The sequence below is a fragment of the Amphiura filiformis genome, chromosome 8 (genome assembly GCF_039555335.1).
Source record: "Amphiura filiformis chromosome 8, Afil_fr2py, whole genome shotgun sequence".
NCBI lineage: Eukaryota > Metazoa > Echinodermata > Ophiuroidea > Amphilepidida > Amphiuridae > Amphiura > Amphiura filiformis.
Genome location: NC_092635.1, coordinates 38040719 through 38112807, shown reverse-complemented (window position 1 = coordinate 38112807; position 72089 = coordinate 38040719). Strand labels below are relative to the sequence as shown.

Here is a 72089-nt window from a genome sequence, read left to right as displayed (position 1 = left end):
AAATCAAGTGCTCAAAATTGATATGTTGTCAACACATAGCATTCGTATAGCAAAAGACACAGCCATACCTAGCTTTAACTCTAAATCCGAGAGAACTAACCATATATACCACTAGCCATCCCAGCAAACATAAAACGTTTTCGACATCATTCGCAAAAGGTTATAAAAGGTTGTCAGAAAACGTTTAAATGTCGGGTTATATAAAGGGTACATTAATGGTATAAAACGTTTTCATAACATTAAAAACATTTGTTGGTAATTTACTGCACAGCAAACACAAATGCGTTACAGAAAACATTTAAATGTCGGGTTATATAAATCGTATAAAAACGTTTTAATAACATTCCAAAAACATTTGTGAAAACTTGGTACAAATCATTTTAAACAGGATGTTATTTTGGGGTTGAAAAAATATTTTGAAAAAAATGTTTGCCCAAACTATTTCCAATAACGTTTTTAAAATGTTTTCACGACCTTTATAAAACCCGACATTTAAATGTTAGTAGAACGTTTTGTAAAAAACATTTTAAGAACATTTCTGTGTTTGCTGGGTGCAAATATTTTAACATAATGTTATTTAAGTGTTGACAAAATATTTGGCCAAAAATGTTTGCAAACATAGTTTACAATGACATTTCGAAAACATTATAAAAATATTGTTGTAGTGTGTTTTCATACGAAACGTTTTAAAACGATTTCATGACCTTTATATAACCCGACATTTTAATGTTATTAAAACGTTTTTACCTAAACCAAAACCCAAAATATAACTTATTTAAAACGTTTTAAAAACGTTTTTTGTGTTTAAGGATACTGCCCTAGGAGCGTTATGTGGTGACGAAATTTTGCGTTTCAGTACTCGGTGAATAAATCAGCAAACCAACTTAGTGTATATAAACATGTGGAGAAAAAGTTATTAAGGAACGTCACTGAAGAAAGGGTGCGATTTTAATACAGCTCCAGCCCTCTTTTCTTAAACGAAACAGCTAACAAAATGTGACGTAGCTAATTGGCCAGAGAGTGGCGTGAGAATGAATAGTGATAGGTTAATTTAATCACTCGGTATGAAAAAGGCACTGAGAAAATGCTACGTAAAATGATGTATTTAGTTATTAAAGGGGACGTTCGTATGAAACATGTTCATTTCATTTTATCACGAGGGGTTGATAATTGACCGAGAAGACGGATTATTGCTCATGACAATCGACCATTAACGTACCCACTATCAGGAGTGGGCATCATCATCTAATAAACTGGCCTCAAAAAGAAACTTATAATTTTTCACAAGGTCATATCTTAAAATCCTCTCCATAAAAATGAACAAAAATTGCACACAGGATTACATCAATACTCTACTCTAAACACTGGTCAGTAACCAAACAGTTGTCCAACTTACACAACAGCAAAATACACTGACATGCAACACCTTCCTGGACCACATTCACAGCGCAACAGATTTCTTTGGCTTGGTTCCAATTATTCGCCTGTGAATGTGATCCCGGAAGCTGTTCCGTGTCAGTGCATTTTACTGTTGTGTCAGTTGGACAACTGCTTGTTTACTGACATGTGTTTAGAGTAGAGTATTGAAGTAATCCTGTGTGTAATTTTTTTTCATGTACAGGCGAATAATTGGAACCCAGCCAAAGAAATCTGTTGCGCTGTGAATATGGTCCAGGAAGGTCTTTTCCCTTATTATTCATTCAACATTTAGCCAAATCGTATTCCAGGTACTATACATTAACAAAATCATCTGTACAACGTCTTCAAAACTTGGTGCCTTTATATAGATAGATGATCGTGTAACCATAACTACACGAAAGTAATACTAAACAATGGCTATCGTATGATATTTGTAATTTTGCACTATACAGAATTAAAATCTTGGTCCGGTGCTTCAAAATTAAACTTTTGTAACTGAACGAAGTAGTTTGAAATAAATCGCAGTGTTATACTCTTGAAATCCAGTCAATGACCAGGGACCTTAAGGAGCTCGAGAGTCATTTTACAGTCAAATTCAATAGGATGAAAATGAATTCAAAATATCATGAGAACTTTGACAGGTTGCGTTACCTTGAGCTTGATCTTCAGATTATACTCGATATGGATTAGTTTGCGGTTTCTCATTAGTTAGAGTACTATGTAATGTATATAAAATATGACACTAATAGCAGTAGAGGTTTTGAACTGAAGAGTTGAGTTATGGGAGCTGTGCTGTCAACGTATCTTAAGAAGAAATCTGAGTAGACTGCTTTGCTTGCTATGTAGCTCTTATCATGAAATCTGTAAGATAATAACGGTGCAGCTATTGCTACCTTGATGATAATATCGCTAGTCGGCAAGTTACAACGTAGTTTGTAATTTCCCTTAAATTTCTGTCCCTTAAATTAAGAATGGACCTAGACTTATATTGACGCTACTTGATTTTTTTTCACATGAATATATCACGCCAGGGTGCTTTTTGACATACGTGTGGATGCATTCAAACGAACCTTTTGGTCACACAGAGATAAATGAAATCAAAGAACTATAGAGTGTATTTGACTCTAAGTGATGCACGTTATTTAGTTTTCACAAATCCATGCAATTTTGAGATTATTTAATTCATATCATTAAAGGAGAATATTACTGATGAAAACATATGCTTTAATCTGTTATAAACGTAATTATACACTGGTGTTTTTTTTAAACGGGATGATATATATTTACCACGACATTAAGTACAATGTGTCGTTTACCATCCATGTGGTACAGTATTTAAAGGGCATATAATTGCTCGGATATCATCATATCATTGGCAGGCTATTAAACGTTTTATTTGATTTTACGGTAATTGCTGTTCTGTTCTCAGTGACACCACTGGATATGTGTTCAATAATAATGTTTATAACATTTAAAAGAACATGTTTTTATCACTTGCACTCTCCTTTAGTGAAAGTTTTCACTCAGTATAAGTTTGGCTCTACTTAAATGATTTATGTTACATATCTCTCTCTTTCTCTTTATTATTTTGTCTCTGCATATTAAGCTTTGATATTAAGCCCGGATATTAAGCTCTTCAAAGGTTATTTCAAGTTCTCCTGACAGCAAGATAACCTGTTCATATAGTGACCATAATCACTTTGACAGTGAGAGACATGTATACGCTAATTCTAACTAATTGTAAACATTGAAAGATGCTGAATTAATATGACCAAATTGCATAGTCAGGAAGTTTTCCCATCGTAAAGACAAGTGTGACGGTAATTCATCTGTGCTGAACTGGCCAAGATTGAGAGGCCACTTTCAATGGGCATAAAAACAATACAGATGGAAAATGCAGGTTCAACTGGTTATAGATAGTTATTTACCTATGTGCCCGGATTCCTTGGAACCCTGTAGAAGTAGAACCTTTGAACAATGTGAACCACACTACTATTCAGGAAGGTCTTGGTGTTTTACAGTTACTTGGGTGTTTCACAGTATTTACAGCTAGTTGCCAACTTTTTCGACCTGGTGATTCTTTGTTGCGATTGTTTCTTTTGTCTTAAAATTTGTTATATGTTTTCCGTAAGTTGGCGATCGTGCCTTTTCAACTGCGGGCCGCGCCAACGTCTGTGGTCAAGAAAATATTACCACCTGCAAGAACATTCCTAAGACCCTCTTCACACTTTTATAAAACGTTTTGAAGCTATATTTGAGACCATAGAATATAAACACGTGTTTTTGATAAGTAAAATTCCTCAATGAGTTATGGGAAAGGCTGGGGCGGTATCGGCCGTAAAAATCAAAAACGCTCAAAAACAATATTATTCAATAAATTAACCCCTGATAAAGGGCGGGCCGCAGGGCCTGAAAATGAGGGAAATTAAGGGGTAAAAAAAATAAATAAAAACAATCATTAAAAAATTGTCCAGGTGTTCATTATATATTTTAACTCCATTAGTTGTAAGTCCTCATTATGGGAGTTTCCTGGCTCGACCATGCCGGGCTTACGGCCTTTATGTTTTTTGTTGATACTGGGCTCCAGTAACCTAAAACAGGCGTAACCTTAAACTTAACTTGAAATGCGTGAATGCGTAACCTTAACTATCACTGATGTCTTTTACGTAACCTTACAAAAATTGGGTTATAATTAAAAAACAAACCTTGCGTAACCTTAAATTATTGACACCCTTCCTTATCAAATTACATGCTTTTGTATTCCATGGTGTTAAATATAGCTTCAAACTCGTTATATAGACGAATCCAAATACACGCATTCCTACACCTGACTAGCAGCCTTTAGTTGGGTCCCCGTCGGCTACAATGCATCCAAAATGTGAAATGTTTCGGCCTTGGCGGAAATTTTAAACTGCATTCCGTCACCCGTTTTACACCTTCCGCGAAAAGAAGTTTACAATACAATACAGTTCCAACAGTTATGCAAATAAAAGCCGCCTTACACCTAGAGAAGGTCGAGGAGGGTTAATAGAATAATACAATAGAGATAATTCCGCAGGTATCTATCTATTCATAGATGTACAAATGGATGAACAAAAGGACTATGTATGAATAGATGCGACAGGATTACCTCTATTGTATAGGCCTATTATTATTCTATTAACCCTCCTCGTCTTTGCATCTTCTCTAGGTGTTAGGCGGCTTTTATTTGCACAATCGGGTGCTCAAAACCCCAAGTTGGTGCTAGCGGAAACCAAAGATGGCCGACCAAATCCTGACCATGACTTGGCTCGTTGGATTCGTCTATACGGAATAAACGTAATAACGAAAGATGGCGCTATTACGTCACTAAAATGATTGATATGATCATTTTAACACACATTCTGCATTGAGTCAGTATAAGCCCACTGTCAGTCAATGATGATGTCCTGGACAAGGAAATCATGTAGAAAGTCACCATGATAAAAAATGTCACTCATTATAACGAATCGAGTTAAACAAATGTTTACACATAAGTAATAAATAGCGAGATTATGAATGATTAGTAAGAAAAAGTCGGTACGAGGACATTTTATTAGCCTTACTATATGTTCTTGTCTCCACTTTTAATATTCTGTCAGCTTCCAGGGTTATTTTATCATTTTAATTAACATGTGGCTCTGAGAAATTGTAAGCTAAGTACTCTCAGGAGTCAACTTTTCTACAGTCAAACAATGATTCAATGTGAACTGTAGATCTGGTTAGTATGGTTTAGTGAGTTGGCGCCACGGCAAAAGCACCACCAATGCAGTGCCCATATCCAGTAGCAAAATGTCTTGTCTCTCGCTTCGCGGCTGCTCGTAATTTGTAATAAATTGCGGTCCCAATTACAATCCGAGGGGGAAATGTTAAAACACCATACAAGAAGTAATAAGAATAGCTTAATTCTGCAAAGCATATTCGTGTTTATGGTCAGATATTTTTCGTCATGGCAAACTGTCATCGTGGTCAAATAACGTCACTAAGTCAAAAAGGACCTTCGCTTGGGCCTGATTTCTAATATTCGGACCAATATTCGGTGTTATCTCTATCATTTGACAGGTGTTTTTTTTCCTTCAAATTAGCGTTTTTAACTTTTTTGTTACTCCCCCATGTTGTGTCATATTTTCCCTGCTTTTTATTTGATCCATTGCTAGTGTGACACTGTTGTATCCTTTTTGATCCATCCTTTGGTTCCCAGCTGGTCAGTTGGAACAAATTTTCACTTTTTATAGGTTTTTTTTTTCAATCAAGGTCTAGGGTAAAAGTTTAAAATGTATATATCTTCCAATAGCAGTGAATTAATTAATTTCATTAGAAAAACATGAGCCATGTTAACCATATTTATATGATAGATTTTATGATCAAAAGTACACATTTGTAACGATCTTTGCGTGAAGATGTTGGGCATGGTTTTTATGTTACGCCAATCAAACAATTCATTTTTGAGGCCTTATGTGCGGTCAGCTGCACTGTATATAGAATAACATTTTACATTGCATTGAGTACGACATAGTCCTTCGTCATCCCCCACTAGACGAATACCGCAGTATATTGGGAATTAAAATGCTAAATGCGCTACCAATATAAAATATCGAGAAATATCAAGACCTTGACATAGGCGTGAGTTCTTAGCAAAATAGTAAAATACCAATTATTGGCTACAATGTTTATTTTTATTCTTCAAATGAATGTCAATTTTCTCTGGATCAATTGAGCTTTCACAATGTATCCGTGACTAATGTTGTTTTTAAACGTTCCAAATGAACACATTTATTTTAAAACGTACTCGTGAGTGGCAGACCGGAAAGTTTCATTAATATAATGGAGGGCTTAATTATTTGCTTACATTTCTTTAATATCCGAACATTGTTATGATAATTAGGTTGAGTGTTGGGGTGTGTGTGAGAGTGGTGTAGGTGTGGGAGTGTGGGGAATGGTTTTTGTAGGTGAAGAGGGGGGTGTGTGTGTGGTATGTGTGATGCAAGTCGTTTTGCAAAAACTAATTAAAGAAACTGAATGAAGTTCATAAAAGATACATGAATTTAACAAAATATTGAATACTGTTTTCGTTTCATGCACAGAATCTTTTAAGCAGATATTGTTTAAAGGCAATTTTTAGATTCCGATATTTTCGTCTTTTGGTGGCATACCGTAAAACTATAATGCTCATGTGAATTTAGCCATCGTTTTCCAGACGAATATATGGAAGACGAACTAGCCAGCACTAGTTGTGGAGACTCGGCCGTCTATACAGACTTGGACAGTTCCAAACATTCCTTTGACAACAAGGATGTTAAAATCTTGGACAGAGAAAGCAGATGGTATGAGAGTGGAGTCAAAGAAGCAATTTACGTGAAACGGGAGGAACCTTCACTGAATAGGGGAGGCGGCCTACGCCCGGGGCCTACGTCACAACTTGGCCTACAGTTCAGCAATCAGGAAGATACCTCTCAGGTTGAACTCGAAGGTGACCTGTGATACAACAACACCCGTTTCACAGGTCAATGAACTTTTACCGCCAGAAGATCAGTCGGGCTGATGATACGTTCAGGATAGAACGTGAACATTTCCCACTCAAAAACGTAAGTCCAGTTGCCTAGATTGTAGTTCAAAATAATTTATTATTTACTACCTGGATGAATGATAATCTTCACAAACGTATATGAATAAGGCAAACTATTTACCTCTAGGTACTGGCCATGTGCCTATCACCCCGTACTCTAAGGGGTGATAGGCCCGTAGCCAGTACAATAGTTTGCCTTAATCCCCGATATAAACCATGTAGTATTGTTTTATTACACCGCACCTATTTCCATCGTGAAGACAAGCGTGGCGGTAATTCATCTGTGCAGAACTGGTCAGGATTGAGAGGCCACTTTAAATGGGCATAAAAAATAATACAGATGGGAAATGCAGGTTGAACTGGTTATAGATAGTCATTTACCTGTATATCCGGATTCCATGTAGAAGTACAACCTTTGAACAATGTTAACCACACTACTATTCAGGAAGGTCTTGGTGTTTCACAGTTACTTGGGTATTTCACAGTATTTTGTAGCTAGTTGCCAACTTTTTCGATCTGATGATTCTTTGTTGCGATTGTTTCTTTTGTCTTAAACTTTGTTATAAACTGTGCTTTTCCTTTCGTCATTTGCAATTCAATCTGTAAACTTTCTTTGCACAAGTTGTTCAGTTGATCACCATATCCTTCCCATCTGCAAATCTTAGATCTGTTAATATCTTGATTCCTTTTCCTCAGGTTGGACTTTCTGAAAGCGTCTTCCGGTGTTACTGTTAAACTTTTTGGCAACTGTAAAATTACTATTTCAAGATCAAGTTTGGACTGAATGTTACTTAGAATATATTTGATATATTTTTTAAGAGCAAATACAAATCAGTGGGTTTTAATACGAACCCTCCAAAATGTTGGTATGTTAAAACTTTTTTTGCTAAAAAAGGCCCAACAAGGTCCAAATGTTATTTGTCATTATAAGTCATTTGGTGGCTGGGGAAGAAAGTTATTACAAGACTAAGTCGTATGTAAAGGATGTGTTATAATGTAAGGGGTGGGTTATGACTTTGGTACACATCTGCCCGTTTTTCGAGAAATAAATACATTTGTCGTGTGTCACTGATGGTAAAAATTACACAAATCAACAGAAACTCAAAGATAGTCCAGCTGATAGTCATGTTCTCATAAGATGTAACTAGCTTGCGAGAGAGTGGCATGAGAATTAGTGATAGATTATATCAATCGGTATATTGACATGTGAATGAAAAAATATCACTTCAAATTTGTAAAAACATTTTTTATTCATTTTGCCATGAGTGGTTGATAGCCATAATAAACATTTTTTTCATGGTGTACCTCAGAAGTCAGAATAACCGGTAACCCTGTGTTCTTACCCTTTGATACTGCTTATTGACTTTCATTGATATTTCGCTTGACCCATTCAAGGCCATTCTTTACCTCACCACGGACAAAATTTGTATGCTACTATGAACAATAGCCTATATTTCCATTTGCGCTGTATGCGAACGCAGTCTTGAGTTTGACATTAACTCCCAATTATATAGGATAAACATTGATCTTGTTATCACTGTGAAAAACAGAATAATATTTTAAAACTTAAATTATCTTGTTTGTCATGGAATGATTGTTATGGAATAGAGATTATTTTATCGGAGACACACGTATAAAAACACCAGAACCGCTATTGTTTCAATATTTACAGTGTTTTATTGTATTTTATTACCAAACAACAACAATAAATTTAACCATTTATATAGATATTTTATTGATCAAAATAACCACTGTACTTTATGTTTCAAAGAAAGCATTTTTATAATAAAACATAAAATCAAAGTTGTAATTTCAAATTTAATTTTGATGTAAATGTCACATCATACAAATCATATCATATCATATCATATCATATCATATCATATCATATCATATCATATCATATCATATCATATCATATCATATCACATTATGTCATATCATATCATTTTATGGCCTATCCTATCATGTCATAATCATATCATTGAAATTATACCATACATATTACGTCATAATCATGTAATATGATATCATATCATATATCATATCATATCATATCATATCATATCATATCATATCATATCATATCAAATCATATCATATCATATCATATCATATCATATCATACCAAATTATATCATATCATATCGTATGATATCATATCATATTGTATCATATGATATCATATCATATATCATATGATATGATATCATATCATATCAAATTATATCATATCATATCATATCATAATATGATGTCATCTTATCATGTTTACACCACTCAGCAAATGAATGAAAGACAAAATATAGATAAAATTGCTAAGAGTTAGGTGAATTAAAATGAGAGCAGTGAGTATAAAAAATTCCTTTTGTGTCAAAGACTATATCATTATGTCTTGCAATCATATATCCAATACAATGTTCTCCAAATGTCCTAGATCAGGTATTACATAAATTAAAAAAATCTGTACATGTCAATATGAACATGGTGAAACGTTGTATAATAAAAACTTTAAAACGTCACAAGTCAATGTGAACATGGTAGAACGTTGTATAATAACAACTTTAAAACGTCGTAGAATGTTGTGTAACCATATGATTAAGTACAAGAAAGTAGAATTAACAATTGCTGTCGTATGATATTGGTAGTTTTCCTAAAAAACAAAAGTAAATGCCATTGTTGAAAAGGAGTTGAATCTTGGTCAGGTAGTTTACATTTCAAATTTTAAAAAAGGCAAAAGGAATCTCAAATTCAATAGGATGAAAATTAATTCAAATGAAATTTGTATAACTATGTGAAAGGGGAGATGCTGAGATAACCACTACCACAAAAAGCCCCTCCACTAAAAAGTCAACTTCTCAAGGCAAAACAGGGTAGCATAAATTGTCCAAGCAGGTCCTAATTAGAAACAAAAATTATGTTCAATATAGCCCCCAAGTCAAATAAGAGGGAGAGTGAAGCCTACTTTTTGAATGCACGCGATTGTTTTGGGGGTAAAAAGTTCACAGTTTGGAAATTCCGCACCACGCTAAAAACTTACTGCGTTTGGACCTGGATAGCCCAAATCGTTGAGGTCCCATGCAAATTTGACGATTAAATGCTTTTAAAACACATCCAGCTTTAGCTGGACCCCTTCAATTTATCTTATGTAGCAGTTAAAGATTTTGTCTGACGACGACAGTGCTATGGTGTTTATTTTACCAACATTTGAAACAACATACAATGCACTGTACATTATGAAACACGTTTTGGTCTGCAATGTTGGTCTGCAATATAGCACACAATAATTGAGGTTACCTTATACGGTATGTCCTTGATCAAATATATAGAAAAGAGTTATACAATAAAGTGGTAAAACTGTTATCATCATTATTCTTCAAAAACCCAATGGATCTTATATCGAGCTTTTAGATGATGATAACAATCAGGTAGGTTTTTGTAAAATAAAACATGAATGTTTTAGGTAGGTACATCCAGTGGCAGCACCAGATTTTTTTCAGGAGGAGGGGTGATATGAGTGGGGGAAAATCAAAACATTTTGCGCAAAATTGGCGCAAAGTAGAAATTTCCGTAATTGTGGGTTTATAATGGAAGTTCCACCAGTGGTTCCACTGGATACAATGTCATTCATCATTGTTAATATTACTGTAATTATGGTAATTTAAGTCATAACTCACCAACATCAAAATGTCACTGTATTTGTGATTAACAAGTCGTTAACGTCATTAGGGATCTGTACAATCCTTCTGAATGGTTCAAGGTCAAGAGCAGACATGTTTTATTTGTTTGTATGTGTGGGGTGAGGGGTGTGTATGTGACGTGGGATGGGTGGAAATGTTGCTGTAAACATGAACGTACTACCGTATGTGTTTGTGCTTGCATTTATATTTGTTTATATATACATGTATTTTGTGTTCTTGTAAGTTTTTTTTATTTGTGTATCTGTTTGTATGTTTGGTTACTTATGCTGTGTGGTGTGTGTTGTGTTGTGTGGGGGTGGGTGCGTTAGTTTGTTCGTTGGTCGCATAGTGTTTATGTGGTGTGTGTTGGGATGTGTTTCTTTGTTCGTTTATGTTGGTGTGTGCTTCTTTGTGTAAGTTGCCTGCATGTTTTATATCGAGTTAAAGCAATATTATAACATCTTCAAACAAAATAGATTAGCATTTCTTTGCCATAAAATGTTAGCTTTTACTGTCAGATATATCCCCTTTTATTTTTGAGCCGAACAACTACGGCAAAGCAAAGAAAATTGAATTTACTACCAGCGCACATGTCGCCAATACGTACCACTCCTTCGGTCATGTTGTGGTACGACCCTTTGTTGTGTATATCACCGTCGCGCACGCCGTGACGTACAGTGTGTTATGAACATCGTGTATGCGTTCGACTAATAATTCCATCGTAATAATAAAGGGCTGAATCAGCGTTTTATTCAAAATCTCTGATTTTGACAAAACTACAGCACCTAGAGTCTTGATTTTTTCAGGGTATTTTGGTTTAATAAAGTACAATTTAATCGTGTAAAAAATGAAATTAAAAAAATTCAGTGAGGGCGTCCTCCTCAGCAAATGTTATAATATGGCTTTAATTTGTTGCTTTGCGAGTTTTATGTGTACGTATGATGAGTTTGGAAGTGGAGATCATTTTTGAACAACCCAGTCTTCTTATTAAAATGATCAAATCCATCATTTTAGCGCAGTGATAGCGCCATCTGTTGTTATTAAATTTATGCCGTATATAAAAGTTTTGAAGCTATATTTGAGATCATATAATATAAAAACATGTAATTTGATAAGTAAAATACCTCAAAAAAAAACTCGCTCAAAACATTATTGTTCAATGTTGCCCCACAGGATTACAAAGAAACAATATTGCTCCAAAAACAATAGCGATCAAGCTTAAACTATAATTTAGCCCCCCGATAGAGGGCAGGGCCTGAATAATGAGGGAAATTAAGGTGTAAAAATAAAAGAATAAAAATCGATAACTTAAGGTTACGCCTTGCTTTCTTGCCCTGCGGGGACATTATATATTGTAACTCCTTAAGTTCCAAGTCCTCACTATGGAAGTTTCTGGCTTGCAGCATTGATTTTTTTACTGGGTCTCCAGCCCGTCAGGGCTTAAAAATGCGTAACATTAACTATGCGTAACCTTAACTATGCGTAACCTTACCTATGCGTAACCTTAACCTTAAATATACGTAACCTTAACTTAAAAATGCGAAAATCGTAACCTTAACTATCACTGATGTCTGTTTTTTTTTAAAATTTACACAACCTTACAAAATTTGGATTATAATTCAAAAAACTTTGCGTAACCTCATGTTATCGACAACCTTACTTATCAAATTACATTTTATATACGGCATAAACAAGAGATGGCGCTATCATGACACTAAAATGATCGATACGATCATTCTAAGACCAGTTGTAGAATGATTCATGTGATCATTTTAGTGAGGTCTCCAGGTTGTTTTTGGAACACCTCACTTAGCATTCATATAAACCATGTTAACGCATATTCTGTACGAGTTAGTGTAAGCCTACTCCATGTCAGTCAATAATAATGTATTGGTCAAGATGATCATATGGTAAAACTCTCACTCATTTTCACGATTCGTGTTAAATAATGTATACACATTAGCGATCATGATGATTAACAAGAAAAGGTCAAGACGGGGATATTTTATTGGCCTTATTATATGGTCTTCTGTCAGCTTTCAGGGTTCATTTTGATAATTACGTGGTTGCGCAAATGTAAGCTAAGTACCGTCAGGAGTCAACCTTTCTACAATTATCAAACAATGATTCAATGTGAACTGTAGCTCTGGTTAGTATGGTTTAATGAGTTAGCCCCAAGGCAAAAGCAGCACCAAGCTAATGCCCATAGCCATTAGCAAATGTCTTGTCTCTCATTTTGCGGCTGCTTGTAATTTGTAGTACATTGCGATCCCAATTACAATCCGAGGGGAAAGGTTAAAACTGTTACCATTATACAAGAATCCGGTACAAGAAGTAAAATATCTACAAAGCATATGGTCAGATGTTTTTCGTCATGGCAAATTGTCATCGTGGTCAAGTAACGTCACTAAGTCAAAAAAATACATTTGGTTGGGCCTGATATCTAATGTTCGGACCAATAAAACCACCGGGTCTGCTAGGGTGCAGGTGCTATCTCTATCCTTTGACAGGGTTTTTCAATCAAGGGCTAGGGTAAAAGTTTAAAATGTATATATATTTCAATAGCAGTGAATTGATTTCCTTAATGTTAACCTTATTTATATGGGAAATTTTATGATCAAAAGTACACATTTGTAATGAGCTTTGCGTGAAGATGTTGAGCATGGATTACTTGGACAGCTACACTATTGTCCCCTTTGGAAATTTCGCGCTTTATAATTATAACCATGATAACACTGTAGAATAACATCTTACATTACATTGAGTACGACATAGTCCTTCGTCATCCCCCACTAGACGAATACCGCATTAAATTGGAAATCAAAACGCTAAATGCGCTACCAATATAATATATCGAGAAATATCAAAACCTTGACGTCAAACAAGTGTTTTTCCTTGACTCTTAACAAAATAGTAAAATATCAATAATTGGCTACAATGTTTATTCTTATTCTTCAAATGAACATCAATTATCTCTGGATCAATTGAGCATTCACAATGTATCCGTGACTAATGTTGTTTTTAAACGCTCCAAATGTATACATTTATTTTAAAACGTACTTGGGAATGACTGTCGGAACAGACCGGAAGGAAAATTGGACAATTAAAATGGTGATAATTAACTATCATAAACAAGCCGTATGCGATATGTTAAAAATATTTTATGTGATTCTTCGATTGTAATGCAAGCTAATTAAAACTATTAACAGTTTCATTGATATAATGGAGGGCTTATATTTGCCTATATTTCATTAGGGGTGTCCTTGAAAGAACTGTATGGTCGGAAACTTGAGGAATTACACAGCTATCGCATACCATTTTGGAAATTTTGACAATTGACCGCTGCGTTCTTGAAATATAAGAAATTTACAAAACAATATCTCATGTTCAATCCGTTCCACTGACTCATATATCGACCAATAATATGTGTCTACAGTAGCAATCCTTTCGTATTTTATTATGTGGAACGGATTATTAAAATACCCCAAAATTAAAGTTTTCGTTTCGGGGACACCCTATTTGGGGATAAGATTGTATGGGAAATAGTATATAAATACTACATGGTTAGAGGGGAAATATAGCAAACTATTTCCCTCTAGGTACTGATCATGTGCGTATCACCCCGGACTGTGAGGGGTGATAGGCCTTACTTTCCCGATATAAATCACGTAGTATTGTTTTATTACACCGCACTTTGCCTTTGGTAATGAGGTTATCGAAAAGCAGTCAAAATAAATCACGAGGAAATAGTACTTGTGATTAGTATTTCACCAATCAATAAATGCAATGAATAGTTCATGAATATTAATGAGGTGTAATAATCAAAACTACCACATGGGATGTCATTTATGATTGGCCAATATCTTGGCATGGTTGAATCATAAATATTGATGAAGTGTAATAATATGTTATGTGTGTAGTAATTGCTAAGGAATTCAAATGCATGTCTCGTGATTGCAAAGTTCAGGTGAATATTCAAAACGTACTAATTTTGGTATTTCCCCTTTTCTGACAAAACAAAAACCTTTGTTGGACACAACAAGTAGGCAAGTGTTCATATCCCAGCGAACACAAAACGTTTACGACATCATTCGCAAAAGGTTATAAAAGGTTGTCAGAAAATGTTTAAATGCCGGGTTATATAAAGGGTATAAAACGTTTTCATATTATTTAAAAACATTTTTGATAATCTACTGCCCAACAAACATAAAATGTTTTACAGAAAACGTTTAAATGTCGGGTTATATAAAGGGTATAAAAACGTTTTAATAACATTCCAAAAACATTTTTGAAAACTTGATACAAAACATTCTAAACAGAATGTTATTTTAAGGTTGAAAAAATATTTTGCGAAAAATGTTTGCCCAAGATATTTGCAACAACGTTTTAAAAACGTTTTCATGACCTCACCCGACATTTAAATGTTATTAAAACGTTTTGGATAAAACATTTTAAGAACATTTCTGTGTTTGCTGAGTGCAAATATTTTAACATAATGTTACTTTTAAAAGTGTTGACAAAATATTTTGCAAAAAACGTTTGCGAAAAAAGTTTACAATAACATTTTTAGAAACATTTAAAACATTGTTGTATTGTGTTTTCATATAAAACGTTTTAAAACGTTTTCATGACCTTTATATAACCCGACATTTTAATGTTATTAAAACGTTTTTACCTAAACCAAAAGCCAAAATATATCGTTTTTGTGTTTGCTGGGATAATGCAATTATTTTGAGTACGTTGTTTCCGTTGCAATAAACGCTATGATTTCTATACGCCGCTGCGACTTTGGATTCCCCTCTGCGATTTTCCGTTCATATGTTGAGCTCTGTTAGAGACTTCTGTGCTTCTTCTCAGCGTTTAGTCGCTGCGACAAACTCCCGGGACAAACTTGTTGTAACTGCTGCAACATAAAATCACACGCCAGAATACTAAGTATCCACCGACTGGCTTTTCAACTAATTCTGCGTGAAAAACCTTCAAACTTGTATAAGTTTCATAAGTTACTCTAGTAGGCACCTTTCGTGTTAGACTGATTACCTCGGAATGTATTTGATAGTGCCAGCTACAGTGTTCCAGAGTAATAGCTTTAGGTCAAAGTCCCTAGAATGAATTTGACTGTGAAATTAATGTTGACCTGCGTCATCTTTGTAAGTTCATCCTGATAAGTGACATCAATTATTCATTCTTTGATTGGTTCATTATGGTCAATTCATACAAGTTTTATATCGTCGGTCGCAACACATAGTGGCGTAGAGTTGTTTTCCGTTTCACATAGTGGCGCATAGGTTTAGAGCTACAATAGTTATTCCTTGTTAACAATTTAATTACAAATGGAATCAGGCCATTGAGAGATAACAATCGTTTTGATCGCAAACGTATTTGTCCTTCACGTACGCCACTTAGTGTTGAGACCGATTATGTATATACAGAATTCTTGAACTGGAAGTTAAGCCTTGTTTTAGGCGAAAGTGGGTTTTGTTTTCAAATAGATATAATCCTACACTACATAATATTGTAACAGAAAAACCCATTGTGAGTTCCAAATGCAACATGACGTTTTTCCGTCACGCGACAGTTTCCAATAAAGTTAAGAGAGAGGTTGCGATTCTCATATGCTGGTGTCGTGCGCCCGGCTAACTATTTGACAGCACTCTCGTGTGACAGAGCGAGTTCGCGTATTTACCCATTATTGAAAATTCTGCACGTTCGAAATGAATACGCGGACAAAACAGATATGCTCAAAAGACAGTCAAGGATATTGAACATACGAAGGAAAGTCTAATTCATAATATGATCCTTGTATGTGAGAAATCATTATAATAAAGCAACAGCGACGTATGAATACTTGACTTCATTTAAACGTGTTGTTTATACGCGCATATTGTCCGTTGAAATGCGTGTGAGATATGCCTTAAAAGGAGATTGCGAATTTGCATCTTTGATACAAACGTCGATTTGTAACGCTCGAAAACGTTATCAGTTTTGTACAGCGTCACGCAATTTATGCAACGCGATTAATTTTGCCCACGAAAAAGTACTAAAATAAATTGTTTTGGAGAGAGGGAAGGAAAGAAGGATAAAGACATTTTTTCTCGTTTGTTGTTTTGAACTACGAACCCCTTGGGTGCCAGACCCGTGACCAGAAATAGTCCTAGTTTATAGTCAAAAGCATGCTGAATTAAAGCAGACATAAGACCAGTGCATAAACCCTAGACTGTTAAATATCTTGTTAGGCGCCCTCATTTGACCATATGTTGGACATCGTCTTCAACAGAGATGCACTACATCACCTTAGCGGTATGAATGGGCGTATAATACACATCTTATCAAGATGCTCTAGAACGTTGCAAATTGACTGAGCTGAGATCACGTCGCGATCAAATCTGTCTTAAGTTTGCCAACAAACTCCTGGAGCATCCGTATCTGGCTTCCAGGTTACAGGAAGGAGACTGGTAGGAACCTGCGAAACGCTAACCACCTGTCTTTACCCAAGGTGCGCACTCAAATATACGCGCGTAGTCCCATCCCATACATGGTTCAGCTGTGGAACAAGGATGCTTCAGGAGCAGGTCAATAATTTCTTGCTAGCTTGTTTGCAGTTATATATAGTTTGTATGTGATTTCGTAATTGTTGTAATAAACCTTGAATAAAAATGAACGAGTAAATGAAGGAACGAATGAACGATGGTTAGGCGCAAGGAGTATGGAACATCGCAACCTATAGAATATCGTAAACACCTGACTATTGACGTAAACAAAGGGGTGACGTAAATATTGACGTCACAGCGTACATTTAAATCAATGTAGCTCAAGATTTGCAAGATTTGAAAGTTGCAGTAAATTCTATTGATTTTGCATTCAGTGTAATGGAAGGAAATCTGTGTAATGATATCTGAGTGTTTTTGTATTGTAAAAATTTTTATGTAAGTGCAACTTTCAAATCTGGACCTCACTACATTAAATTGACCGGTGTTTTATTGTTTTCTGGGCTATAGTATCAAATGAGGTGTCAAAATGCGCAGAAATAAATTTTGCTTCCAACGCATTTTACAGATTTGCAATACAATAACCCTTTTTGAATAATGGCCATTATTTAAAGGGGTTAGTTACTTTTTTGAGATGTTTATATGGGTATCCGTGTGTAACTTCGACCAGAAAAGCGAAAAAGTAGTGGCGATATAAGTACACATTAGGTACTAACGAACGATTCGTCACAGGTCCTTGTTCTTGTGTTAATACGTACACCTAGCTAAAACAATTAAAAATAGTATACATATAATAACCTAGATGACAGATTTGACAATAATGATTTCAATATAGCTATCATGGCACCATCTTGATGAGGCAGAATACAATATTTTAAGCAGTCAGGTTGCCATTCAAACTTGAAGACCTGAGCGCTAGAAGACCGTAAGTCCACTTGGCCCCTTAACATGTATACAATAAAGTTACGTATAGTTTCTTAGGGATTTATAATGTTTAATACATGTTCCAGGGTAAAAACATCATGAAAGGTTGTGAAAGATTTCTTTGGCCACTGAACATGTATAAAACATTACCAAACTAAACGAAACTATACGCAACTTTAGTGTATACATGTTGAGTGGCCAACTGGACTTACGGTCTTCTTGCGCTCAGGTCTTCACTTATAGAAGTTTTGAACATCAACCTGAAGGAAGTCATTCATACATAAATGGACGCAGGTTATAAACATTAGCCAATGTTTGTTTTTACACATTGTTGATAAAGCACAGCAACCTATCATTAAAAGACTATATACAATGTTTCGAGTTTCAACTAATGGCGTATGTTATCATATCTCGTGATATGAATGAATGTATAAGGCATTTTTTAATGTCATGGACATATCAATTGACGATGGTTCAGTAGAAAAAGAAAGCCACGTAAATATACGATATATCCAGCGCTAACTTTCCTCTGTCTTTTTCACTTTCAAATTAGGCGATTTCTGTACATCTGTTATTCTAGTCACGTGGTCATTATTGCATACCTTGTTGGTATGATTGTGTCGTGAGTTTGATGAAGTAGAAAACTTCACTGAATACCGACTATATTCATTTTGTTCGGCTTTTGGACAACACGGACAGAAAGCACCTTGAAGTTCTACCAAAAACCCACGGGTAATATTGAAAAGAAGAAACACATATGGGTTGGTTGCTGAATTCGCAACTGCCATTATACTGAAAACAGCATATACGTTACTAATCTTCAGCATGAAAGTTTTGTCCATGTAGATTCGGATCATCTCGACAACGAAGAAAGGCACACTGCAAACGATGAACGTGCCGATAATTACTATTGACATCATAAGTGTCTTTTTCTTAGCCTTGCTTAAAACACCTGAACCTCCTGTTTGGTTCACTTGAATCTTTCCTTTCTTAGTTCTCTTTTTACCCGATGTTTCCTGCGCTTTATCGTGGATCTTCTTGAAAATACGAATATATGCCACAGACATGACGACAAGTGGAATAAAGAATGTAATAATCGCAATATATGTTAAATACAGCATTTTTTGTGTTCCTTTGTCTTCAGATCTCAGCATTGTTCCACAACGTGTAATATTAAGTGATCGACTATGATACGTTTGCCACACAGCAAGTTGTGGCACGGCTAATGTGAATGCTACAACCCATCCTGCTGCTACTAATTTCCAAGCCGTGAAAAATTCCTTAAGTGGACTTCGCACTGCATGATGACGATCAAGGGCTAATATCATGACCATGTTCCCAGTGGATATCAATGCTGAACCTTGCAAGAACATTACGATTTTACACGTTGCATTTCCTGCTCGCCATTCTGGATACATTTCTATTAGACTACTAGGCAACATAGCGAATATACACACTGCCATATCTGCACTTGCTATTCCTAATACAATAGTGTTTACTCGCGATTTACGTCGTCGATTAATCCATAGTTTTAACATAACCAGGGAATTTCCTAATAAACCAATCCCAAACACAACCCACATGAGGCAGTTGCGGACATCTGTGGGAAACCATTCTCCAGCTACAGTTGGCTGATCCTGATTTTTAGTGTTATTATCGTGTGTTACCATGTTTTTAGTTGTGGCTACTTCAGTATATGAAAATGTAACAACTTCTGTGGAACTATAGGCGGCAAACACTGAAACCATATCTGTAAGAAAGAAAATAAAGAAAGTGTGTAAAACATATTATCTTACCATTGTAATTGGTAGGATTATGATCTGCAACTATTTCTGTTTGCATTCTTCTATGACTACATAATATTGACAGAACAGGGTACTGATTTTATATTATGTGGAACTTCATGCTATAGGGCGACATTACAAGCAGGCAAGTTTCCACGCAGACATTGGAGGTCTCCAAGATGTTTTCCGTATTCCTTTTTAATTACTGAAACTAAAGGTTGCGCATAGATTGCTTTAATAGAAGTAAATGAAGCATTTGTGTTATGCGATATTGTGTTTTCCGTCAAACGACTCAAGATAATGTTTGATGTCAACCACACACAAACATAGCCTCCTAATGCAAATAACCACATTTATATTAGATATTATTGCATTGGAATAACGTTGCATTACATTTTATATTGCCTTTCTATTTACCTAAATGTCCTTAAATAAATTGTCCATCGGACTCGAGAGCAAGTTGAAAAGAACCGCATCAGAAACAAATATGATTTGATATTGTCTTTATCACGTCTGGATATAAATTGGATGGCAATTGTTAAAGTAAATCTAATAATAAAATAACACTACACCTTCACTCATACATTTCACGCAGCAAAGTCTTATCTGCATGGTTTACTAGGCGTAAGAAAGATTATTTTACTTGCTAGAGGATGTTATGCGGAATTTGTAATTTCGCTGACGAGCGATTAAAATTTGACCAATGAGGGGGTCGTCTATTATAATAGTATAATGTATATAAGTGTGGATTGGTCAAACCCCAATCGTTGGTGGCTTTCTTGTGATGGGAATTTATATTCAGCCATACTTAAATATAAGTATTTAACCACAAACTATATATTATTTTCCTGCATGAATGTAATATTTAGTTTCATTCAAGTTGCTATTATATGATTGCAAAACAAATCAATATACACGCAATAAAATTTAACTTGTGATAAAAATTATTATACTCGTACACTTTTGCTTTTATTGTTTGTAAATGTTAATGTCAATATATTTATATTGCTTGTCGGCTAATCTGCATTTTTACCAATTTAATTGGGGTTACTTTTGCTGGTTTCTTTGTTTTATAGTTTGTTAATGTCAATGTACTAGTATTTATATTGCTTGTGTATTATTAAAACAACAATAATATTTGACTATTGGTTTGTATGCAATGTCAGCTAATCTGCATTTTAACTAATTTAATTGGGATTAATTTTGCTGGTTTCTTTGTTTTGTTCTTCTGGTTTCATTGTATGTTGCTTGTATTAAACCACCTTATGAGTTGCTAGCTGATCACAATCTTGTTCCTCTTTTGGTATTTGGATTGTTATATGCATTTTAATGTGTCATTCTTCATTTATGAATTGCTTGAACAATGAATAATTTGAATAATGACATTTAGTTTTAGACTATTTTCTGCACTTGACTTAAGTCATGTATATACATTTTTGTGATTTAGTTTGATATGAATATTTCTGCAATTATATAATATGTAAAATTATATTCACATCTTATAAAGTCACATCTTCTCTTTAAGTTAGGCAATATGTCCAAACCACACCTGTGTGATTAAAACGTGAGTAGTGTGCATTTTATCCCTACGTGGAGTGGAACCGTCTTTATTGATAACCATAGCCATACATTGTTACCCCAGGTCGCTACCCTTTCCACGAACGGTGAGGTCTGATCAGGTATGTGGGTATTTGGAATTAAGGGTAGATGTGGTATTGTTGGTCGAAGCAGCCAAACAAAACCGATTTTTATTGCCTAAATCAATATATTATTGAAAAATAACACCTTGATGTTTTGCTAAGGTTTATTCTACAAATCATATACTTTGAAAACTTGCTTGATTTATGGTTGTTAATTAAAGCCATATTATAACATTTGCTTAGGAGAACGCCCTCAAAAAGATGTTTAATTCTGGTTTTTACACGATTGTAATGTACTTTAGTCAATAAAGGTACTCTGCAAAAATCAAGACTTTAGGTGCTGTAGTTTTGTCATGGAACCGGCGTTTTATTATTACGATGGAAATATAAGTTGAACACGTATGCACAGTACGTACACGGCGTGCGGGATACACATACACACACACCCCGAGGATCGTAACGTATTACAACCGCGGAAGTAACATACATGGGCGCAAGTAGTAAATTCCAATTTTCTATGCTTTCCTAACTTGTTCGGCTCAAAATTAAAAGGGGACATATCTGACAGTAAAAGCTAACATTTTATGGAAATAAATACTAATCTATTTTTACAGAAATGTTATAATATGGCTTCAATCAGTTATGTACTCTTTACTACATAAATCAAAAACCACAGGACCTACAAAAATATATCTTTGATATTTGAATTCTTCTACAAACTCGCTATGTAATGATCAATGCAAGATGCTGTGAACTACCAAATCGTAACAGTTTAAAATAGTTGCTAACCTTAAGTCAGTCCTGTTGTTTGGAAACAGGTATTATTATATGTTGTACTCTTTGGAACTGGTCGTCCAATGTCAATGGGGGTTTTCTGCAAAAGTAAGTGTTTTTTACTAATCTACAAGAAACTGAAAATTATTTCCGTGTTCCGACTGATTTCGCTTGATCGCATATATTGTTACCCTTTTCATGGACGGTGGGTCAGATCAGTGAGGTGGCTATATTTTGAATTAGGCCAGTTCTGACAGTTGGAAATATAATTTTTCAATCATTTTGGGATATTAGATATGCGTATAATGCCAAAACGTGTATATCTGTATTGTTGTTATGATGATCAGTCACATTACAATGAGGTATTTATACCGCATTGTGATAATCAAATCAGGTCAACCAGATAAATTCGCTTTTTGGTTAGATGCAGGGGTTGGCCAGTTTCGCCAATGCAAAGTTCTTTGCACTCCTGATCTTCAGCGCACTGGACACCGTATACTATACAACTTAACGCGGCCCTTCGTTTGATTGTCCCTTGGGTGCACCCCTTGACTGTCGGTATTGGTTGGCTTAAAGTGATGCCGTAATCGCGTAAATTCTCTTTAATTTCTCTGTGGGCGTTAGAGTTAAAATGTCACATGATTGGGATCATCAAGCAACTTCCTTGGCAATTGACCTTGGACGACCCCAGGTCATCCACACAGCTGAAGATCAGAGGTTTTAGCCGCAACATCGGTGATAACATCTAACCAAATATTCGTAGTGAGTTTTCCTAGTTGACCTGATTTAATTAAGCGTAACGTGAACATTTTCAGATGACTGAAACTATACACAGTCTTATTAAAACCTACAGGTATCACATAGTTAATCTTATCTAGTGAGAGCGCTATAGTATTGTTTTTAAAGCTAAACAAATTAAAAATAACTTAATATCGTTGAGGGCGTTCTATACATCAACCACACGGTTATAATTATTTCTGCAGCGGGACTATAATGTTTAATTATGGGTAAGCAGATTGACGGACTCACTGACTCCGCACTATTCAGTTAGAAAGAGAGACTAATAATACCGTTTTCCCAAGCCGGGCAGCCTGCAAATTAAGAAACGACCCTTCTTTAGTTCGAAGCACGTAGTTAAATATTGCTATCGACTGGATGGAATACATCAAAATGACCAAATGATCCGATATAAAAATATTTTTAGGTATTAAAGGAATGATAACAAATAAAATTTGAACGAAAGATATTAAATGTCATTTGATTTAAGTTTTGTATTTTCTTTTCAATACATAATCAAACCTACTATGACTGCATGTTGTGATACGAAAACTGTTTTTGCCGTAAAGTACATTCATAATCTAAACCCATCCCAAAAAGAAAGTATCCAGTTTAATTTTGGTCCTTAAGTCAAAGAAGGGGTGTTAAATCAAGACCTACTAAATTTATGTTGCAGATTAATTTATTCCAAACAGTTTGATATCTTATTTGCCCAAATCGATGAAGAATTGATGACACAATGACCTTTTAAATGCAATCGCTTCAATTTTAAAACTAGCAGTAATTCGTATTCATTTGGTCCTGCTACTCAAAAATCGTCTTTTTTTTCGATATTGTAAGGTGAACAAAAATCACAGCAATAATCAAGATATGAAATCAAAGCATGAGGGGCTTAAATTCCTATCATCAGGTGCCTTCCAAGTCACAGTAATATTGGTAAGAGAAACTTGGATTCAGGGGGGCGGCGAGGCAGTCAGGAATAACAAAGGAAGGTTATCAGAAAGTGGAGAGACAGCCGGCAAGATGGTGCTGACTAATCTGATCTTCCCAGAGTCGGACGGCCAATGGTGACCTCAGCGAATCCAGACGCTTCCTCAATAGCAAAAAAAATGGAACAGGAAGTTCACAGGAAAGAAGAGATTTTCAACAGTCTTAATCCGTCTCTGTGGTTGTGTACCTTTATGAAGAATCTTGAAGCAGGAAAACCACATCAATAGGAATTACTAGGTGGGTGCATTCAAAAGGTCATGGTCATCGATTTGGACAAATATATATCTGTGCGGAACAAATTTATCTATAACATACTTTTGGTAGGTCTTGATTTAAGACCACATCTTTGACTTATGGACCAAAATTAAACTGGATACTTTCTTTTTGGGATGGTTTACATTCTGAGATTCTTTACGGGGAAAACAGTTTTCGTATCATAACATGCAGTCATAGTATATAGGTTTGATTATATACTGGATACTTTCTTTTTAGGATGGGTTTATATAGTGGCCAATGTCCGCGTTAATATATTAAAATTGTGACGACTATAAACACCCCTTAAGGCAGCCAATATACTTGATGATTCTATACCTCTTGCAAGTTTATGTAGTGGATAATCTACACAATACTCGAATAAGCACAATAAGAAGTCAAACGTGCGTATTGAATGAAAGAAATCTTTGCATCAGAATTATTGTTACGCTCACTCTCCGTTTGTCACCGTGTATTTTTCGAGGCACAATGGTGATATCTTTAGCGTGAACGCATTGCACGAATCCATGCGTCGTACGTGTAAAACTTTAGCAACAGAACAACAGAGACTCATGATGTACAAAAAAGCTCGCTCTACACGTAAACTGCTCCACGGCCCCACTGCACTGTTTTTTTAAACTTATTTCTTAATTGTATTATATTACTAACTAATGAGGTATTTATAGCTTATTGTGAATGTGATTGATTAAATCAGGTCAACCAGAAAAACTCACTTTTCGGTTAGGTACAGGGGTTGGCCGATTTCGCCAATGCAAAGTTCTTTGCACTCCAGATATTCAGCCAACTGGACACCGTATACTACACAACTTATACGGCTCTTATGTTGATTGTCCCTTGGGGCACTATCAACTGCCGCAGGGTATTGGTTACCTATTTCGGACAATGGCCCAATGCCACAACATTCCAATGTACTATGGAATCTATTATCATGATTATAGCATAGTCTAATTTCCGTACTCGGAAATTTACGGTCAGACGTTATATCGCCCTCAACGGCTCGGTCTACCCCATTATGAGGCTCGGGGACTTGATCCAATTTTTATATAAAGGACGTAGTAACTGATTATAGTACGTATGGTATAGACCATCATTGTTTATTGTCAAAGGCGAGGGACTGGTTTATCGATATACTCTAACGAATCGCTACACTGTTCAATGGCTTTCTTGTACTATATAAAATGTGGTGGGCGATAAACTACGATGTGTACGCACACTGCAGGGCAACGAACAATGGAAATTGCCAGAATTCGCGCGCATACTGCCGGGCAATGACGTCACCTACTACTGCGCACTCAGTACCGATCATCGTGGTTCCAAAAGCGCCTTGATGTCGATACTTCGGCTGAACATAGTTTTGTTCTTTTTTAAATGGTCACCCCTTCAAGTAATATAAACATTCATTCCCGTCCCTAGTATGCTCCTTCAAGTGCCTGTAGTTGATAAATCTTACTTTAATACCTTTGGGTTTGTCTTTCCAGTGTTGTTCAGATAGTTGGTGAAGATTGTTGACTTATTTTGTTTAGGATGTCAATTAGCGTTTTCGCACTCAGAGTAGATGTAAAGCAAGTCCCCGGCAGGATTTTAGCAGTTGTTAGCAACTTATGGCTTCAAGGTAAACTGATTGCCTTGTTGAAATAAAGTTCGAATATATGTTTTATAATCACAAATTTATAATAAACAAAACGGGTAAATGAGCAATTTTCTCAAGGTCCCTTTAAATATGGCACTTCTACGTGAACATAATGAACATGTTCTTTACGATAGAAATTACTTTTTATACCTCTTATTTTACTTGTTATTTTCGTCACTTTGGTAAGCGTGAAAAATCCGATTATCTATTTTATGTTAGTAGACTTACACATAGCCCATGGACAACCTTGGTTATTTATGAAATTGTGAAATTGTCGCTCGAGGGGTTTTGACGCATGTATTTTAATCTTGAAATATTCATTTGCCTCTAGTTAATTGGAATTGGTTTCAAACAAACACTCAATTATTACATATATTAAAAATCGTCAATAATGTTATACTTATGCATAAGTCCCTCTTCAATAATATGATCGACTGTGGCAATGAATAAATAAATTAAATGTCAAATATTTATTTATGTCAATTTATTACCTGGGATTTATTTGCAGTATATAAAACGATATCGATGGGTGCATAATTTAAGCAGGTTAATACTGGATATCTGATTTATTTTGTTTTGATTGATGAAGCATACAACTTACGCTCGTAGGTAAAACAATAATAATATATTATGTTGTGTAATCATCATCAGAAAACGCGTTTCTTTGTCCTCGCCTGAGTTAAGGCGGGTCGACGGGGAGCATGACCTAGCAGTGTCTGTACTGAAATATCACGAAAAATAAAGCTGACACACAAGAGGTATGTGCTCTATAAAGGAGATTCAAAGGCTCGATATAAGGGATGTAATTTTTGCGCACATCTTCGTGATTCGTAGAAACGCCAAAACGTTCCTTTTACATAATTATTATTAACCTTAACTCAGGAACCAAAAGATCTATATACAGTACCTATATTACCAATATGGCAGCTATTGTTAAGTTAAATCCATTCGAAGATTTAACACACATGATTGGTGTCGAACACTTTTCAATTAATACTAGCTTGTAGACTCTGGTTGTTGTCAAAAGTAAAGATTAGTGAGCAATCTTTATCATTATCCATTTAGACACCGTTACAGACATGAATAAGACTCTTGCTCTTTTTAATCCACCCACCATAGTTGAAGCATTGTGACCATGCGCAGATTATCTAAAACTTTAATCGTTTGAATTTGAAACGCAATAACACTATACTTAAAAGGGCATTTCGTGATCCACAGCCTCATCCCCCCACTTTTCTCAAAAAAAGTTGAGATTTTTATACCACTGGATACCTCTGGCTACATAATGTTTATGTACAAAATATTTCTTCATTTTAGCAAAGATATCGTGAAATTTAAATTTCGTTCTGGGTATACCCAGAACGAAATTACAACGTATTGTCTATGGAGCAGTGTAATACATATAATCATGCATAACTCGCAAACGCAAAATCGGAATTAACTGAAATTTTGGGAATATGCTTTTTTCGTGGATATGTACTGAAAAATGTCATAAAAACAGGATGCAATGATCACGAAATACTCCTTTAAATTATACAAAAATATTCTTTTTATTGCCAGCCCGTTGCATCACGATAAATCACAAGCAGCCAATTACTTTTTAATGAAGAAAAACACAACTAGACATACATAACGTTGATAAATGAGGTGAATCGTGTATTTGGACAAGCCATGTGTAATCAGTGTGATGATTGGTCAAACAGCATTCTTAGTCAGTGGGAGTGGTCTAGTTCGTAGACACATTTTTGATTGGACAATCGCAAGATTTCGGGTGCCGTTTATCAGCCCGTAGACGACCCCACGTCATCATGCGTCTTGATAATGCCTTACACGCTTGTAGAGGTGCGCGTATGTATTGCGCTGTAATGCGTAGACTAGTGCGGAATACGCGACGCGCTAGCAGTACGCGCAACAGAATACGTGAAGTTGTAAACAAGTTTCGTTCATTTTATAGTGAGGGGAGTTTTTATGACGGTAACTTAGTTTTTGCTTTAAAAAAATTTGTTTACAGTTATTAAAATAATATATTCGTAGTGGATACCGGCTGCGCCGGCATCCACTACTCAAAATATTGGACCTGCCTGCCGTCTATCACACGGTAGAGGATAGGCAAAATAAAAATTCCTATCGTTTATTCTCTAAATCGCTCATCGCTTGCGATAGAAATGAAAGTTTATCTTTAATGTAGTATTACGTAGGAGATACGTCACTTTCCTTTACGAATAGTATGCTATGCACAAGTGAATGCAATATTTAGTCAGATTACATATGGTAGATTTCATTACAGTTATTTTTTACGTCTCGTCTGATATTATAGAATTGTAACCCAAGAGATGATAAATGGCCATGTTGACTCTGTCAAACAGGTATTACTATATCAAGTCTGCACAATGTATTATATGACGACACTCATATATCATATTCGAAATATCAAAAGGAAACAGAAAAAGCATCCTGCCATCCACAATCAAGATTTCCCTGCCTGTAAAAAGGACACGAGGTTATGAAAAATAAAATAAATAACAAAGCTAATATGTACAATTTCGGTAGCAATGTTTCGTACATAATAGTTTGCAGCTGCTTTTCGATCACATAGAAAAAATTTCATCGACTACATAAATTATAGATTACGTTTATGTAAGAATTAAACAAAAAATTGTTTTAATGATCGACTGATCAATATTACATCGCGCGGTATATTACCAAAAGCTTTGGGAAGTGTGCGAACACGAGGACCAGAAATTAATTAAGAATTTATCCATTATAGCTCTTTATGATTATGTTGTTTTGATAATGAATATGGAGTTCTTTTAGTGATATCGTGATTTGCAATTTGTTTATTATTATTATTATTATTATTATTATTATTATTATTATTATTATTATTATTATTATTATTATTATTATTATTATTATTATTATTGTTGTTGTTTTTATTATTATTATTATTAGTTGTTCATGTTGTTTTGAATGAGCGACTTTTGTTTTTGTTGTCATTAATATTTTTTTAAATTCCAAATAAAAAGTGTCACGGGACACATGTACAATGTGTAAAACAGGTTCACTACCTCTATTAATTTTATATTTTAACAACAAGTACCGCGTGGCTAATACGTTAACTATACCGACATTGGTTTCAAGGCCAGTAATTCAATTTCAAAATGAAATTACTAGTATATGAATTAGGGAAAGCGATTTAATTTATACCCACCGGTTTTACATCGCACATTCTCATGTCGGTGAATATTTTATATTAGATAATTTGCCATTAAATAAGTACAATGTCTGTGGTACAATGTCTGTGGTAGTTACGTCAAGTAAACTATACCTCGACTGTCATTTTGCATGAGGCAAAGTACAAATCTAACGAGACGTTATTTTATCCAACTTTTGGTATGCTATATGAAACAAAAATAGTAAATATCAGAAACCTAAGATCATTCAATTAGTAACAATATCCTGACAATGAGAAACACAAATTCACATCATCTTGAGGTAGTAAGCTTTTAGCAACAATAATCCATGTACTAGACGCTATCAAGAGTACCTAAAACATTCATTATAAACATCTCAAAAAAAAGTAACTAACCCCCTTAAATAATGACCATTATTCAAAAACGGGTGATTGTATTACAATTCTGTAAAATGCGTTGGAAGTAGAATTTATTTCTGCACATTTTGACACCTCATTTGCACCAATTGACTAAATATTGACGTCACATCGTACATTTAAATCAATGTAACCCAAGATTTGAAAGTTGCAGTCAATTGTATTGATTTTGTAGTCAGTGTAATGGAAGAAAATCTGTGTAATGATATCTGAGTGTTTTTGTATTGTAAAAATTTGTATGTAAGTGCAACTTTCAAATCTGGACCTCATTACATTAAATTGACCGGTGTTTTATTGTTTTCAGGGCTATCGTATCAAATAAGATGTCAAAATGCGCAGAAATAAATTCTGCTTCCAACGTATTTTACAGATTTGTAATACAATAGTCCCTTTTTGAATAATGGCCATTATTTAAGGGGAGTTAGTTACTTTTTATGATATGTTTAATATCATACTCTCTAAATATCATCGCAAAATGGGTCTCACAATGACAAGACTTTTATTTTAACAAGTTAATATCTTTAACTTACATTGTCTTGAATGGAACAAGGATGCCAAAATGCCTAGCCCCCAGCGGGGAACGCAGTTCAAGGCTTTACATAATATTGAATAAAAATCCACCGTTGTAAGATATTCAGATGTGCACATATTTTCAACTATGAGCAGCTCAATCCTCGTTGTAAGATATTCAGATATGCACATATTTTCAACTACCAAGTAACTTCAAAATTTCCTGCATACTCTTACGTAGTCATTTGAGTTTTCTAAGGCGAGTAAACAAAAAAAATACAAACCAAAGTTGCAAATAAACTGTGTAAAGATTATTCATGAAGATCAGTAATATTAGTTAAGACTCTGTTTACTTATATTTTAGAATATCAATTCCCCTGCTGGCACTCAGAGTAGATAGAAATTGGGCACTTGTTACTATCTTATTGCTTCAAGGCAATTACAAAGTTTTAATGTATCTATTAAAATGAATTTATATGCTTGATAAAACAAAACTTGCAAAACATATTTTTACTCAGAGATATCCCTTTAAATATGGCTCTTTGCCATAGTATTATGATGAACATATTCCGTACGAGGGACATCAATCTTTACACCTTTTATTTTATCTGTTATTTTCGTCACTTTGGTAAGCATGGAAAATCCTATTATATACTTTATGTTTGAAAATTTGCAGCACATTGAACAACCCTTGTTATTTATGAAATTGTGAAATTGTCGCTGGAGGCTTTTTGACGCATGTATTTAAATCTTAAACTATTCATTTGCCTCGAGTTAATTGGAATTGGTTTCAGACAAACACTCAATTATAATATATTCTAAACATCGTTACTCTTATGCTTAAGTCCCTCCTCAATAACATAGTCGATTATGGCAATAAATAGATAAATTAAATGTCAAATATTGTTCAACGAAAGATATGAATGTCAACTGCAAATCTGAGATTTATATGCAATGTAAAACATATCACTGTTGAATAATGCAAGGAGAATATGACTGCCTGTCTTATTTATTTCGTTATGATATTTGAATCATACCAGCTAAAACAATGATAATACATTATATTGTGTACTCAACATCAGAAATACGTGGACACTCAAGAGGAACGGTATGGGTTCTATAAAGGAGATCTCAAGGCTTGATATGAGGGGTGTTATTTCTTTCCCATAGGGATGATTTATCTCGGGGAGTTGAGAAATCGCCCAAAACTTAAGTTTTAATATATTATTGACCTTAACTCATTGGTTCATTTCCTATAGATGAGTTGACCTCAATGTTTATCAACAAAGGCAAGGGACTCGTATATCGATATGCTTGAGTGAGTCCCATTCAACTGCTGCACTGTTCAATAGCCTTATTCTGATGTGGTGGGAGTTTTAAAAACACGAGCCCTGAACAAAATATGATGCGCGCGCATACTACCAGGCAAAAAAACAATAGAAATTGTGATGATGCGTGCGCATACTGCCAGGCATTGACGTCAGAAGTCAACTCATCTATAAGATCATGTATTAGTATTAAGAAGTACACTGCATTATTTTATTTACAAAGCAAAGTAGAAACTGGACAAATATGGCTATTACATGTAACATCCCCTCCCACCTTAACCCCTAGAGCACTACCTGCAGATCTAACATTGCTTTGATTGGTCAATTACATGATATCTTAATATCATTACATAATTACATGATATTTTAATCACCAATCAGAAAGGAGCTTTGAAAATAATTCACCCCCAATTTTTTGTGTAGTTAAATTATTCTAACAATGTTGCTGATTGGTAAAATTGATGATGAAATTTTGTTTTTGACCAATCGGCAGGTAGTTTTCATGGGGTTAAAGTAAAATCCCTTCAGAGATTACACACAAGATTGGTGTCTCGCACTTTTAACGCCCATAGTCTGTATATTATCTGTGTTAATCCATTAACCCAAACTGAAATCTAGACCCTGGTTGTTGTGAAAAGCAATGATTAGTGATCAAATTTTGATCATTATCCATTTAGACACCGTTACAGACATGATAATATGACTTATTCTTAATCCACCCTCCATAGTTGCAGTATTGTGACTACGCCCAGATTATTCAAAACTTTTATCGTTTGAATTTATAAAGCATCGCCTGGTTTCGTATGAAGCGTTGGGAAGTATTTGACCAGAACGAGGAGATCAATAACACTAATCAAATTATTTCACAATCTTTCTTTATTGCCAGCTCGTCGTATCACGATAAATCATATACAGCCAATTACTTCTTTCTTTATTGCCAGCTCGTCGTATCACGATAAATCATATATAGCCAATTACATTATTAATAAAGAAACACATGACAAGACGTACCACGTTATAAACAATTCCCTATGCATGTAATTCGTTGTCGTTAATGCACAGGCGAATGCACCTTGATGTAATCTTGAAAAACCGTGAAGTTGGACACGTCCTTGAGCTGTTACAGTATATTAATGTCTTTCCAGTAATTCACAATGTAGTGAAATTTGTCAGTTTACGATCCTCACAGGAACTTTGGTGCCCAAACGTGATCTAAAACTCATCCTTTGAAATTTCGTATCTCTGACTTCGAGCTCCTTAGGGGTTAAAGTAGGTTCGTTCAACTCGTTCAAATTACGACCGGATAACTTTTAATCTGGTATTTAATTATGTTGTGCTTGAAATAGTATATTAAATAAAAACCTGACGTGTTATCTCACATAGTTACATTATCAGATGTTTTTATATAGGAAATGGTGTACATCGCCTTAAGGGCCATGGTTATGTTAACACCTACGATTTCAAGTAACGTCACCCCTATGAGTCGGCGAGTCTTTGTTATATCATTGGTACAACATAATCTTGCTTCAATGGATCTTGCGATGATACTTTCATCCAATACAGCAGCAGTCTCTTCGAAAGAGTAAACATAAGTACCTTAACCACGTTTATGTAATCATTTGATGTCATCGTACTACCCTGATGTAGCAAGTAATACTATTATATATTTCAACAATTTAATTAAGCATGGGACCTAAATCATGTAGTCAGTGGGGAGAATGGTTCATGTTTCACGTGCTTGCTTTACTTCCCGCAAACTTGAAAACAAGAATTTGCCAGTAAGCTAAAAATTAAGCAATTTCGTCGGGTAATACATCAGAGTCAAGATTCTGTACTGAATTCAGTAAAGTCATATCTATATAATACACAGTTAACCCGGCATGGAAAACGAACTGTACTAGCTAGAGGGTCTCAGAATGTCTGACTGTAGAGAGTATCTGGTGGCTAGCGTCTGAAATTTTGACATATTAGGTGGATCGTGTATTTGGACAAGACGTATTCAGTGTGATGATTGGTCAAAACTCAATCGTTCATCTCATGCGATAGGAATAAAAAAATTATCTTTAATTTAGTACCACGTAAGAGATACGTTACTTTCCTCTATGAATAGTATATACAAATAAATGCAATATGTAGTCAGAATACATATAGTTGATTTCATCAAAGTTATTTTACGTCTCTGCTGTTACAGGATTGCAAAGCACGAGATGGTTAATATCCATGCTTACCCTGCTGTACTGGTATAATTAAATCAAGTCTGCATATTACACTACAAAAGAAACAGAAAAATAAGCCATAAAAGCATGAGGCCTTGCACAATCAAGATTTCCACGACTGTAAAAGAGACCCGAATTCATGAAACTACAATAAGTATCAAAGTTAATATTTTGGTAGCAATGTCTCGTAAATAACAGTTTGCAGCTGCTTTTCAATCAGGTAGTCACGTAAAAAGATTTTATCGACCACATAAACTGCAGATTGAATTTATGTAAGAATTAAAAAAAAAAATCTTTTAATTGTTTTAGTGCTAAAAAGCTGTGGAAGTAAAATACTGTTTCTGGATATGTTATTTCTGTGTTATTTTGATCATTATTATTAATACGACATATTTAAGGAAACGTATTTTTACCATAAGGAAACTCAATAAAAGACATAAAAAGATGACCATGATACAAATTATATACAATGTTTTGAACCGCTGAAGGGACGTATTGGACCGAACAGCAATGAAAAGAACATTCCATAGTTTTGGTGCAGTTGCAGAGAATGTTCTTTCCCCATATATGAGCGCATGGTCTGTTCACGGAGGAGCCAAGAGATCAAGAGATGGGGATCGCAGATTGCGAACTAGAACATGTTTCGATAAAAGCTCAGATAAATAGACTGGTGCCAGATCATCAAGGCGTTTATAAGTGATAAGGAGCAGCTTAAAGTCGATGCGTCTTGGTATTGGAAGCAAATGTAAGTCATTCAGGATGGAAGAGACATTGTCACGTTTCATTGCGGTCAGTAAGCCAAACAGAAGACTGTTGCAGTAATCCAGATTATTATCACCATGATCACGGGATACTGTTATGTTTAAAACCTGATTCACTACCTCTATTAACCCCATGAGAACTACCTGCCGATTGGTCAAAATGAATATTGTGTCCAATTTTGAACCAATTAAGGAGGGTATAAGATCATCTGCAAATGTAAGTTTGACCATAAATAGTTTAAAGCCTAGTCATAATTGGCAATTGAAATGAGCGTTTCAAGTTTTCAACCAATCAGAAAGGCTGTTAGATAACCAGTAGTGTCCAGGAGGTTATATTTGACAACAAGTACCGCGTGGCTAATACGTTATCAATACCAACATTGGTTTCAAGACCAGTAATTCAATTTCAAAATGAAATTATCTGAATTGGCGAAAGCGATTTCATTTAATACCCACCGGTTTTATAGCACACATTCTTAAGTCGTTGAATATTTTATATTATATAATTTGCCAATAAATTACATTACAGTTCTACAATATATGTGGTAGTTGCGTCAAGTAAACTATACACCGACTGTCATTTTGCATGAGGTAAAATACAAATCTAACGAGACGTTATTTTATCCAACTTTTGGTATGCTATATGAAACAAAAATAGTAAATATCAGAAACCTACGATCATTCAATTAGTAACAATATCCTGACAATGAGAAACACAAATTCACATCATCTTGAGGTAGTACGCTTTTAGCAACAATAATCCATGTACTAGAATCTATCATGAGTACCAAAAACATTCATTATATTATCGTACTCTCCAAATGTCAGTAAGTCAAAAGTCAGTAAGCCAAAAAGAAGAATGTTGGAGTAATCCAGATTATTATCACTGGATACTATATGTACAATGTGTAGAACAGGTTCACTACATCTATTTATATTATATTTGACAAAAAGTACCGCGTGGCTAATACGTTATCAATTCCGACATTGGTTTCAAGGCCAGTAGTCCAAGTTCAAAATGAAATTATATGAATGAGCGAAAGCTATTTTATATTCATCATAGTGTTTCTCACCTCCATGAATATGTTATTATAGATATAATTTGCCATTAAATCAAATTACGGTACTAAAATATTTGTGGTACTCGCGGTCAAGTAAACTGTACACCAACTGTCGTATTAATTTGCTTGTGCCAAAGTACAAATCCTAAGAGATTTTATTTTATCCAACCTATGCTGTGTTACGTGAAACAAATATAGTACAAATCAGAAACCTAAGTACAATTAATTAGTAACAATATATCAAGCAAAACACATGTTCAGATTGTCGCTGGACCTGTTTATCGGAGCTATTCAAACAGGGTAGTAGAATATTCAGCTTGCCAGAAAGGACCAGATGTGCGTAATACATGTTTACGCCCCTACCACTGACTACGAAGACGTAGAAGTAGAGGAGTTCTACAGGGTGTCCCAAAAAAAAGAGGCCCCTCATTGCGCCCTCTTTTTCTCCTATTTCTGATAAATGATCAAATATATTTTGGTATTTAAAGAAACCTTAAGTTGTTAGCTTTAATAAACTAAAACAATTTTATCAATCGGCTTACAACTTTTGAAGATATGCTCTTTTAAAGAAATGTACCCGTTTTTCACTCTGTCCACGGAGAAGGTTTGGCTACTTCAAAGATTGAAAAGGAGTACACATACCAAGCATGAATATCAAACATTCCTCAATGATAACTTTATTTATGGAATGGACTTTACCGGTTGGTTTATGGGCAATGAATTTGTTGATAGTGTCATTTATTTGTGGGTAAAATGGATGCCGAATGGGACTTCTTTTGCTTTACTTGCAATTACTTAATTTTTCTTGGTTATTTATGCCTTTTGTTTTCTTATGTTTCTTACTTTCTTACTTTGTTGTTTCTTGCTTTTTTTATTTTTTATTTACAACATAAGTCATTTCTCTTTTTAGGATAAAGGGTAGCCCTAAAAGGTTGATTGGTTGTCTTTGGTTCTTCTGAAGTGAGTTTACTGTGCTGCTCTGCCCTCTATACCTGGTTGCCTCCTTGGCGAATACAGGTTTCAGCCCTGGTCCTCATTGCATCAATTGCGTTGCGTACCATCCTTGTGCGTCGGATACTTGCGAATGCATTTAGTAATACGTTTGCGAAAATCTTGGATTTTGCCACAAAGGAAAAATCAAGTGGTGTGAGGTCTGGTGATCGTGTAGGCCACTCCACACAGGTACTTTTATTCAAAAGGGCATATCTTCAAAAGTTGTGAGCCGATTGAAATAATTGTTTTGGTTTATTAAAGCTAACGATTAAAGGTTTCTTTACATACCAAAATATATCTAATCCACTTTCCAGAAATAGAAGAAAAACAGGGCGCAATGAGGGGCCTCTTTTTTGGGGGACACCCTGTATGAAGACATTGATAAAGCCATTAAAGACAACAAAGGCAAATACACCATTGTTATGGGTGATCTCAATGCCAAGGTTGGAGAATGTAAAAATGGAGAAGAATCAATCTTGGGCAAATTCGGAGTTGGGGAAAGGAATAGACGAGAAGAAATGTATCCGTTTTATTGTTTCATTTCATTGTTTCAAATCAGTTATTCTTATTACAATATGCTCGCCCTACCACGAACGCCGAATACCTGGCCTCCCAGTGGGGGACACACTGTTCAGGGTAAAAGCATATTGAATGAAATTGAGCAGTTGACTTTTGTAAGATATTCAGATATGCACATATTTTGTCAAGTAACTTTAACATTTCCTGTATATTAATGAATTTGAACAGTATTCCGTTGTAAGATATTCAGATATGAATATATTTTGAACAGTCAAGTAACATTATAAGGTTAACAAAATAAAAGCATATCCCAAAGATGTAGATAAATCTGCGCAGAGGGTATACGTGGGGATTAATAATATTAAAAATGTAGAAAATCAAAGCCTGCGTCTAATTGTGTTTGTAAAGTATGACTGAGCATACCGATTAGGTACAATGCAATATGCCCTGATGAGGCCATGCATACTCTACAGCATGCACTTTACTTCTAATCCCTGCAATCAATCCACAGGTAAATACCTTTTAAAGTCAACTTGCTCAAAGACAAAAACGATCCATTGGATCTTTACTCCTCAGTATTCAAGGAAGGTAAACTATGAAATTCATACAGAAAAATCTCTGCGGGCTCAATATCTTTAATGCCTTATTGAATTTGTTTAAAACGCCTAATGGTGCATTTTCAACGGAAATCTACGACGTGATCTAATTGCCCTAAATTGGAATACTGAATCTCGGGAGGATGTTGACCCAGTAATTCAGACAAAATTAGTTATATGACATTTCCACCAGAAAGGAGAGAATGAGCCAACATTATCCCTCAACCTTGATGATTTTGTAGTTCACTGAAGTATCAGGTTTCGGTTTATTCAAACGAAAGATGGTAAGTGTTTACAAGTACTCTCAACTATACACAGGGATCGACGATGAAGAGAAAGATAACCATATAGCGTTATTCCGAGATAGAAAGAGAGCGAGAGTGACAGAGGACGAGGAGAGTTTACACTGACATATGATCCAGTATCATTTTGCACATACCTGTTAATTTGCCCGTAAAATATGACATAATAAAAAGTCCAATTTATATTATAACTGCTAAATATAGTATGACAACACCTTTTAGAATACAGACATCAACATAAAATTGTCGTCTACTGCTTGTACGTTTGTTAGCATATCAAGTACAAAGATATAAACCAGCCAATAATGTCACTGCGCAATTTGAAGTAAACAGTCAAATATTAGTAATTTTTTAATCTCGATTGTCATCATTATAATAATGGTAACACCATTATTGATGTGACGGGATACTTCTTGCGAGAAACTTACCGCCCTTTTGTGTTTTCTTAAGTGACGTTATATCTTGACGAGGGTGAGAAAGAGAACTTACCTGACACTGGGGAACTGAAAATTTCATTTTGCTTTGACAGTTTGCTCCCTTTTTGCTACTCTTAAATTGTTGTCAAAATTATCTCCTGATAAAGGACGCCCCATTAGATTCTCGGGGGGATTGGTAGTTTGGGTCGGGCGGAATTTGTTTTTCGCATTTTGGGTTTTTTCACCCCCTTCGGCGACTATTTTTTGTTTCAATTTTAATGTAGGCCTATCCCTTTATACAGAGTTGAGTGAGACATAATTGTTTTTACTCATCAGTGAGGCAAACATTTTTTTCATCTGACTAGTGGGCAAAGTTTTTGTTTTACTGCACCCACCTGGAAATCAAATGGTGCGCCCCTAAAAATGGTTCATCATACGATTTGAACTGTGATAAAAAATATACACGTTTTCTAAAACACTTGATGTATCAAAACTTCCAACTCTGTCATTAACGTTTCACTCTTCTCACCCTCATCAAATTAAATGCCCATTAAAATGCACAAAACAGCCACAAATGGGAACATTCTCTTTATGCTACATTATAAAATAAATTTCCATTCTCATACAAATTTAAAGCGAGTTAATATCGTAATGAGAAAATCGAATGAAAATGGAAAACCAACACAGGTGAAAGGACAAGTCGTGTACTTTAAATTACTTGGCTTCGGAACCCCCTTCAATAACTTAGCCCTCATATGGATAGTCCGGTGCCAATTAAAATGTACAAGTTGTTTCCAAATTATTGGACGCAAATAATTAAACGCATGAGTTTCCAATGTATTAAAGTACACTACTTTTAAATTTGATAATATAAATTTTTGAACATCAGGAATAACAGGAATCGTTGCTCATGCAAGATCCATTGCTTCTAGTTAAATTACATTGATCTAAGAATGCTTGTGTAAATGAAAGGTTTTCCCAATAAAAGTTGGAAACTGATATGGATGCCAAATATGAGCAAAGTTGAGATTCAAAATATTAATATTCTCCGAGGGCTTATCAAACAAGCTATGCACCAGAAACACTACTTTGTGGAAGATATTTCAAATATTCCAACATACTAAAGCCCGCCAAGCTTCTTATTTATTTTTGGAAGTTGAAGACGGGTAGTAAACAATACTTATTCAGTTGCTTCGATCATGTGGATTGGGCAAAAACGTTAAAGGAATAAAAAAAAATCCGCCAATTGATATAACAGTTATCCTATCCGCTCTTATTAGAGGTGGTGAAGAATGATTGTGTCAGAAAAGACTTTGAAGTTGGTGTCATGGGTACGCCTATTCCACATGTCTCCTGCTCCGTGCTAAAGTTGGGTAGGTGCAATAGCTGCTCTGTGAACATTTGGCAATTTATACAATGTATAATACTCATCTATACATGGCAGCTACACATGGCAGCTATATTGCACTTACCTACTTCTGGCACTTAGCAGTCGATGTATGCTGATCAAACAATAGTGGAACGTTTTCAATTTGCCTTTGGTTATATAATGTCAATGCCTTTCATCCAGCTCAATGTGTAAACTCTTGTGACTCGCATCGTTTGTCTTGCGTTCATACTGAAGGCACTTCATGATGAATATTATTTATATTCAAATCTGGTCCAGACATACCTATTTTTGACGGACGAAATCGACGTGGCGACGGAAAGCTTTAGTCTTCAGCTGGGTTGTGATGCAAATGATCTTGAGTACCGTTAACTTCCCTATAGATGACAATTGGCGATGAATGTCCTTTATGATTCTGTCCAAGGAGGGGAGAAAATTTTGCCCTGGCGCACACTCCGCGGTTTCTCAGCCCTCACTCACTCTTTCACACCTCTCTCAAACTATCGATGCTCGTGATCTAAAATGAGTGTCCACTGGCTTTCAAATGTAAGAAACCGCTGAGTCGTTTCCATTTGACCTGCCTCTCCGATGTTGTAACATGAGGTTGTGCAGAGGTTGAGCGGTTTTTCCTATGTAAGAGTCTTTGGCATCAGGCTAGCTCACCAGAATAGCGGACCGCGTAGACCACCCCACTAATCCTTCCCTTACGATGTCCTTGTGATGCGGCACTAAGGACTGACGGATCGTGTTCGTAGGTTTAAAGTGGGTGGTAATCCCGTGGTCAAGATAAATTCTTTTGAGTATTTCAGATAAGTCCCCAATAAGTCCCCAATATGTATCCCCTGGATCCTCGCATTTAATATTTAATGTCTCATATTGACTGATGTTCTGCCATGACACAGCAGATAGGCCGCCCTCTCTAATTATAAGTCCCCAATAAGTTGACAATGCCATGCGCTCAAATTTAAAAAAAAAAACCCCAAAAACCCCAAAAAAACAACCAATCATCATCACGTTTTTGGTCTCGTCAACATGGTGTGTAAAGAGGATGTAAACGAATGATATTCAAACGGATTCTAACAATTATGTATAAAAATACAAAAATAATGTCAAGCTTAATCCACCGCATCAACATTTCTCTCTCCGGGTTATTTAATTGCTGAGAAAACCTGATTTTAGAGAACGAGTTTATTTTTTTTTTTTTTCGTTTCTTGCCGTAACCTTAAAAAGAAAAAGGTATCTCGCCCTGGGTCATTGCACAAAAACATTTCCATTGAACGTTAATGGTCAAGCATTGAAAGTTTTGTCATTATAAAATGAATCAAAAATGATCTCTGTGATGTATTTACATTCCATGATTATTATTAAGATATAATGATTTTGTCATCATAATTAGCAAGAACTAATAAAAATACAATCCTTTAAAAAAATCATTATATGGAGTCCTTAGGCCGCTATTTGTAGCTTAACTAGCTCTAAAAATGACTTACTATAGCGTTTTACGGAACTAACAGATATGCTTCGGGTTTTTGTATCTCTTCGTTTCCGGGCAGTCGGGTATAATTGGAATGTGCGACTTAATTTGCCATGAGGAATATAACTCCCTTCTACTCAGACACACAAACAATGACAGGGTCAACAAGTATCATCGGGCTGCAAAAAGATAGCAAAATGGTTTGAATCAACATAATTGGTCTGAGAGCAACGAATGTAATTATATTGGATGTTCTCCTGAATAGGTCTATAGTATATCATATGACATTACTACCAGGAAACACTAGGGTTGAACTCATTGTCAACACTTTTGACACCATGTCCTATTTGAGAATTGCATTATAAATAGATAAAGAAAGAAAAAATTCGGGAAGTCTATCTAAATAGGTCATTTAATACAGCACACGAAAGGTCTGAAGGGTAAACCCTTTAGGTTGAAATGAAATGTCGAAACATTTCATGTCTTTTATTCGCAGTTACGCTAACTCAAACCGGGGGCAAGATGATTGAGCTCCCCCAATGCCTTAAATGAATATACAGTTTGCGGTTTGAAGAGAATTCCAGCGTGTGGCCTTTATAACACTGCATTTGCCTCCTTCCGCTGGCTCTATGTCTGGTTACGTCAATTTTTGTTCCAAAATACAAATAAAACGAGGCCAGACATTTTAAAGCAGAGCTCTAGGTTTAATTCATTAACATATCGCAATTGGAATCTTGTTATTTTATCTCCTGCTTATCCTTTTTAAATTTTCGGTAGCAAGAATGAAGTTGGCAGTAGAATTAAGAAGTATGCATAAGGCAAAGGCACGCGCTTCTTTTTCCATTCCATAATAACATCAGGGAAGGTTTTTATCCCGTTGAATTTCAAGTCCGATTAAACCTTCGTTTGAAAAGCGCGTAAATGTAAATTGACTAGCATTAAACACAATTATAGTGAATCGCTAATCAACTGAAAATCAGTTGAAGTGGTTCATAACATGTTCTTGTGTATTGAAATTACTAACATCAAAATTACTGTACTCTTCAAAAAGAGATATTCATGAGATAGAATATCAAAATTTCAAGGTTTATAGATATATGTAGTATGTGATTCCATATTAAATAATTATAGAGGTCTGCAAACATTGCGGGTTTTTGAGGCAATAGATTATAAAAGTTAATGTGTAGAATCTAAGCATGTAACAAACATGTAGTTTAACTGCTAGCGTCACTACCAATGATATGAGTCTTTAATTGTAGCCTCATAAAGTACAACACATTTCATTGGTCAGAGGAGAAAAGCAATCGCGCATGCTGACTTTGCAAAGACACAGAGCTACAATAATTATTACAGTATCCGAATCGAAAGATAATCGAGGTTGTTGTCTTCATGTGGCATAATACATTAGAACGCTTATACCACAAAACAAACAAACAAAAAACAGAACGGAAAAATAGCCGGTTATTTGTTGACACACAAAAATAGTTTTCCCTCCATGCATATGTATTAAAACATAAATTTCATTGACTGTTTTACTGCACCATTAACCAGTTCAAGTCAGGGTATTTATAACTGATCGCAAATTGCAATTTGCAATAAAAGAGGCATAATGACAATGTCAAATGGTCAATATGCCAGATAAGTAGATCAGATATGATTGACCGGCGATGTTTGAAATATGATATCCATAACCATTAAGGCTTTAGGCTTTTAAGCCTTAATAATTATGGATATCATATTTCAAACATCGAAATGATTTTGAAAATGATTTTGAAAATGATTTTGAAAATGATTTGAAAATGATTTTCAAAATGATTTTCAAAATGATTTTTTGAATTATCAATTATTTATCCAAAGACAAAGTTGATAATTACATACCACATAACTCTATTGTGCCATGCACTAAGATGACGACGTGGTACGTCAATACGATCCGATTAGCCGTGACCTAATTCTTAACGCTGTTTTAATTATCATTCTCTGCTAGACAGACGTAAATAAACCAATTAAGGGTTGTGAACTTGTTAATACCTCCAGAAGATTTAGAACCTATTTTCAGAATTATTTCGTCAATCCTCTTCTGCTCGTTAACGGCATGCGCATGTTATTAGAGTGGAGCATGATACTACATATTCGGATGACGATGTTGAGAAACATTTAATAACCCTTACAACTAGTCTGGATAATACTTACAGGGTACCTTTAATTATTATAACCGAAGTCATTTAAATTTTGTAAGTGTGATCCATGACGTTATTAAAAAAACTCGCAACATTGGTGTTTATTATAAGATATTTAAAAACGTTTGCATATCAGCTCTTGTGTGTTTTCAATACGTAAACATGATGAGAGGCAATTATGTGTCAATATAGTGAATGAACAAAGATTCCATTGGCTGTTTTGATGGTTTAGTTGCGGTAATTGTCATATCTTTGTATACGTAGTGATCATTTGCTATTTTTCTTACGACGGCCGTTTCCGGCATCTTTATCCAGTCACAATATTTTAGACACATGCCTATATTAGCCCACGCACTGAATTGTTGGAAAAAAGCATCACATAATTTGGCTTTGTTTGTTAGGAAATGAAAGGCATATGTCCAAAACCTAATATAATCAACACATTAGGACCAATTATCGTAGATGCCTACGAACGCACCCTATTTGTAAAGTAACACGAATGCGAAAATTTCGTGACGGGATCTGCAGTGTCATATTAGAATCTGATGCAGGTCCAGAATTAATCTCAAATGAAGGAAATGTCATAGTGTCTTTCAAATTTTACACGGAACAATATGTTGGACATGAATGATCCTGTTTGTTACTTCGCGATGTTTGTGTCAGAAAAACTAGGGCAATAGTCCAAAAATGTCCAACCCGTCACTTAAACTAATTCTGCTTGCATTTTACAAATATTATATGTATTTAAGTGGTAATAACTTGCATGTTTGATTCAGTTGCTATTTTGATGAATACAGACAATGATCTGGGTGTAAGGACATTCATTGGAATGGAAAAGTAAACAAGAGAAAAGGAGATCTTTCGGGAAAAGTGTTTGATTGCCCTACGACGAACGCTCAAATACCTGGCCTCCAAGTGGTTATACATATGGACTAAATCGAGTAGTCCACCGTTATCATGGTTATAAGATATTCCGAAATGCACACATTTTTAGTTATCAAGTAACATTTCCCGTATATTCTTGCGCATTCGTTTGACTTGAAAGGAAGAAAGACTTAAGAAAGAAAAAACATGCAAACCACAGTTGCAGATAAATCTGTGTATAGATTAAACATAGTAATCACTAATATAAAACAAAATATACAAAATTCAAAGCCTGCGTCTAATTGTGCTTGCCAAGAGTGACTAAGCATACCGATTAGGTACAATGCAATAAGCCCTGATGACGCCATGCATACTCCAAAGCATGTACTTTACTTTTAATACCCGCAATCAATCCAGAGGTAAATACCTTTTAAAGTCAACTTGCTCAAAGACAAAAACGACCCATTAGGTCCCTTCTTCTCAGCATTCAAGATAGGTAAACTATGAAATTCATACAGAAAAATATCTGGCGGGCTCTTTTTCTTTAATACCTTATTGCATTGGTATAAAACGCTTTTCAACGGGAATCTACAACGGGCTCTAATTGCCCCAAATGGGAATTCTAAATCTCGTAAGGATGTTGACCCAGTAATGCTGATAAAATGAGATATATGACATTTCCACCAGAAAGGAGAGAATGAGCCAACATTATCCCTCTACCTTGATGACTTTGTAGTTCACTGAAGTATCAGGTTTCGGTTTATTCAAACAAAATATGGTAAGTGTTTACAAGTACTATCTTCTATATACCACGTATACAGGAATCCACAGTAATATAGATATTTTAAAAGGGTATACCGAGAGAGAAAGAGAAAGAGCGAGAGTAAGCGAGTAAGCAATGACACGTGATTTACCATTATGTTAATTATTTCCATAAATTTATTATAATTGCTCAAAATATGATACGTGTTGATAACACGTGTGGCTATAAAGATTAATTAATTAATCAATTAATATGTACGTGTTTTCACACAAATGTTACGTTTGTTATCATATTTATAGATATTAATAAGAATATTTTGAAATTGAGCAAAATGTCTATAAGTACACCATTTAAAGAGTCAAATATTTAGTATTTCTTGAATGTCATCATTATAGGCTTTAGTCAGACCCTTGCTAATAATGTTAAATATGAGGTGAGCTACTGCTAGTGAGAAACTGACCACCCGTGTATGTTTTCGTAAGTGACATTATATTTTGAGTAAGAAACGTATCTGACACTGGGGAACTGAAAATACGACATTGCATTGTTTTGTCAATTTGCTACTCTTATCACAAGCTACTTGGAGATAACATGATATGAACTCTGATGGTACAAAGTCATGGTTCCCACCACACTGTATCAAAACATCCAACACTGTCATGTACGTTTCTTTTAATTTGTTTCACCCTCGTCAAAATAAATGCCATTCAACAAAATATCCGATTACGGGATAACATTGCTATCTGTAGGTTACACGACAAAAACGATTTTACACAAATATAAAGAAAATTAATATCATAATGAGAAAATAAAGGGGAAATGTAAAACCAAATTCTTGCATTGACCAACTGCGTATCAAAATGATTGGACAATGGTTGTGTATTGAAGAAACGCCACTTTTAAATGAACATTACTTTTGAACATAGGGAATTACAAGAATCGTTATGCTCCAGAAGGTTTGAGGTTAGCGAACAAGCTATGCTCTTGGAACATTTCATGTGACGATATCTCAACTATTCATTACCAAAAACCCGCAAAGCATCTTATTTACGTACCAGAATTATTCAGTTGCTTCGATAATGTCGATTGAGCAAAAAAGATTAAAAGACAAAACGTTCGGCATATTGATTCTCCCGTAATATACCGTTTATGGATAAACAGTTACGATATAGGTTAATAAATGCGTAATAATCACTTGGTTGGGAGTGAATTTGTACAAAATAATGCACGCGTACTGAGATGTTGATGCGTCTAATGCACAAGCCCCGAAGGTGAGGGTTCATTAAACGCATCAATATCTCAGTACAAGTACATGATTTTTGCTATTTTATAGCAAAATTGACACTAAAAATGGAAAATGCAAGCAAATATGAATGCATCAACCCCAAACGCGGAGTGCGCGTCCGTGTGCATACACAATCAATGCATGTTTCGCATTTTTCTAATGTTTGCTCGGATTGGTTCTCGCTATCTAAGAAGATATGAATATCATATATTACTTATCATAGCCGCTCTTATATGAGCTGACAAAGACATTTATGAATATGCCAGAAACAAACAGAAAATACTTTGAAGTTGGTGCGATTCATGCTGTCCAAACAATGTATAGTGGAACCTTTTCAATTTGCCTTTAGTTATAATGTCAATGAATTTCAGCCATCTCGCAGCATAAACTCACGTGACTCGCATCGTTTGTTTTTCGTTCATGCTGAACGCACTTCATGATGAATATTATTTCTTTTTGTTCTATTATTCGTCTAACATGAGTTTTCCTTTATTTACACAGGGACATTAATTTTCCCAGCGCATGCAAAAATCGGTTAATGAGACGTAATGAGGTTTCAACAAATGAAAATTAATGTTAAAGTCACTGCACAATTTTCAGGTCCCATGGTTTGGAAATAAAACGATCAAAGGAACTTTCAATCAAAAAATATGTCGAAAAGTACTTTTTAATATCACGTAATTTATCTCTACAGTTCCATTGGGAGCAGTGGAATAATAACGACTCCATCACAATTATTTCCCTCAAGGAGCGTTTTATTCAACGGGGTAAGAAAATTCTCAGCGGTACCAAGAACGCTGAAATAATCATTCCGTATTTCATTTGAAGTATTTTGCTAAAGTGATTTTCATCATAATATCCAGATGATTAATGACCCAATCGTAAGCCAGGTTTGTTTGGATATCTGAAAATACAATACATTTGCCGATAACCATGATAACTCCGCGTAGCTTAACTACTCCTAACAATAGCAGATGAAAAGATGTCTTTTTCTTTTGAATCAAGTGATAGTTTTAGATTTGGTCTCGGACAAGTTATTAAGTCACTGCGCTTTACTGTGCTTTACTTTCCATACTAATTAATTTTTGTTAATATAATTATAAGCATATCAAAATGAAAGACAACGGGAGTCCAAGACCACTAATTGTTAACCTTAGCGAAGAGGAATTACAGGAGCAATTCGCCAGCGAAGTGATTACCTAACTCCTTGCCAACTGGATCACGCACCATTTGATATTTGTAGTACATGTCATAGACTTTGTGTTGCGATCATTTCGATCGTGGTGTAGAAACCAAAAGCGTGATCCTGTTGACATGGTGATAATCGGATTACACCTTACACTTTGCTGGCGAATTTAGGGAAGTAACAGATATCCTTCGGGATCTTGATCTCTCCGTTTCTGGGCGATCGTATATAGTTGGAATATGCGACTCAATTTGTCACAACGATTGAAACTTTCTCACTACACAAACACACAAGCAATGACAAGTCAAAGGTGGGTTGTGCCACATATCCTTTAGATCCATGATCTGCTATTGAACAAGCATCATGATGTTGTGGAGATTCGATCATAGGCACCCTCCCCCTTGGCGGGTTCGCCCAGTTTGGGGTGCACCCTGAGAAGGAGGAATCAAGGTAGTTTTTAGGATAATGGTTGGAACGAACACGAAAATAAAGTCTGTCTTAATCTGAAAAGAAGCGAGTGTCTCATTCCCCGTGGCATCACCAAACCAAATCGCCACAATATTATTTAAGGGTGGTTTGGTTGAACATAATAATTGGTCTGAGAGCAATGAATGTAATTACATAGCTATCAATGTCATCATATATCATATTGCAGTGCTAGGAACTCTGGGGTTAACCTCATTAGTCTTGTGTGTCATTAATTTTGATCATTCAACAATAGTCTGCTTTATTTACAGACTTTATATCAAGAAATCGTCAAGTCTATCAAAATAGTCATTTAGAGCGCGTTGTCTGAAGAATTTTCTTTCCTACCGCCTGCTCTATTCCAAATGCCTGGTTATATCAATGTTTATTTCAAACCACTTCCAAAATAAAATTGCACTAAAGTAAATCAAGGCTTTATTTTAAGTACAGTGTGTCCCAAACATTTAGAGTTATAGATTCAATTTCGCTACACAAACACACAAGCAATGACAAGTCAAAGGTGGGTTGTGCCACATATCCTTTAGATCCATGATCTGCTATTGAACAAGCATCATGATGTTGTGGAGATTCGATCATAGGCACCCTCCCCCTTGGCGGGTTCGCCCAGTTTGGGGTGCACCCTGAGAAGGAGGAATCAAGGTAGTTTTAGGATAATGGTTGGAACGATAACACAAAAATAAAGTCTGTCTTAATCTGAAAAGAAGAGTGTCTCATTCCCCGTGGCATCACCAAACCAAATCGCCACAATATTATTTAAGGGTGGTTTGGTTGAACATAATAATTGGTCTGAGAGCAATGAATGTAATTACATAGCTATCAATGTCATCATATATCATATTGCAGTGCTAGGAACTCTGGGGTTAACCTCATTAGTCTTGTGTGTCATTAATTTTGATCATTCAACAATAGTCTGCTTTATTTACAGACTTTATATCAAGAAATCGTCAAGTCTATCAAATTAGTCATTTAGAGCGCGTTGTCTGAAGAATTTTCTTTCCTACCGCCTGCTCTATTCCAAATGCCTGGTTATATCAATGTTTATTTCAAACCACTTCCAAAATAAAATTGCACTAAAGTAAATCAAGGCTTTATTTTAAGTACAGTGTGTCCCAAACATTTAGAGTTATAGATTCAATTTCGCGACGTGAAAAGCTTGGAACCTTGTTATTCTATCTGCTTTTTGAAGCAACGAGAAGACAACTTGCTACTACAGTGTTTTCAGTAGTCTTTGGTAGGGCAAAGCCACGCTTTAACCATACTTGCATTATAGAGCATAGACATAATGGATAGTTTTTTTTTTTGAGGTTCAATTATTACAACCACTTTGAAAAGCGCAAAAAAAGGAAATCGAATGGGGGTAAACATGATTGTAGTGAACATTTGATTTATTGGAAAAAATCTCTCACGTGCTCAGTGTCGGGTGACATTTCCATTTTCTCTCGCTAAAATGAACAAAATCTAAAATGGGTTTCCCTATCGGTAGAAAATGGTTAATTATTTATCCACTCTAATGGGAGGAAGTTGACAAACATATTCACTCTTCTGTACCATGAATGAAGATGATGTCATTTTATGTCATTACGATCCGATTAGCCATGACCTAATTCTTAAAGCTATTTTAATTATCATTCTTTGCTAACCAGGTGTAAACAGATCAATTAAGGGTTATGAACTGTGAACTATATTCCATTTTGTTCTCGTTAAAATGTTAAGGGTTGCTCCCTCCCCTCATCGGTAGAAAGGAGTTAATCAGTCTAATGAGACGAAGTTGATAACCATAATTCACTTTATTGTACCATGCATGAAGATGATGTCATTTTATGTCATTACGATCCGATTAGCCATGACCTAATTCTTAAAGCTATTTTGCTTGTCATTCTTTACTAGCCAGATGTAAATAAAACAATTAAGGGTTGCGAACTGTGAACTTTTTAATACCTCCAGCAGAAAATTAAGAACCTAGTTTTAGAAGGTCAAATGATTTCGTCAATCCTCTCCTTCTCGTTACATGCATTAGCATGTTAGAATCGATACTATGTTGAGAGAAACATTGCTCTATATACAATGTGTCTGTGTGTTACAGGGTATGTACAAACCCGAGGTATTTACTATTGTAATCGAAGTCGTTTTATGAACATGACTTGCTTAACGGTATTAAAAAACGAAAAAAAAAAAAAAAAGATGCAGCTTTGCGTTGATGTTATAGCAATTGACTTCAAAACATTTTAAGGCGTTTGGATAACAGCTCTTGTTTGTTTTCAATACGTAAACAAGATGGGGCAATCGTGTGTCAATATACCGGATAGCCAAATTGGCCATTGGCTGTTTTGATGATGTAATTTACAGGTCAGGTCAAAACTTATATTCTGCCATATTGGTGCAGCACTACTTTAACCTAGTACTACCGCAGACAGAATGGAGGTATATTTATGGGCGGATCCATCCACCATGGTTAGAATGCTTAGATGCACATACCTCAAGGATCATTGCAGAAGCGTCCAAGTAGCGATCCCGGAAGATTTTATCTGTACAAACTGCAACCCAGTACAACTGCACTTTGGTTTATGCTGTACATACGTGGTAACCTGATAAAATTAGCATATTATGACCCATAACGTGATAAATTCATCACATAATGACCCACTCCCGCATTTGGCTACGAACGCGCTAAATTAGCAAAATAATGCGAAAGTATTGTGACGGGATCTGAAGTGTCATAATAGTCCAGAGTAAACTTCCAGAACATGGAAATGTCACACTGTCTTTACACTTTTCACGCAGACTGAATGTTTGTCAGGATACATCCTGTCTGATACTCAGCTATATTTGTGTCAAGAAAAAAACTAGGGCAATAGCCTAACATGTCCAGTTTCCATCACTTAAACTAATTCCGACAACTAAAGCCATACGTTTGCACTTTTACAAATGTGATATGTAATTAAATGGTAATGACTCGCATGTCTGATGCAGTTGCCGTTTTGATGAATACAGACAGGGATCTAGCTGTAAATCCATTTCTCCGTTCAAATTGGTAATTTAATGTCGAGTCCACAGGTAGGACATGTAATTTAACCCACATTACATCTCGGAGACATGTCTAACGGTCAATAATGAGCTTGGCTGAATTTTAATTTGACAATTTGGTATTGAGTTTCTACTAAGCAATTGCATTGTCTTTGTGGTTGATCATAATCATTGTATAATGGAATACTGCAATGCATTGAACATTTTACATTGGATGAATACTAGTTTTAATAAACCATTTAAAACTAATTAATATCAGCCACTTGTACAAATACTATGACACTGGATTTATAGTAAAGTGGTAGGCTTATAAGCATGGCATGCTGATAGATGGTAGAGAAGAATTCACACACTGATATATACTGTGTGTTTGGGTTCTAATGATACACATAGAAATAACGATCGTACAAAAAGAATTGGAATAAAGCGTTGCTAATTCTCGCTATTCACAATAAGGGCGCCGCCAGCAGATTTTGCGATGTAATCGTGATGTATCATGGGAAAAGGTCGACATCAAGTCCGCGCAATACGAATATTACCATGCTATTACATAGGAACACGTGACAATATTTTTAGTTTGTCAATATAACGGTGTTACACGCGAATCGATACTCAATAATACTTAATAATGTGATTTGAAATGTGCACAATTAATTTTCTCTATCGATTTGCGTGTAATACCGTTATATTGACAAACTAAAAAATATTGTCACGTGTTCCTATGTAATATCATGGAAATATTCATTTTGCGCGGACTTTAAGATCCACCGTTTCACCTGATACATCAAGATTACATCGCAACCCGTTGGCGGCGCCCTTATTGTGAATAGCGAGAATTGTATTAGCTGCATTGTGGTATCACACCAAGCGTTAAAATATATTGAGTGTTCGCTGTCGAAGTGACGTAATAATCGGATAAACTATTATAGCAATATATGAAATATATGAATACAATTTTTGAATAGATCGTCCTGCACTACAACGTTCACACGGTACCTATACATTAAACCATAGATGATCACTCGCACCTGTATGATTAGTGTCTTTGAAAAGAGCGGTATTGTATTCAATGTATGATTGCAGATATACACAGGCGATGAGTGCAACCTGATTGTAGTACAGGGCGATCTATTCAAAAATTGTATTCATCTATTACTATGGTAGTTATCCGATTATTACATTACTTTGACAGCGAATAAGCCAAACAAAAAGGAAAATTTCACAAAATAGGTCTTCTTATAAAAGTAAATAGAATTGGTTAGAAAATAGTGTCTGATCATTCTTCAATTGATTTCCTTGCCAACATGGTCGATCAACTTCCTGCATAAAACAATTTGCAATTTTTAAATCACGCAGTATAATGAATTGTTGCTAGGCGGCCTTATTGAAATAATGAAATAAAAGAAATGTTTAACGTGAGTTCTTGGTATATAAGCTTTACTGTATCCAGGTTAGGATACCTGTTCCTTCTTTAATTGTTTTACTAATAACAACATGGTCGATCAACTTCTTGCATAAAACAATTTGCAATTTTTAAATCTCGCAGTACTATAAACTGTTGCTAAGCGGCCTTGTTGAAAGAATGAAATAAAAGAAATGTTTAACGTAGGTCCTAGATATATAATCTATATTGTATCCTAGGCAGCTCGAAACGTCCAATTATGTCATCTGACGTTTCCACTGGCCGTGAGAAGAGACTAAATCTAAATTTTGCAAACTTCATTTAGAGCTAAATAATCACGCACAATGTCCGGGTGATATCGGAACAAAACTATGCGAACTCCTAAATTGTAATGCTTCCGCCGCCAATATACATTATTTGATCTAAAAGTTTCACTTAAATTCACCTTTGAAGATTACCAAATCATATAAAATATCTTTCAAAAAGCTTCATGTGAAGAACCACAGAACACTAGCAAGATTACTGTGTTTTTCACTTTATTTTTTGTGAAGTATACTGTGTTTTACACTTATGTCTTTTGTAAAGTATATTTTTATATAGTTATGAAACTGTTTAAAGAAACATTTTGAATTTAGTTGGCAGCATTTGAATTCCTTGTGGAGTTAGCTGCAGACATAGCACAAACATGGCTGTCAATTTAAATTTTCATTTTGAATTTCTATCCAGTAGTTTTGATTCTACGGTCAATCCGTGGCTTGTATTTGAGTGCTAGAGTAACAAATTATAAGTTCCTTCATTGCTTGTTGGATTGGTATTTTATTTGGGGATTTCTTTATTGTTATCTTTGCACAAAGACACAGTTTTGGTACAATTTACCGGGAGTTTAATGGATGGCAAATAATTGATTTGGTTAACTTTATTTAACCTTATTAACTAAATGTTATCATTGATAGCGCTAGTTATCTTAAATATTACATGCATACATGTAAGACACTTGTATACTGGCATTAACACATCAGAAAAATGAGTAACAAATAACAAGGAAATTTCTAAAAACTTTCTATCATGAAATGAAAGAAATAACAATTTTCGGCTAAATCAAATTTCAAATATAAACAGCGCCCTCAATTGTCAAATAAATATAACGTTTAGAGAATAAAAATTACCACAAACATGCAGAAAAAGATGGATAAGTTTATAAAGAAAGGAAAATCGAAATTAACAATTGCTAAACAAAGTGTTTATAATATTAGAAAAACCAATAAATAATCACTTGTAACAACCGTGAGGACTGCGCAACACTTCTTATCTAAACCTTTTCATTGTTGTTTGGTAAATCGAGATTTATTTGAAAGTCATGAGTCTCTTCCAGTGCTTTGTATTTAGATACGAAAGAAAGTTGTACGCAGTGAATTGACCCCTTGACCCACTGAGACAAAATGTCTTGTAAAACTTCGAAGAGTGTAAGTTGTTATAACCCTTTATATTTGTCTATATTAAACGTCAAACTGTTATATATGCCACCAGCGCATCGCATGTCTCCTCTGTCAAGTTACACCACGATAAGTATAAAATCTCTCAACTTAATGTCGCTGTGACGTCATAATGTGAGTGAAGAAACCTATGATGAGCTTCACCAACCCTTTTATATCATTATAATCATTGTAACGGTCGGACTTAACCACCATGAGAAGGTGATGGGTTAACAAAAGGATGAATCCACGATTACCTTAAGTCATTTGAGTGTAATTACGAGCGTTTTATTATGCCGCATAAAAACCCTTAGCGGTACAACCCCGTAGTAGGGTGAGGGTTAAGACTACGTAGTAGAATCATAATCACTGATAATTATATTAATTAAAATCGAATAATGATAATAATACAGTGTTTTTGATCGATGCAGAATAATATCTGATATGACTAAGTGTGACAATGATGTTTTCTAAGTACACAAGCTTCACAACTGTACTAGTGAATAATTCCAAAAGAAGATGAAGAGCAAGAGACCTTGATATGGAATTATACAAACTGAGCGATTGGCAAGGTGAAGGCAGGGTTAGAACACCAACGGTAGCTGGTTGGAGTTAACATGCTAATTACATACAGTAGAACGTAGCTATAATAACAAACTTTGCATCTTTAAAGCCAAGAACAGACCCAAGTGTGATTCCAGGCTAACTCAGCGAAGGCATGTGTCACTCCAATTTTACTTAATACATAGAGCTTCGTACAAGTTAAGCTAACAAAGATGGTGAGTTTTGACACTGGCTTTCTTGAGAGTCCCCAAACAACCCTAAGGAATACGTGTGCTAAATTGGATGCATTTTTCAAAATGATGTAGGAAGTAATTATAAAAGCTGAATATTTTTGGTTGACTCTTGCAGGTTTTGGTCTTCGCTTAATAGCTACATGATATTGATCAAAAACATGACATTGATTCGTTGAGGAATGAGATTTTGATGAAGCAGAATACTTGCTAAGCTAAATGTTAACCAAATATGGCCGGTTATCGGTGATACCTGGCCAATTAAGGTGTGTGATTTTTAATTAGCAAAAAACAGCTTAGCTATACATTCAAATAAGTGCCAACATGATTAATAATGTTTCAGAAGACACACTTTGGAATTTTTGGCAAGGAATTTTGAGTTAACATGATTGATTTTGCTCAGTTGTTGAAACGGTTTGACTAGATTTCGAGCCAAATTAGATCAGGTTTCAAATCCGAAAATTAGACCGATTCTGTGTCAAATGAATCCTGTTCAATTTGATCAACTATATTTATTACGTGTATTTATCAAATTATTTATTAAAACCACTTTTACACAGGGTTTACCCTTCAGATAAAATATGCTATTACAAAGACCAGCCCTTTGTTATAAAATTCAATGTACATAATAATTAGCAGAATTTTACATATTGAAATAATTAAAAACAAACATTCAGAAAAAAGTAAACATCAAATTTATCAATTATATTAAAGGTCATAAAGTAAGTAGCGCACTTATATTTCTTATAACAAAATATATAAGAATTCACAGAATGATTGAGAAGTGCATATTTTCAACATGTTTGCATTCTAGTCCATTAACCTCATAATCTCGTGGCATCTTATTCCAAATTATTATTATTATTGAAACAAAGCCAATGATGGTACTTCGGTAATATGTTTGTTTGGCAATACTTCTAACACTAAAAGTATCATTTGTAATCCCAAACTTTGACACATGTCAGTTTATGAATGATGATGTTATTTCTTTGAATATGTAATGATAAGAATTGGACTGCTATAAGATGATAATTATAGAATGCAATGTATACAGGTGCAATTTGTGTGTGTTAATGATTGATACGTTAATGCTATCATCTCAGTTACATTAGTGTGTGAATAATAAAATATTATTATGGTTTATATTAAGGTTATTAATATTAGACTAGTCATTTATAATGTCTCCAACACGTCGACATTGGGTAATATGCTCAAAATCTACATTTTTCGCAGACTTCCATCATTTATTGAAGTTACATGAATAATGATGGCTATTACTACCGGTAAAAGAATGATAAAAATTATCAACCAAAATAAAAGATATTAATCACAACATTTCATTGTAGACCATTCCAGCACCAATCATGTACCGCGTTGCTCTTAGTTGACGCTGTGTATTGAACGCGGTGTCCACTGTTATCACATCAAGCTAAACATCAAGCGCACAGACCACCAACACCAAGCCTCTTGTGGAACTTGTAAGAAGTTTCAGCTTTAGGTTTTTGGGCACATACTCCGCAAACCAGATGATGAGGCGAACCTGTTGTATGCTCTTTATACACCACAGCATGGGGAAAAGAGACCCTGTCGGCAGCGTATATCATTCCTTACATGTATACAGCGCCTGTTTGGGGATAGTGAATGTATGTTTCAACCAGAGCAAAATAGCCCAGGATCGCAAAAGTTGGAAGAAACTTATAGTCGCATGCTCTTCAGCGAATGGTGGTCAAATACGCTTTCAAATCGTTGAAATTGATTGGTTCAAATATGTTTTGATGGTCACGACCATCGGGCATGGTCAGTATTTTTCCTGTAAAGGTGTATTACGTTGATGTTTTTGGTCGTATAAGTGAACAAACATGTATATCGAGGGTTCAGAACCAGAAAGCCGTAACTCACTATGACCAGTTCTCACAAAATGAGCATAAAGTTGCCTTCTTGCTTTGATCTTCAAAACTCAATATTTCTTCCACAATGTCTTTTGTTTTCTATTAAATTTTGTCATGAATAGTGGACTGTATCGTCTATAATGCCCTGGCGACTTTATACTCATTTCGTGGGAGCAGGTGATTGTGAGGTAAGGATTTCTTGCTCTCAACCCTCGATATATTCCATTTATTACGATTTGAATCAAACCAGGGACCAATCATATTTCATTTGGTATTGGCAGTGGCTTCAGTGACCAATCAAGTCATCCAGGTCGTCACTGTTATTATCGTCACGGGTTTGGAACACTACATTATGTAATCGCGCAGGCATACACGCACGCGGACGTCTCTTTAGCATAAACATGGACTCTTTTTCAGCACACAATCCCAGATAACATGGCGATATTGGTCCGATGGTGGCCCAATTTATGTTCAATAATGGCCCAATATCATTTACTCATGGGCTCAAGATTGGTCCAAGATTGGGCTTGGGCATATTGGGCCTATGTTGGACCAATTTAGACTGCCACTGTGATGCCAATATGAAGATTACCAATGGTAAGCCAAGATTGGCCCAATATGGGCAGCAAAATAATGCCGATGCCAAGATTGGCATTCGAAAACCAACGTTGGGCCAATATATGCATGTTATCTGGGATATATGACGTCTACCATAGCGATACCGGGGTGCAGAAGTTGAGACAAAACACTGGGAATCGCGTGGAGAAATCAAATGGGATAAAGTAGAGCAGCGAAATTGACTGTCAGGCCATGGTTAATTCTTTTTAAGACAGCATTGTAACACAAGCGTATCTGGACCGGACATGGTAGAAAAACGTCATTCAGCCAAGGCGTTTAACGTCAATTTAGTTTCACCTAAAGCTACATTGAGTAGACGTTGTCCCAGATAGGTTGAGATTAGATTTGCTACTTGTCAAAACAATCATATAACTTACACTTCCGGGAAGACCAGGGGATCCCTCAACTTCCACAGCTTCTCTTTCCTTATTATAGTATATTTTAATACTACCATTTCACTGTTGGGGTTGTATAAGTACTCCCACGCTCTTTAAAGCAGCTTGTTATAACAGTTCCTTAGTTTTTAAGTATTAATTTGCATCTCTAAAGGCAAGTTGGTATGTTTAATACGAGCGTACTAAACATTTTGAAACAGATATTTTTCTTTGATGTTTGTATGATGCACACTCCCACAAGCAGACAAAATATAATCTTCAAAAAATAAAGGTGTTCGGTACGTACGGCAAAGTAATTGCTGGGTTACGAAAGTGTAGGAATTTTGATTGGAAGTTTAAAATGTGCTACTTTTTTCAACATCTTTCTACAGATTGTATCTATACTCAGAAGAGTTAAAAGTTGAGAATAAAGACATAAGTGGTATACAAATTTCATTCAAACCCCCCACATACACTTCATTTGATCAATCTGCATCTGGTGATCGTGGTTACATTCATTACACACATATGAAGATGTTAATGACAAATTGGCGAACAATCAAAAAGAATATCATGTGTAGGAGCTTGATAGTCACCTAAAGCGGACGAGAGGCAATGCATAATAATTTGCAAAGGATCTATTAATGCACGCTACCGCACCCTAGGTCCACCTTGAAGAAAGTTATAACTTACTATCAAAGATATTTAACACGACGATCAACTAGTGTTACCGCATCCAGGGTGCACCCTGAGAACCTCTTGTGATTGGCTAACGGTTTACTGAAAAGTGGTTAATGTTATTTAACAGAATAAAGCCCACGGTGAAGACTATTTTATATCATCTCCCACGTACTGTCCTAATGAGATTTGCACAAGAACAATTGCAAAAGAATCCGTACAAAAATCACAAGGTTACGCGTAAGGAACAAAGATGCATTGCATCCAGAGTCATAATGATTAATGCTCTACGATATTATCAGCGTCTGTAGATTAAGATGCGTTGCTAATATGCAAATATGGTTGAAAAGAAAGGAAACTACTCAAGGTAATAACCAACTCTCTGTGTCATGAGGCGCTCTGTAGCGCTGCCGTGGTCTTCACAAGAGTATATATCAGCAAATAATACTTGTTGTACTTGTACCTAAAGCTTATTGCAATGAAGGTTATAGAATCGGAAAGTTATAACTTACTATTATAAGTTTTTAACACGATGATCAACTAGTGTTACCGCATCCAGGGTGCACTGTGAGAACAATCTTGTGATTGGCTAACGGTTTACTGAAAAAGTGGTTAATACTATTTAACAGAATGAAGCCCACGGTGAAGACTATTTTATATCATCTCCATGAACTGTCGTAATGAGATTTGCAAAAGAACATTTGCAAAAGAATCCTTACAAAAATTGACAAATCACAAGGTTACGCGTAAGGAACAAAGGTGCATTGCATCCAGAGTCATAATGATTAATGCTCTACGATGTTTTCAGCATTTGTAGCTTAAGATGCGTTGCTAATATGCAAATATGGTTGAAAAGTAAGGAAATTACTCAAGGTAATAAAAACTCTCTGTGTCAGGTGGCGCTCTGTAGCGCTGCTGTGGTCTTCACAAGAGTATACAGCAAATAATACTTGTTGTATTTGTACTTAAAGGTTACTGCAATGAAGGTGTTACGTTATCGTCTGTATGATCAAAAAACTATGTGTCTCCGGTAATTGCCCAAAATAAAAACTAACAATAAATTACAAACGTAATTCGCTCGCGTATTCAGAGTAATGTGCACTAGTAATACCAATAATGTCGTCGGGCGTCTGGGAGGAAGATTCTTCATTATTCATCCCGTGACTTTTATTGGTAAAATGTAAATTCGAGGAAGAAATATCACATGAAAGCGTACCCATAACTGATGTACTTTACTGGAAAGAAGATTATGTTGTCTTTTGATCTGCCAAAATAAAATCAGTAATCCCATAATTACAAGAGTATATTGGTCCACCTTCACCCTACTATATTTGCTGTATATACTCTTGTGAAGACCACAGCAGCGCTACAGAGCGCCACCTGACACCGAGAGTTGGTTATTACCTTGAGTAGTTTCCTTTCTTTTCAACCATATTTGCATTCTTATCCTTAACACAGCTAGAGAAACTACAACTGACGGGTAATGACGGAGATAATAACATGAACAATACAAACTTTAACCTAACTAATTGAATTAGTCTTAGACTTCCAATCGTTTTGTTAACCTAACTACAGTTCACCGCGAGGAAAGTTTTAATTGGCTATCCTTAAGAAAATAAGTGAAACAAGTGTCTATATCCATTGCTAAAATTGAACGCTAAGCAACAATGCGATACAATGCGCGCTTATAGGTTCCACGGTCCAACATTCTTATCTTCCGTATAGTTGAAACATAAAGCAACAATCATTACCAAAAGTAGGCTACAATGAAGCCATCGGGTCATAAGTGCGGCTTCACACTCAGTATCTAGACCATTATTTTGAATTAACAGACTGAAACAAATATAGCGAAAGAAAAAGATAGAGATTGCAAGCGTAAAACGATATTGAAAAGGTTATGGGACAAAAACGTACTTGCTTAAGTACTTTCTTCTGTGTATATGGTTCAAAAGTATACAGTAATGATTTAACTATGCACTTTTTGTTTTAAAATAAACACAGTCGTATAGTGTGAAGGTTGTTGAGCTACTGAGATCATAATCGGTAATCTGGTAAATGTCATAATCCACTAATCCACGAAAGTAAAATAATCCTCTGTAGTGACACGAATATAATATCTCAACAATCTATTTTGACAAAAACTTTATTTATATCAGCCTTGTGAGTGAGGCAGTTAATTGTATCACACTCAAAGCCATCAAATGTTATAAATACAATACAATACAATACAATACAATACAATACAATACAATACAAAATAATACAACTACAATACAAAATAATACAAAGCAAAACCCTACGATACAAAGAATCTATATCTCGTTCTACTTGAATAATTCAAAGCACTTGAATGTCGTTAATCCAGACAGATATTTTAGCTACTACTTATTTTATATTAACACGATGTTTTGTTCTTGATTATGTGAATACAACAAAAAAGAAAATGGTGTCTTGTTACCCAAAGGAAATTACAAGAAAAGGTATAACAGCACTGTATGAACAATCACTGGTATTAGTTGTCTTATATCCTTCTTTGTACCTGATTCATACACACCCAGAAGTCTGCGTCTTGTGTATTTTGTAATAGCGTATGCTATTTCATTATAATCCTATAGTGTTTCCATATTAGTTTCAAGGCTATTATATTTTTCTTTCAACCAGTGATGGATCATTGTCTGACAAAGAGGTCTCAGATACCATCTTAAATGAAAGATGGTAGCATATATACCATTCCGGTTTAATGTCATGGTTTCTGGTGTCGTTAAAAACGACACAAAGTACAAAGATGTTGTATCATATTCATGATGGTATTGGGCTCTAGTATAAGCGAAATAACCCGATACTTGTTCACATATGTAGAATCCCGGGCAATATATTAACGTAGTTAATGTAGTTAATATTAAATATAGATAGAATAATACAATACAGTAACAATACCATATTGTAAAGCAGTGATTTTATAATATCAATAATTGTTATTTCCATTTGTATGCTATTTGACGCAAAATAAATACATGTGTCAAATTTGAGAGCTTATTGAATACATTCGGCTGCATAACATAATGTATGGTGACAAAATCCATACTTGTCAAGTTCAAGTTTATTAGTTTCCGAATTCTGATATTATGTTAAAAATTATTATAACAGCTGTATCCACACAGTTATTCAATAACATTATTTCATAATCGGATTTATACATAATTTGTGTTAAATTTCACATATTTTCTAGTTGCTAATTCGAGCACTAGTAGTGCTATTGTGTGAAGCAATTCAGTTTGATTGATTCGTTCTTTATTAGGTAAAGTTGTAATATTGTTATTTACTAATTTTAGCACAAAATCGATGAACGAAACGGTATATTTGGATCAATCGATATGTGGATTTAATTATGATTTGCTTGGATTCTAACACTGTATAGTGATGATACCAGTGTTTAGCGTGTTGTATCACAGACTGAGTTTGCCCACTGTTTATCTTAGTGAAAACATTCAGTATTAGTCCCTCCAGAAAAGATCTAGTTTAATTTTACCTTGTTTGTTTATACATATGACGAAGTTTAATCTTCACGCTTGTTCTACTTAACCTGCCAAGGTAGAATTATCCAATCAAATACGTTAGCACAATTGTTAACGATTTCTGTAGGGTTGATATATCACTCTATCCTCTGGGTCTAATTCAATTAAAACTGTCACTGTCACCGCGTATTTTGCTTTATCTTGGCAAAGAATAACTTTGAATTATCTAAATTATTTAGAACATGAAAAATTTACGAATAATATTTGCACCGCATATGTTTTCATTATAGCCATGGATTCATTTTGTTATAGCCTTCGCTTAAAGCGTATAAATGATTTGTTAGCGATGCACACACACCTAGTCACGCTTCGGTCTTCACAATATCAATATATAAAAAGAAACCAATTTCAAACGACATTATTTGAATACCCTCTTGTGGCTCTATGATCCGTTGGTCGTGATGGTTAATTTGACTGTATACTGAGCGTTACTTGATGTAATTCGGTTTGCTCCTTTTATCACTTGCGAAAGGTTGAACAAATAAACTACACAGACAAGAAGATGAGTAGTTAGGATAGCATGATAATCATCATACCGGAATTCTTATCAGCATCAAAGTATAACTTGGACGAAGTAAGTTCCACTTTTCCCTGAATAAAATTGTACCAGTATTCGTAAAGCAACACTGATGACCTTTGAGCAAGTTTGAGGTGTTGATAATATTGTGTTGAGGAATGTTGATAATCATAGCATTAGTGAATTCTTATACATTAAAGGAGTAGTATCAAAATAAACGAGTCTTTCAGCGAAATGTAGAGCAATATAGATTAGCATCTTTGTTAACGAAGGAGATGGTTTACACAATCTTTTTAAATACCCCTAATATGAGGACGACAGAGTGAAACGTCTAAATAACATCACATTTGAAGGCGTGAAGCTTTAACATTCTGGAATTCCGATGTTAAGTAAAGTATTCTATGCTTGATTCAGCTAATGAATACTAAGCGTTTCAACTGCGGTATCCTGAACTCTACTTCAGCTTACAAAAAAGATGATTTGGCACTGGGGGCATCATATTATCCTATACATTATAAAAATAGTTTAAATAAAACATATAAAAGAAATAACCAACAATGGCTAAACCCCCAAAGCCACATTTTTGACTCAACGGGACAAACGGACATGGGCCGATGACTTGAATTCCGATATTAAGTAAAGTATTCTATGTTTGATTCAGCTAATGAATACTAAGCGTATCAACTGCGGTAACATGAACTCTACTTTAGCTTACAAAAAAAGAATGATTTGGCATTGGGGACATCCTATTATCCTATACATTATAAAAATAGTTTAAATATAAAAGAAATAACCAACAATGGCTAAACCCCCAAAGCCACATTTTTTGACTCAACGTGACATACGGACATGGGTCGATGACTTGACGTCGGAACAAATTGCGTCAACTCTTTCTTCTCTTTTATCATTTACATCATTTGCAAGTTCTCTGCTTGATTAATCATTGACATGGTTTTTCTCAGATCTGATCGCAAGGGAATTATACTGAATGTATTCATTAATATAAAACCTATTTATTTATTGAGTCCATGTATAATTTAAGGCCATATCTGTCAGCAGTTAACCAAGTTATATACCACATATGGGGTTTCTTAATGAAGTGTATAAAAGTGCAATTTCTTTGAAACGCCTTAGGCAGCTGGGATGATGAAACTGAAACCCAGTGTGAAGGGGGTAACTCATTTACTCTTAACATCACTTTATGTTTACGTTAGGCACGTTTTGTACATAATTAGGTTTGACCATTATTATTATAACTTGCCAAAACACTTCACGTGGAATTACTTCAATGATCAAGAGCCAATCAAGAAATTATGCAGATTAATTGAATAGAACAAATGAATTGTATTATATTATATTGTATTGTATTAAAACGTCTTTTGCAACATTTTTGATGTACAAAAATAGCCTACAAATGTGCTTTCGATTGTTTGATGTTTATTTGTAGGTTAGTCATAGTGCTTTAATCACTTAAGTGAGTTCCAAGTGTGTTTCCGCACCCACAAACCGGTTAACAATAAGCAAGTAACCACATTATTCTAGGTCGCCCAGTGTCTTTAAATACTAATACTATCATTATTATTAAAATAAAAAATGAAAGAAACCTGCTTTTAAAAATCAATGGCAAAATGTTTTAAATACTTTGTGAAATGACGTTTTATTATTTGGGCGTCAAGCTGGTGTCTCTTTTGGTGAGTTAACCGAACTCTGACTTCTCAACCCAGACATGGAGACTCGTCTAATAACCTAGAATTTTTGGGCAATTAGATTGCAAATGAAGTGTAGCTTAGTTTACCCCCAGCAGCAAAATATCAAATCAATATATTAGCGTGATTTCATTTATATCAAAAATCAAGAAAAGGCCTTGATTTCTGTTTTTTTTGTTTGTTTTGTTTTTTTGGTTCAGGTGTTACTCGTCATTTTTCATTGTTTAGGTGAGGTAACTCTGAGGTCACCTAAAATTGGGTACTTGTGATTTATAGTATTATATCTCTTTTGCTGCTGGTATGATTTTTTTTCTGGTAGGGCTAACCAGATAAAACATCATTGTACCTAAAATCGGTTAAAAAAATACTATAGCATTTTTCGCCCTTATGTGGCTGTGACGTCAGCGCGCATTTCATTAGGCGCGACTTCAAGTAGCTAGCGGACGCACATAGCGCTGACGTGCGCACACACGCGAAACGGCTACCTCAACGCGTTGACGTCATTGTCACATCAAATATATTATATAATTAGGGTGTTTTGCATCCTGAAAATTGTCATAATCTTCAAAGATGTTCAAAACTTTTCTATAATCGCATGTATGACCGTAAATCACGGTAATCAGAAACACTAAATGCACTAGACCAATTTGGTAGAATTTATCAGATTCTTTCTTTGTCGTTAAGGCATCTCTTCAAAATATGCCATAATGCTTCAGCTACCCAACATGAATCAGAAAATGGCCAAATGGTAGAGACGAATCCGATATTTAGTTTCTTCATGACATTTGCTGTCCTTCATCGCCGTTTTAATTAGCCATCCAAACTCTGTAACCTTGTAAATACGATTCTCCAGATACATTATTCCTACCATATGCCAAATGTATCGACATATTCAAGTATGACATAGGCTAAGCTGAAAGTGCTGAAAATACAATGGCCATTCTATAATAAGCATTTTACATTGTAGCGTTATTTTATATTAAGCAATAAAATATCACATACGGTAGTTGTCATTAATTAACACCTGCAAGAAATAAAAAAAAACAACGTGCGCATTTTTTTTCTTATCAGTGTAGACAGTTTAATAATCAATGTTTGATGACATTTTGTTCGTAACAATTTTTCATTCTAAAATCAGGCTTCAGACTTTGAAAGGAACACACTACAAAATGTAGGGAGATTGCGATTTCCAAACGTAGCATCGAACGTGCGTGGAATCTATTCAAAACCACTCTCCTGTGACGGGATTTTGAATAGATTCCACGTACGTTCAATGCTATGTTTTGAAATCGCAATCTCTATTAATACACATCAGCGAACGTTAGTTGCGATAACGTGAATTAGAAAATGTGTGCAAGGTCAATAATAAATATGAAATCATGTAACAGAAATCATAGTAAGTCACATTTTCAAATCTGCATGTAATATCAAAACGTTGCTCTTTTGTTAATTTATTTAGAGGGTGAGAGTCAGATAGCTTACAAAAGTATGGCATTATGGACATCCTATTATCATCTACATTAGAAAATAGTTTAAATAAAACATGTAAAAGAAATAACCAACAATGGCTAAATTTCCATGCCACATTCTTTGACTCAACGGGACATACGGACATGGGCCGATGACTTGAAGTTGGGACATCAGCGAACGTTAGTTGCGATAACGTGAATTAGAAAATGTGTGCAAAGTCAAAAATAAGTATAAAAATGATGTAACAGAAATCATAGTAAGTAACAATTCAAATCTAATATCAAAACATTTGCCTTTTTATTAATGTATTTAGAGGGTTGAGAATGCAAGAATTATTTTCTTATCTCTATGGACAGTTTAATAATCAATGTTTTATGACATTTTGTTCGTAATAATTTTTCTTTGTAAGTGACTTTGTAAGGAACATATTAATACACATCAGCGAACGTTAGTTGCGATAACGTGAATTATAAAATGTGTGCAAGGTCAACATAAATAAGTATGAAAATGATGTAACAGAAATAATAGTAAGTAACATTTATTCAAATTTAATATCAAACCATTTGTCTTGGCTAGATTATTAAAATCACATGATAATAACTGAATGGTTTTTAATCTGTAAATCTGAATTGAAACATTCATTTATCAACACAGTAAGATTTGGATAGATTATAATTTTGTTCATTCATTCATTTATTTACGCTAAGTTTCTTTCCATAATCAAAGAACAGGTAAAATGCATAAATATTATATTACTGCAACGAAATATTAAACGAAACAATTATGGAGGGACCGGTCGGATGGTCAATTTAGGCCAGCATTGACCATTTAGTTTAATGAGGCAGAAAATTAAAGCATAATATAAAAAGGCTACCTCACAAGACGCAAAAACGGGCTCCAAGACGATATTTGAAACGAATGTTTGATGTCTTTCGTATACAGATATCTGTAAAACAGGCCAACAACACAAAGTATTTCCAATCAAAACGGTTAATCAGTTTCATTGTTTTTCAAGCACTTAGAAATAAACAAATCGTACCGGCGAGAAGGACCAATTTATTAATACTTTCATAGTTCTGTTTCACATTTTTAAGTTGTATCAAGAATTGTGTGATGCAAATATATAAATTTTCTATTTACATTTTACTCCTTTCCAGCATTGCTATCTACGGTGTCACTCTGTATTACACTACAGCAGTGTCTTTCCATCTCATTAATTTCTTGATACAATTAAGCACGCATCATGAACCTCAGGTTATACAGAAACTTGAACTTCAAGATCGATTTTCGGTTCAATTACACAACCCATAGTATAATCGTTACCTTTAATAACGCGGTCTCTGTGTTCATAGCTTTGGGCCAACATCTTACAACCCACAAACAAGCTATTTTTCAGTACCACCGTAGTAATTTTGAAAGTCTTATGCTCTAACTTATCATGTATAAGAACTAAGTATCATCCAGTGCTGCCTAAATAATGTGATAGAGAACCGTATGTTTCAGTTTCAGAATCGTATAGACAGTAGAACAGATGAAATAGCGATTCACGTGTACAGCGCCTCAATTCAAGATATATGTATTATATTTATTTGTAATATAAATGATTGTATGGGAAAATTTAAAGTCTTATCAATTTTATTATTTGTATTTTTTTAATTATTATTGTTATTATTATTATTTTTTTATTGTTATTGTTATTATTATTATTATTATTATTATTATTATTGTTGTTGTTGTTGTTGTTGTTATTGTTGTTGTTATTATTATCAATTCTGTGTCTTTTCATCGGAAAATGACGTTTGTGATTTATAATCGCATGAATATTATGACATTTTTACACAACCTCGGTACATCTTGAAACCATCAACACACTCATGTGTGTCAGGAGATGCAATAATTAATATTTATTTTGGTGATTAAACCAAAACATATTGAATTATCATTGCGTTAAAAATCAATTATCTAGCTAGGCGTGATATTTGAAGCAAACCTGTCACTAGAATAAAAGTAAAAGACCGATACCTTCGCAAAGAAAACAACCCATCAAGGTCCAACTACATATAATTTCCATTGCGTTATCTACCAGATATCTAAATAGACGTGGTATTTGAGAGTAAAAACATAAGCCACTCTTCCTTCGCAGATGAAAAAATATCAAGGAGACTAACAGCTGCTTCGACGTGAAAACAATGTTGAAAGCTTCTTTGCAAAGATACACTGGCAATTGGAATTGCTTTTATCGGTATGCAATTGTTACGAAACATTTAGCAATATTGATATAGCTAATGCAACTGAATGTTAAATCGGCTCTGTATGAAACGCTATATTAAAAATAATAAATATTATACACCTACCATTTGTAAAGGCGTCTGTTGGTGCACGCTTGTATAGAATCCAGTTTATATCTTCAGGTAATATCAATTCGTATATAACTGTCCACAAAAGGTAAGTACTTGTATCGTCCTCAGATAACTGTGACAGAATAAAGGTTTCAATAATTATTAAAATTCAAGCTTAATGATTTCATCTGTGATGATTTAAACCAACGTGTTTGCAAAACTTTCCAAATGTAGATGTGTTAAGTCAAATTTATACCATTGAGTGCAGAGTGATACCAGCATACGGTGTGCTTAGAGTCCAGCTAGCCCGAGCGCTTAACTCCTCAACCGTCAACTAATTTAAGCCCCGCCTACGAACATTATTTTCAAGCACGCGCGATGCTTGCTGCCACCGACTGTGTGGCGCACGATGAAAAAAATAGCACTGTCCGCGGGCAACATTGAAAACAGCATAGGAAGATTGAATCGGGAAGCAAGCACTAGTGTGTGGTTGGTGCTGCTGATATAGATGAGGTCTTGTATTCATTCAATAAGGTATATTCAACACTGATGTCACACTGTGCTGATTGTCTCTAGGTAAAGCATAACGAGATTTGACACGAATCGAAAAATTAGGTGGCCCTTTCGGGTGAACGGTTCCACATAAAAAATAAGTATGCTCGACTAGATTCTGTACACTATCTTTGTTTATTATATTTCTAATGCATCATTGAAAGTAGGGTATCTATAACCTATAGCAATAATTTTAGGACGTTTTGTCTTTGAGCTAGTGACAGATAACGCACAGACGTATCTGGAACTGTAGTTATTAGCTTAAATATAATTGTAACGCTTTAATTGAAATAAATAGGTTTCCTGTGATTCTCATGGCCAAAACCTGAAGGGAAAAAATACAAATTAGTCCAGATATGACAAAATGACTTCTTTTAAATGCATTATACTTAGTTATCGCTGTTCTATCATGATTACGTTAACGTCTGTGTTGGTTTCCGTTACTGACAGTTTGTTCTTATTATTGACAATTACTCCAGAAAAACAAACCATTTATTGTGCGCATTTGCCCCTGCCTTGCACGATAAAGTAAGCACAAATATGTGATTCAATTATGAAGGGGTGTCTATGCATCTTAGTGATCATCGACTTAAGCATTTTCTGTTATTAGGTGCTTACGTACATTGCGTTGTACTATAATTTCAATTCCTCTGTGAATTTTTTACGCCCAATTTGATAACATTCGCAAAACATTTTACACTTCGCTTATTTTGATTTGTTATTCTGAAATCTGCTGAGAAGCTATGTATGAAATAATACAACCACATCATGTTATCGATAACGTATCTTATGCAAATATTTTCACACAATTAGTTTTTTTTTTCATATTTATACATTCAAACCAATTTACTATATTCGTACCTGTTTATATAACAAAGTGCAAAGGATAGAAACAATTGCATTATTGCTAATTTCCTTAACTTCAAAAATGCACCTTTCTTGCCAAATGGTAAATAAGTTAATCGACAAAGATAAATTGACAGAAGTTGTGCAGTGAATTTCAAATTAAAATGAAAGAAATGGGTAATTCAATGTTTACATGCATGACTACAAGGTATCAGGTTGCGTACGCTTCCCTTATCACAGTGCGCCTGGCAAAACAACCGGGATAATTAGCTCCTGTTTGTTTCCTGGTACACTAAAATCCTCAAATAAGCTACCAAACAACATCGATTAATTTTAGGACCATCTACGTGTGTTCATTTGCGATCATACTTAAAGGGTAGAGGGATGGGTGTGTTGGTTCGGATTATGTTATGGTGTATTAGTGACGTCATATGGAGAATGATGGTACTTATTTTGATATATTTGGACCACTTTATTATCATATAACGAAAAAGTAAAACGTAAAATTACCCCCTTTCTGATAAAATTGACGGATAAGTATGTACCCATACAGGCTGCAACAAAAAGATTCGCACCCATCGGTTTCCAGTGATTATAGGACATGACTGCCACGTCAAAATGCAACTTAGGATCTGCATAATTTGTTGATTAATGTTATAGAGAGTCATGTAACATTAAATAATGATCATTTCAAGAGGACTCAATGTTGCATTTGGAAGAAGCAGGCCTTTTACAATAACAATCAATACGGATGGTATCAATCATTTTGATACAACTTAATTACAAGTAATTTTATGTATGTTTTGGATGCGTAAATCATGGAAAGGCTATATAATGATGTATATTCATGCGTCGCGGTAAGAAGTTTAGTTTTGCTTTCTATGGAAAGAGAGATTTAGTATTGTATTATTTAACGGGACCTTTATTACCTTGAACAACACGACACTCAATAGATGTGAAATAGTTAAAACAGGTACAGTTGCTACTTTATAATGATTTATTATTACTTTTGATTACCCTTGACCTAGTCTTTGATTACCCTTGACCTAGTATTTGATTACCCTTGACCAAGTAAACTAATCTGAATATAATCCAGGGGAGTTAGAGAAAGCAAAACAGGGAATAACTAGGACAAAGGCATTTGAATATTCTGCATTTTGTTTTTGTTCATTAATTTTGATCTATTGACTTAAATATTAAAATATTTCTTTTGAAAAGTTCTATGGAAAATCGAACCGATAATCTATTGAGTCAGTGATGATTATGAAAAAATTATATATTTTATATATAGACGACAATGGCCGAGTTATCGCGGAACGCCCTTATAAAGGTTCATATTATCATCGCGGACTAATATCAATATATTTTATTTCGAGAATTGTCTTGTGATATGAAACTTATTGATTTTAGTCCTATACTATTGTCTACTTTCTTTAACACAAAAGATATAAACTCTTCAACAAAAGTTTGGAAAAGTTTTTTCAAGCATCTGTATCCCCAATTATTTGTGACATATTCATATCGTATTGTATAGCTACAATACTCCCCTTTACAATGACACCCCATTTGAAACAATAACATTTTTCATGGCTGAGTACACGCCTTGTGAATGTAGTGGGGTCTCAAACAGAATTTGCCAAATTGAACATTTTTCTGTGCTCAAACAATGCTAGCCACTAACCTCAATAGCGGGTGGAAAAACCATAGGCATCCACAATAGTCAGGCAACTTCTCCTCATGCTGCTCACCGACCTGGTTACACGTTACTATGGGATGGCATTCCATTCTTCAATTCGTCGCAGATCATTCAATGCGGTTGCATATGGGCTTCTCTGGCACGTACAGCACGATCAAGCTGGTCCCACAAGTGTTCACTTGGGTTGAGGTCTGGCCCCCGGGTCTGGCCTGATGGCAGGTCATTTTGACTCTACTCCCATATTCTGTCGTCGACTACTGTGGCTATGTGGGGCGAGCGGTGTCATCTTGGAGGATTGCATTAGGTCCCAGATTTGTGAAGATATGGGATTGCAGCTTGCTGCACAGAATAACGGTCAATTTGGCCAATTCTTTTTGAGACTCCACTTCATTCGCAAGGCGTGTACTCAGCCGTGACAAATGTTATTGTTTCAAATGGGGTGTCATTGTAAAGCGGAGTATTGTAGCTATCCATTGATATACAACACGATATGAATATGTCACAATTAATTTCAGATACAGATGCTTGAAAAAACTTTCCAAACTTTTGTTGGGGAGTTTAGACCAGACAGGTCAACTATGTCACTCTTAGTGTGGGTCTACTTTTCGGCGTAGTGGTAAAAGCCCCGCCGATTAATACCTGATCAAACTATGGTACGTAATTCTTGCACGCGATCGCAAAACTATTTTATTTAGTGACCGCCATGAAAACTCCCTTCATTCTATATAAAATTAACGACTCTTGTTAACTTCCGTTGCGCGTAATGCGTTTTATAGAAAAGAACACAAGTTTCATAGAAAAGGCTTAAATGAAACAACATTTTGTAATTGATAACAACTTCTGCAATTAAGTTTCCACAATTAGTTTTGTTTGTTAAATTCACATATTCAAGATACTTATTGTAAACATAACACATGTTATATTCTTACTTTTTTCGATCAAGAAAGGAATAGGAAAACTTGTATAGTTGCCATTTTCTATTGTATTAACTTTAAAACCGCACCGTTTTGCTAAATGCTAAGTAAGTTGATCGAAAAAACTATATTGACAGAAGTTGTGCGGTGAATTTGAAGTTAAAATGAGACACTGGATAGTTCAATGTTTGCACTGCACGAGGCATGACTAGAAGGTATCAAGTAGTGTATGCTTCCCTTATCACAGTGCGCCTGGCAAAACAATCGGGATAATCAGCCCTGTTTGTTACCCATGCCATGCGGGTACGCTGCCGGTATACCGG

The 72089-nt window shown here is 35.0% G+C and overlaps 1 protein-coding gene across 1 annotated transcript; it reads right to left on the bottom strand.

The window, feature by feature from the left end:
* Window positions 1-18274: 18274 nt before the first annotated feature.
* LOC140158260 (cardioacceleratory peptide receptor-like) lies at window positions 18275-68102 on the bottom strand. Its single transcript, XM_072181372.1, has 2 exons — window positions 67774-68102; window positions 18275-19845 (listed from the first exon to the last, which is right to left on the bottom strand). The coding sequence occupies exon 2, from the start codon at window positions 19841-19843 to the stop codon at window positions 18614-18616; it is 1230 nt and encodes a 409-aa protein (XP_072037473.1). The 5' UTR covers window positions 19844-19845; window positions 67774-68102; the 3' UTR covers window positions 18275-18613.
* Window positions 68103-72089: the final 3987 nt, after the last annotated feature.

What these genes read in the sequence shown, in the direction of transcription:
- LOC140158260 (XM_072181372.1), bottom strand. Translation starts at nt 19,843, where the DNA reads ATGGTTTCAGTGTTTGCCGCCTATAGTTCCACAGAAGTTGTTACATTT.